The following is a 72089-nucleotide window of genomic DNA, read 5'->3' on the forward strand; positions in this document are numbered from 1 at the left end:
CGGAATTAAGGTGATGCTGGCCTCATAGAACGAATGTGGAAGTACTCCATCTCTTTCTATCTTTCCAAACAGCTTTAGTAGAATAGGTATGGTTTCTTCTTTAAACGTTTGATAGAATTCCCCTGGGAAGCCATCTCGCCCTGGACTCTTGTGTCTTGGGAGGTTTTTGATGACTGCTTCAATTTCCTCCCTGGTTATTGGCCTGGTCAGGTGTTCTATTTCTTCCTGTTCCAGTTTGGTAGTTTGTGGCTTTCCAGGAATGCGTCCATTTCTTCTAGATTGCCTAATTTATTGACGTACAGCTGTTCATAATATGTTTTTAGAATCGTTTGTATTTCCTTGGTGTTGGTAGTGATCTCTCCTTTCTCATTCATGATTTTATTAATTTGAGTCTTATCTCTCTTCTTTTTAATAAGGTTGGCTTATGGTTTATCTATCTTATTAATTCTTTCAAGGAACCAACTCCTGGTTTTATTGATCTGTTCCCCAGTTCTTCTGGTCTCGATTTCATTGAGTTCTGCTCGAATGTTAATTAACTCTCTTCTTCTGCTGGGTATAGGGTCCATCTGCTGTTTTTTCTCTAGCTCCTTTATGTGTAAGGTGAGCTTTTGAATTTGAGTTCTTTCCAGTTTTTGAATGGATACTTGTATTGAGATGTATTTCCCCCTCAGGACTGCTTTTGCTGCATCCCAAAGATTTTGAATGGTTGTATCTTCATTCTCATTAGTTTCCATGAATCTTTTTAATTCTTCCTTAATTTCCTGGTTGACCCTTTCATCTTTTACCAGGATGGTCCTTAACCTCAACGTGTTTGCGGTTCTTCCAAACTTCTTGTTGTGATTTAGTTCTAATTTCAAGGCATTATGGTCTGAGAATATGCAGGGGATGATCCCAATCTTTTGGTATTGGTTCAGACCCGATTTGTGACCCAGTATGTGGTCTATTCTGGAGAAAGTTCCATGTGCACTTGAGAAGAATGTGTATTCAGTTGAGTTTGGATGTAAAGTTCTATAGATATCTGTGAAATCCATCTGGTCCAGTGTATCATTTAAAGCTCTCGTTTCTTTGGAGATGTTGTGCTTAGAAGACCTATTGAGTATAGAAAGAGCTAGATTGAAGTCACCAAGTATAAGTGTATTATTATCTAAGTATTTCTTCCTTTTGGTTATTAATTGATTGATGTATTTCGCAGCTCCCACATTTGGGGCATATATATTGAGGATTGTTAAGTCCTCTTGTTGGATAGATCCTTTAAGTATGAGATAGTGTCCCTCTTCATCTCTCACTACAGTCTTCGGGGTAAATTTTAGTTTATTTGATATAAGGATGGCTACCCCTGCTTTCTTTTGAGGACCATTTGAAAGGTAAATGGTTCTCCAACCTTTTACCTTCAGGCTGTAGGTGTCCTTCTGTTTAAAATGAGTCTTTTGTAGACAGCAAATAGATGAGTCTTGCTTTTTTATCCAGTGTGAAACCCTGCGCCTTTTGATGGGGTCATTAAGCCCGTTCACGTTCAGATTTACTATTGAAAGATATGAGTTTAGTGCACCATAATATCTATTCAGTCCTTGTTTTTGTGGATTGTTCCACTGAACTTCTTCTTAAAGGGGAATTTTAAGAGTCCCCCTTAAAATTTCTTGCAGAGCTGGTTTGGAGGTCACTTATTCTTTCAGTTTCTGCCTGTCTTGAAAGCTCTTTATCTCTCCTTCCATTCTGAATGAGCGCCTTGTTGGATAAGGTATTCTTGGTTGCATGTTCTTCTCATTTAGGACCCTGATTATATCCTGCCAGCCCTTTCTGGCCTGCCAGGTCTCTGTGGAGAGGTCTGCTGTTACCCTAATACTCCTGCCCATAAAAGTCAGGGACTTTTTTTCTCTTGCTGCTTTAAGGATCTTCTCTTTATCTTTGGAATTTGCTAGCTTAGCTATTAAATGTCGAGGTGTTGAACGTTTTTTTTTTTTTTAATTTTAGTGGGGGATCTCTCTATTTCCTGGATCTGAATGCCTGTTTCCCTTCCCAGATTCAGAAAGTTTTCAGCTATGATTTGTTCAAATACATATTCTGGCCCTCTGTCCGTTTAAGCGTCCTCACGAACCCCAATTAAACAGGTTTTTCTTCCTCAGGCTGTCATTTATTTCCCTTAATCTATCTTCATGGTCTTTTAATTGTTTGTCTCATTTTTCCTCAATTTCCCTCTTTGCCATCAACTTGTCTTCTATGTCACTCACTTGTTCTTCCACCTCTTTAACCTTCGTCATTATGACTTCTAATTTGGATTGCATCTCATTCGATTGATTTTTAAATTATGCCTGATTGGATCTAAATTCTGCAGTTATGGGATCCCTTGGTGGCGCAGTGGTTTAGCGCCTGCCTTTGGCCCAGGGTGCGATCCTGGAGACCGGGGATCGAATCCCACGTCGGGCTCCCGGTGCACGGAGCCTGCTTCTCCCTCTGCCTGTGTCTCTGCCTCTCTCTCTCTCTCTCACTGTGTGCCTATCATAAATTTAAAAAAAAAATAAATAAATTCTGCAGTTATGAAGTCTCTTGAGTCCATTATGCTTTTTTCTAGAGCCACCAGTAGCTGTAAAATAGTGCTTCTGAATTGGCTTTCTGACTTTGAATTGTAATCCAGATTTTGTAACTCTGTGGGAGAGAGGACTGTTTCTGATTCTTTCTTTTGAGCTGAGGTTTTCCTTCTCGTCATTTTGCTCAGTGCAGAGTGGCCAAAAACAAGTTGTATTGGGAAAAGGAGAAAAAGAGAGGAGAGAAAGAAGGAAAGAAAAGAGAAAAAGAAAAAAGAAAAAAGGAAGAAAAAAATAAAAAAGAAGAAAAAGAGAAAGAAAAAGAAAGAAAGGGAAAAACGGGGGTGGGGGAAGCAAACAAATCAAAAAGCAAAAAACAAAAAACAAAAGAAAGAAACAAACAAACAAACAAAAAAGAAACATGGGGGGGAGTATCTTCTGAATGTGTATACTTTTGCCTTTGTGGATGTATCTTGCAAGAAGTTACTGTGCCCGAGCTCAAAAAGGTGTTGCCTGTGTTCTCTTCTATGATTTTGATGGAATCTTGTCTCACATTTAGATCTCTCATCCATTTTGAGTTTATCTTTGTGTGTGGTGAAAGAGAGTGGTCCAGTTTCATTCTTCTGCATGTGGATGTCCAATTTTCCCAGCACCATTCAAAGCTGTGGTCATCAAGACAGTGTGGTACTTGCACAAATACAGACACATAGATCAATGGAACAGAATAGAGAACCCAGAAGAGGACCCTGAAATGTATGGTCAACTAATATTCGATAAAGGAGGAAAGACTATCCATTGGAAGAAAGACAGTCTCTTCATTGAGGTTTTAAATTGAATCTCACTGGCGCCAGGGCACCCAGCAGTTGAGCATCTGCCTTCAGCTCAGGGTGTGATCCTGGAGTCCCAGGATCCAGTCTGACATCGGGCTCCCTGCATGGAGCCTGCTTCTCCCTCTCTCTCTGTCTCTGCCTCTGTCTCTGTGTCTCTCATGAATAAATAAATAAAATCTTTTAAAAAAATAAATTGAATTTCATTAGTGAACAATGATACTGAGCAACGTTTTATGTACATATTTGAACTTTTTGTGTGTTATTTGGTGAAATACTTTCCAAATGTTTTGCCCATTCTGGAGGTCTGTTGATATTAGCATTGAGGTTTGAGACATTTGTATAGATTGTGGAACAAGCCCTTTATGAAATACATTACCTGAAACTATTGCCTTCCAGAACATAAATTGGTTTTATACCTTTTTAGGAGTATCTTTTGAAGAGTATAATATATGATTTTGATGTCTTACAATGTATCAAAATTGCTTAATTCGTCTTTCTTTGAGTATAGTATTTAAGAAATCTTTACAGGACCACCTGGTGGCTCAGTGGTTGAGCATCTGTTTTCATCTCAAGTCATGATCCTGGGGTCCTGGGATTGGGTTCTGCATCAGGCTCCCAAAGGGAGCTTGCTTCTCCCTCTGCCTATGTCTCTGTCTCTTTGTGTCTCTCATAAATAATTAAAAAAGAAAAAATAAATCTTTACAGAACCCAAGATGCCCAATATTATCTACTATGTTTTCGCCTGAAATTTTTTGTTTTTAAGTTTTTGTTTTTACTGAATCTTTTAGGTGCTACATTTATGTCTTATGATGCTTTTGCATTTGATATTGGGGGAAGTGCCCCTCAAACAGTGTTGAGTATTGACTTCAATTAATTGGAATTGAGTATTTAATTCAATATTCTGGAAGAAAATGTATATAACTCATTTTCCCAGGAACTTAGTGGAATTCCTCAGTCAAGACCCCTAGGCTGGAGTTTTGGATTAGTGAGAGTTATTTCCATATATATTGCCATAGTGAGATCTTTTTCATCTGGGATTTTTTAATACAGTATTTCTTAGCATCCGTATACATAAAAATATTTAATGCATTCATTCCTAATATCCTAGCCTAAAACATGTATTGTTTATAGATAGCATTAATATCTCTAAATTTTTTGTACTTTTTGTGTTCTCAATCTTGTTAATCTTCTCAAATTATCATTGCATAGTATATGAAATTTGAAAATTCTTTATAATATCACATAAAATTTTCAGTTATGCACCAATTTTTAATTTTTAAAAACTTTTCCATTTTACGGAAATATATTGAACTTTCTGAAATAAGTTATTGCTGTACTTAATATTGTAATAGAGACTGACTTTTAAAATAAACAATACATTATCACAATTTGCAAATCTCAATATATTTTATGCTCTTTCTGGTTTATCATTTGAGGGACTATGAAAGGTACAACAAGATTTTTTTAACAAGATTTATTTATTTTATTTATTTATTTTGAAGATTTTATTTATTTATTCATGATATACAGAGAGAGAAAGGGGCAGAGACACAGGGAGAAACAGGCTTCATGCCGGGAGCCTGATGGCAGGACTCGATCCCAGGACTCCAGGATCATGCCCTGGGCCAAAGGCAGGTGCTGAACCACTGAGCCACCCAGGGATCCCTAACAAGATTTATTTTAGAAGCGGGATAGTCAGTTATGTTGAGTTATTTTATATTTTTCAAATCCAGATATTGGAGACTTTTATTTTCTCCTATTACAAAAGTCATAATTATTCACTGAAGATAATTTGGGGAAGTATGTAACCAAAACTATTATTTTCATAACCTTAGCAGCCACCAAGAACTAGTGTTTGCTCCTAGAAAGCTAAGTATTTTCTTATATTTATAGTTGGAAAGTTCATAGTACATATTTTTACTCAATAATTAAAAAAAATCAATGATAAAAACTCTTTAGTAAGAATTATCCTTACATAGAAATACACATGATGGTTTTTTTTTTATTCCAATGAATAAGTTTTATTCAATTTTTTTTGACTATACAGAAAATTTTATTCCATAATGGAGGCAGAGAAACAGCCCAGTGTCTCTGTGATGTAAATAATGACAAAATATGCTAAAAATAAACAAAAAGTTCAAAATTTAGAAGAGTTGGAAGGCCAGAAGCTTTAACATAGTATTCTATAAAGTGTTGCATATCTTACTAAACTTTTACTAGAAATATAGTATAGCTCAAATTACGGGATTATCTCCTTTTGCTTCTTAACAAAGATTATCAAATCCATGCAGTGAAATAATGGACCAAAATAGAAATCTTTTACATATTTTTATGAACCAATATTGAGGAAAGTCACCCCCCAAAAAAGGCAACAAAGCAAATTCAACATAGAATAGACCTCTTTTTCAAAGATAAAAAAACAATTAGAAAACTAATTTTAATGAGTATTCTTATTTTTCAGAAATAAGAAATTGTACCCATCGAATTAGACTAAAACAAGCAGTTAGAAATAAAGACCCCAATAAAACATAAAATCAAAAATCAAATGTTGGAAGCTTCTTTTGGAGACCTCAAGAAATTTATCTTTTTTTCTCCCAGCTTTATTGAGGTATTAATGACACATAACAAGTATAAAGTGTACAATGTGTTGATTTGATACACTTATGTACTGCAATATGATTACACTTTAGCATTAGCTATTGTCTCCATCATGTTTCATAAGTACCATTTTTTTGGTGATGAGAACATATAAGATTTACTCTCTTAGCAACTTTAAAGTATATAATGGAGTACTGTTAACTATAATCAAGAAAATCTCTCTTAATTTGTATTTCCCCTCGTATAGGGAAATGGACTGATTAAGACAAAAGAGATGTTACACCGATCTTGTAAGTTACTGAATTGCTAAATATGTTGAGTTAATAGGCTTTCTAGGGCTCCTATATGGAAGCAACTCACTGATGAGAAGAGCCGGACCCTGAGATCACCCACAGGGTACTGGAGTATTTGAGCAAATTCACATGACAGATGATTTCCAACCATAGTGCTACACTGAGCCTCCTTGAAATCACAGTAAGTTTGATTTTAACATATTCCAATAAGAAGAGTACAAAGGCTAAAAGTGAAAAATGAGCTTACAGAAATACTTACACACATGCACAAACACACAGACACTGGGAGATTTAATCTATTAATTGAGAATAATGTAACAATCATTTGTACTCCCCTTTTGTGCCTTCTATTCTTCCTCATGCCCCTTAGTAAGAGTCTTAGTAGTAAGACTCTCCTACTTACTTTTATGGTTTATGGTGTCTTAACCAATTCTACTGTCCTATAAATTGTTCCTAATTATTATTATTTTTATAATATATCTCCTCCCCTCAAAAAAAAGAAAATATTTTTCCTGTTTTGTATACTAATGTATTTACAGCACATAGAAGTGTGACTGGCACTTAGATAACCTCTAAGTGTACATTGAACTCACTTGTGTTTGCTATTATTCCTTCTAGAGACATACAGAATAAATTTTGAAGCCCATAACCTAATTTTGGAGGATCATATTGTATGTCAGCTTTAAGAAAAATTATTGCATAGTTTTATCTTTGTTCCTCAAGCTATAGATCAAGGGATTCAGCATGGGGATAATAAGGGTGTAAAATATGGACGCCACTTTATCAGTGTCAAAGGAATGACTGGACTCAGGTTGCACATACATAAATATCAAAGTCCCATAGAACACTGTGGCCACTGTCAGGTGGGACCCACAGGTGGAAAAAGCCTTGAGCCTACCCTTCGCTGAGTTCATCTTGACAATGGCTACCAGGATCAGCAGATAAGACACAAGAATTATCAGAAGGGAAGAACTCACATCAAAAACTGAGAAAATCAAAATCATCAACTCAATTTCCTGTGTATTTGAGCAGAGCAAAGATAACAAGGGGAGACAGTCACAGTAGAAATGATTGATAACATTGTAGCCACAGAAGAATGAACTAAAAATCTTTATGGTGACTAGAAGAGACACAAATGTGCTGTAGAGATAAGGGATTGCCACCAGCACCTGACACACCCTCTGTGACATGATGACAGGGTAGAGCAGAGGGTTACAGATGGCCACGTAGCGGTCGTAGGACATAGCTGACAGAATGAAAAGTTCACTGATGATAAACACAAGAAAGAAAGCTAGTTGCATAGCACAAAAATAATAGGAGATTGTATTTTGATCCACAATAAAATTTACTAACATTTTGGGTCCCACGGTTGTTGAATAACCAAGGTCAGTAAACGCCAGGTGTTTGAGGAAGAAGTACATGGGTGTTTGTAGTCTGGCATCCACTTTGGTGAGGATGATCATGCCCAGGTTGCCCACCACAGAGATCAAATAGATGATAAAGAAGAGCCCAAATAATGGAGCCTGCAGCTCAGGATGATGTGTGATTCCCATGAGAATGAATTCATTGAGCATGGTCAGATTATGTTTTTCCATCCAGGTTTATTTAGAAATCTATTCTGGATAGATACATCATCATAATCAATAGATTTCATGCATTAAATCCTGGGAAGTGTTTAGTATGGCAAACCAGTATAAATAAGATACATCCAAGTTTTCCTTTTAAGGATATTTGAAGACAAACTCATTACCATCAAAGACTACTATACATACATAGGGAAAGAAAGAGAAATGGAAATAGATGAATAGTTCTCAACTGGAGCCATTTTAGCCCAGAAAGAATATTCTTCAATGTCTGGAGACACTCTGGTTATCACACCTGGGAGTTGGGATGCTACTGACTTCTAATGGTTAGACACTTGTTAAGCTGCTAAATATTTTACTGTATCCAGTACAAATAATTACAGTACAATAATTTTACAGTACAAATATTTTACTATATCCAGTACAAATAATTGTACTGTAATTATTTGTATTGGATATATTACTATATATATATACTCTCTATATATATGTACTAGTAATTATAAAATATATTTACTATTTCCAGTACAATATTCATCCAAGACCAGCAATAGTAACAAAGTTAAGAACCTCTGATGATATAGTTAGATAGATGTTGATGATAGATAGATAGATGATAGATAGATAGATGATAGATGATAGATAGGGATGTTAAAGAAAAAATTAAAAAACAAGTAAAAAATTTAGGACTTATATATAAGAGTGATATTTTACTAGTCTTTATTTGTTTCAATTAAAAAAACTTTATTGAGTATCTATTAAAATTATAGAATCTCCGATTTTAAAGAACTTTATAATCTAAAACATTTTATATATTTGAAATTTTATCTACTTCAAATTGTATTTTAATTTATTTTTTGATTATTTTATTTTCTTTAAATTTGTAGAACAGATATATACTACATCAAAACAAGTTAAACATACATGATGAGCTGAATACTGGGTGTCATACTATATGTTGCCAAATTGCAATTAAATAAAATTAAAAAAAACAAAAAATGTTAAACAATACAATAATATACCTAATAACAATGAATATATCTATACATCTCCCATCTAACCACATTCTATCATTTATGTGGCACAATCACAAAATAACATTTGTAAAATACATTAGTCATATGACCTAATGCATATGTTAATTATATAATAATTAATAATAATTAATGCCTGGAAAGTTAGCATATTTGACTGGTATTTGACAGGTGTATGACTAAGAAAAGTATAATAGATCATAGTGGGAGTCATTTATATGGTGAACCATACCAGGAGATATAGTTTCTACTATATCCTAATTTATAGTATATGCAAAGGGTTAATTTGGGCAAAAAGTGAAAGCTATCTAAAACTCTTTATTCTCATTTGTAAAACTGACATTTCTCTGAAGAGTTTTTGGGTAGAAAAAATGAGGATTCAATAACTCAATGTGTTTATGTTACCTGGAAATAGTTCTCAAAAATCAAGTACATTGTGGGCTTTTGTTTGTTTGCTTGCTTGCTTGTTTATTTTTTAACAGTGATAATAACTTATCAGAAATGCTTCTGCTTTCTTTACTTATATACTTGTGCATTCTCTGGACAGTGACTTAAGTTCTTTGTAGGGGCTCTAGTATAAATAAGTGAGGAACTGTTAAACAGGATGTAACACTTGCAACTCATCCCAGTTCCTACCCCACTCGCTATTCCATGACTAAATTTGAACAAGAATATTGCTACTCTTTGGATTACTTATCTTCCAATTATTTATTTATTTTAACAATATTTTAATATAAGTTATTTTAATATAGATTTGCTTAAAATACTATTCTTCCCCTTGTCGCATTTTCATTAAAATAGAGATATATTACTTGTTATGTAACAAAACATACGCACTTTATCAAGCAAGAAACTACAGGAACGTGGTGAAATTGGGGGGAAAAGACTACTGGCAGAGGTTTCATGCAATGAAGTTTCATAAAAATTCCCTTTGAATTAAAAGACATAATACTTTAAAGAAAAAAGAGAAAGTTGACAGTCACTGTGATACACCATACCATAGAGACAAAATAAAATACACTAAAGATGAGGTATATGTAAATCCCTGGATGCACTTTGAAATTCCATATATGAAGCCCACAGGAATCCGTTCAAACTATAATATAGCCCATAATGGGGATAAAAACATATGTGACAACAGAAAATGTATCTAATACCCTAAAAACCCATAGATAAAAAAATTATGCCAGAGTAGGAGGTGGATGGCATTTTAAGGTAAGAGAACTATTTTTTTCTAAAGGTTTTATTTATTTATTCACAAGACACACACACACACACACACACACACACAGAGAGAGAGAGAGAGAGAGAGAGAGGCAGAGACACAGGCAGAGGGAGAAGCAGGGTCCATTCAGGGAGGCGGATGCGGGACTAGATCCTGAATCTCTAGGATCACGTCCTGGGCCAAAGGCGATGCTTAAACCGCTGATCCACCCAGGCCGCACACTATTTTTGGTTTAAAAAATTATGAATACCAATGCTTTTGTTTCCAAAAAAAAGGGAAATGTACTGCCTGCAATGAAATTATAAGTCAGAAGTCTCTGAATGAGATATATATATATAAGCAGACAAAAACACACAATTCCACAACATTAAATAAAAAGTAATTATGTGTAATTTCCACTTAACTTACTTATAAATTTGCTTATGTTTGTGACCTCTGGATATGTTATATGCCTGTGAGGCATACGCCTTTCTTATATTAGAAATATGCTAATGTGCGTCAGTAGATAATAATGTTAGAGAAATACTTAGTAAATACAATAAAAAAGCAGTATAAATGTTGGGTTTTGCTTGTTTCATTCTTTTTTCATTTTTTTGTTTTCCTTTATAATCATGGAAGGCTAAAAGATAAATAGTGCATTTTTTGAAATAAAGATTTCTAGTAATTTTTTATTTATTTAATTTTTAATTTTTTACTTTTTTTTAAGGAAGAGAGAGACAGTTGAGATAGGGGTAGAGTGAAAGAGAGAGAGATGTGGGGCTTGATCTCAGGACCCTAAAATCATGACCTGAGCCTAAATCAAAAGTCAGATGCTTAACCAAATGAGCCACCTAGGGGTCTCTAAATTGCATTTAAAACATTTTTTTTACTTAAATTAAGTCTAATTAATATATAGTGTATTATTAGTTTCAGAGGTAGAGTTTAATGATTCGTCAGTTGCATGTTAACACCCAGTGCTTTCCATCAAGTGCCCTCCTTAATGTCCATCACCCAGTTACCCCGCCCCTGCCCACCTCCCCTCCAGCAGCCATCAGTTTGTTTCCTAGACATAAGAGTCTCATGGTTTGTCACCCTCTCCATTTTCGTTTTATTTTTATTTCCTTCCCTTCTCCTATGTTCATCTGTTTTGTTTCTTAAATTCCACATATGAGTGAAATCATATTTGTCTTTCTCTGACTTTTAAATAGCATGTTCTTAAGTACCAATTTTTCTATGAGGTGAAGAAAGATAAAAGCATTTCCTCTCACCAGCTTTGGAGTTCTACAAAAAGAATCAAATTGCTGTTTCATAGTTTACTATAGCTATTGAATATTTGATATTTATTTTTTTTAAGGCTACATTCTTTGACATAATTATACCTGCTTTGTGTCAGTTCCCGCTGGAAAGAATATCGTGAACATCCTTCCATTACTGTAAAACTTGGTACCTAAAGGTCTCCTAATATCTAAGTAATGCTTTGCACACACAACTCAGTGTGAGTTGGCAACCCCTTCTTTCCTTAAAAAGATATCAAGTGATAATTATATTTATACATTTATTTAAATAATCATTAAGTCCGAAATTATTTTTTAGAGAATCATGAAAAGTGACTAGATTCACTAAGTAAGTATTCAGAATGGCATCAAAATAAGAGAATATACCTGTAGTTTCTTAATGTTGCCAATTAAAAAAAAATTGCGTGTTCTTCCACTGTGTGTAACTTGCTATCAGTTTTGGCTTCCATTTGAGATATAATCGTTTATATTAAACTTAAGAATTTTATAACAATATGAAAATGAAGTTTCAAGTATGCACAGGAGTATTTGGCCTCTCATCCCATGTGAAAACATTCAAAAAATTTAAAATCAAGGACACAGGAGTTAAGTTCTGTTCTTTCTCATTAAGTTCTGTTCTTTCTCAGGCATTATGTTTACTATAAAGCAAAGCAAACTAAATCAGATATGTCACATTTTGCTAGGGTGGCCATGGACATAAAATGGAATGCTACAAGCATCACTAAAACATTGTGGATATTTGGTAGCATAAGGTACTACACAAATATTCTGTTATTTTTACCTGTAATGAAACCTTGTCTTGACTCCTATATGTGTTTCTTAACATGGCATATTGAGAATAATATATGGTTTTTCTTCACCTTTTGAGATTCTCCCTCAGGGGATGCCAAGCAATTTATTTAGTCTCACGAAAGCATATGAGAGGATGAAAAAAAAAAAAGTCTGGAGGTTGTCTATTAATAAGCAGGGCAAATTAGTACTCACCAGTGAATAAATTACATATGTATAATCTATCATCAATCTATCATCTATTTCACCTATTTATTTATTTATTTATTTATTTATTTATTTCACTCCTCTTTTTCACATTTTTAAATTTAAATTGAATTAGCAAATATACAGCACCATTAGTTTCAGATGTAATTTTCAATAATTTATCAGCTGTGTATAACACTGAGTGCTCATCATATCATGTGCCCTCCTTAATTCCCATCATCCAGTTACCCCATGCCCCACCAACCTCCCCTTCATCAACCATCACTTTGTTTCCCAGAGTTAAGAGTCTCACTTGGGGCAGCCTGGATGACTCAGCGGTTTAGCGCCTGCCTTCAGCCCTGGGCGTGATCCTGAAGACCTAGGATCGAGTCCCACATCCGGCTCCCTGCGTGTAGCCTGCTTCTCCCTCTGCCTATCTCTTTCTCTCCCTCTCTCTCTGTCTCTCATGAATAAACAAACAAAATCTTAAAAGAAGAGAGAGGCTCTCTTGGTTTGTCTCCCTCTCTGATTTTTTCCCATTCACTTTTCCCTCCTTCCTTATGGTCCTCTGCACTATTTCTTATATTCCTCATATGAATGAACTATATGGTAATTGTCTTTCTAGGATGATTTAATTCACTCAGCATAATACCCTCCGGTTCCATCTACATCGAAGCAAATGGTGGGTATTCATCCTTTCTGATAGGTGAGTAATATTCCATTGTTTATATAGACCACATCTTTCTCATCCATTCATCTGTCAATGAACATCTTGGCTCCTTCCACAGTTGGGCTATTGTGGATATTGCAGTTATGGATATTGGGGTGCAGGTGTCCCTTTGTTTCACTCCATCTGTGTCTTTGGGATAAATACCCTGTAGTGCAATTGCTGAGTTGTGGGGTACCTCTACTTTTAACTTCCTGAGGAACTTCCATACTGTTTTCGAGAGTGGCTGCACTAGCTTGTATTCCTACCAACAGTCTTTGTTTTTAAGTCTTCTTTTAACTTCCTTTTTTTTACATTTACATTTTATAGATATATACTTCATTTTTGGATTCCTTTCACTCCATTCAATTTTATTTTTGTATATATATGTTTTGCTTTCTTAAAATTTGGAATTTAGTGTCTTCTAACACAGAGACCAAATTCCACTCAGGAACAAGGGCATTACTCTCTTTTGTCCACCGTGTGAGTTTATATTCTCTCTTCTACACCTCCCTTTTTTTTTCTTTTGCTTTTCTGTTTTGCTTTCTGACCTCATCAGATTTGTCTAGTGTGTATTTTGCTTTAGTCGTGGTTGATATTTTGATTCTGCTCACTCGTACATCCATTCTTCTCTGGACAAAATGAGTAGAAGGGATTCACAACAAAAGAAAGAACCAGAGGCAATACTCTCTGCCATAGATCTATTAATATGAATTTAAGTAAAATGTCAGAGTTGGAGTTCAGGATAACTGTGATAAAGTCATTAGTTTGGGCTTGAAAAAAGCTCAAATGATGCTAGAGAATCTCTTACTGCAGAAATGAGATCTAAACAGGCCAAAATTAAAAAAATATATTCTAACTTAGATGCAGCCTAACTGGATGTTCTAACACCTCAGGTAAATGAGGTAGAAGGGAGAGTAAGTGACATAGAAGACTAGTTGGTGGAAAGGAAGGAAATTGAGGAAAAGAGAGAAAAATAACTAAAAGCCCATAAGGAGAGGCTTTGAGAAATCAATGATACCAGGAAAGAAGCAACATCAGAATTATTGGAGTGCTTAGGGTGAAGAGAAAGAGGGATGGCCAGAAGGCATATTTGAGGAAATCATAGCTGCGAACATCCCTGGGGATGGAAAGAGACATTTAAGTCTAAGAGGTACAAAGGACCTCTCCCAAAATCAATAAGAATAGATCAATACCTCAACATATAGTAGTGAAGCTTGCAAATTTCAGAAATAAAGAGAAAATCCTGAAAGCAGCTTGAGACAAGAGATTCCTAACATATACAGCAAGAAATATTAGACTAACTGTAGACCTATCCATAGAGACCTGGCAGGTTAGAAAGAGCTGGCATGATATACTCAGGGTACTAAATGAGAAAAACATGCAACCAAGAATATTTTATCCACGGCATTCCCGGTGGCACAGCGGTTTAGCGCTGCCTGCAGCCCAGGGTGTGGTCCTGGAGACCCGAGATCGAGTCTCACATCGGGGTCCTTGCACGGAGCCTGCTTCTCCTTCTGCCTGTGTCTCTGCCTCTGCCTCGCTCTCTCTCTTTCTCTCTGTCTCTGTGTGTGTGAGTGTGTCTCATGAATAAATAAATAAGATCTTAAAAAAAAGAATATTTTATCCAGTAAGGCACTGTTATTCAGAATGGAAAGAGAGATAAAGAGCTTTCAGGCCAGACAGAAACTGAAAGAATATGCGATCACCAAGCCATTCCTGCAGGAAATATTAAGGGGGATCCTGTAAGCAAAGAGGGAGCCCAAGAGTAACATAAGCCAGAAAGAAACAGGCAATCTACAGAAAAAAGGACTTTTACAGGTAATACAATGCCACTAAATCATATCTTTCAATAGTTACTCTGAATGTAAATAAACTGAATGCTTCAATCAAAAGACACAAGGTACCAGATTGGATTAAAAAAAAAAAAAAAAGCAAGACCCAACCTTATGCTGTCTATAAGGGACTCCTTTTAGAACTAAAGACACTTCCAGGCTGAAAATGAGGGGGTGGAGAACTTCAAATGGATCTTAAAACAAAGCTGGGGTAGCCATCCTCATATCAGACAGATTTTAAACCAAAGACTTTAGTAAGAGATGAAGAGGGACACTATATCATACTTAAAGGGTCTATCCAACAAGAAGACCTAATAATTATAAATGTTTATGCTTCTAATTTGGGAGTAACCAATTATATCAAATGATTAATAACCAAAGTAAAGTAACATAGATAATAATACATTAATAGTAGGGGACTTCAACCCCTACTCACGTAATGGACAGTTAATCTAAGCAGAAGATCAACAAAGAAACAAGAGCTATTTTTCACTCTTACATAACTTTTCATCTCTTCTTCACAGGACTTTTTTTTTTTAATTTTTATTTATTTATGATAGGCACACAGTGAGAGAGAGAGAGAGAGAGAGAGAGGCAGAGACACAGGCAGAGGGAGAAGCAGGCTCCATGCACCAGGAGCCCGACATGGGATTCGATCCCAGGTCTCCAGGATCACGCCCCGGGTCAAAGGCAGGCGCTAAACCACTGCGCCACCCAGGGATCCCCTTCACAGGACTTTTAATTAAAATGTCATGTATTTTAGTCAGGCTTATCAAGTGGTCTCCTGGGATGGGTGACGTGATAGAGAAATGATTAATTCTGTTCTATATTATTTAAAAATTATGTATCATGTAAATATGTGTTATTTCCTTTATTTTCATTTTTATTTTCATTGTTATTCCTCCTTCTAAGGTAGAAATTAGCTAGGCATTATTCTCATCGCATAGTGACTTGCCATCACTGACATGGTTTCCACTGTTGCTTTTTTCATTTTGCTTTTTCTCCTTACTTTCACATTGCAGAATTTTATTTATTCCTTCTGTCCAACCCCAGTCCAGTTTTTCTCTCCCACCTTGAAACATGCTCCGTTGTACTTGATATATGCTTAGATGATCAATTTGTCCTTGCAAAAATATATTTTACATATATATAACTATGTATTTGTGTTATTTTTCTATAAGTTTCATTGTTGCATTTAAGTCACTTTACTTGTGTAAAGATGATATGACATGTGTTGCTTCTTTCTGTGTTATAAACCATGATATATATTTAACAAATTTCACTTAATGTTTTTTCATAAACATTTTATCTCCAACTCTCACCTATCACCAACAGTACAGGGTAGTGCCTCAATGAACACCCCTGAGTTTCGCCCCTTAAAAATTATATATAAAAAATAAAAATCAAAAATTATATAGATGTATTCTTAATAAGGGATAAACTATACTCATTAATTTTCCCAAATGTTTCATATGTATTATCCCAACATACTCTTCTATGAATAAATCCAAGAGGGATGCCTGGGAGGCTCAGTCAGCTAAGCATTCAACTTTTGATCTCAGCTGAAGTATTTTTTTTTTAAGATTTTATTCATTTATTTATGAGAGACACAGAGAGAGAGGCAGAGACATAGGCAGAGGGAGAAGTAGTCTCCCTGTGGGGAACCTGATATGGGACTCAATCCCAGGACAACAGGATTACTCCATGAGCCAAAGGCAGGCACTCAACCACTGAGCCACTCAGGTGTCTCTCAGCTGAAGTCTTGATCTGAGGGTTGCGAGAAGCACCTGTGCTTGTAGCCTATTTAAAAACAGACAAAAAAAAAAAAAAAAAAAAAAAAAAAAACAGACAAACAGGGCAGCCCAGGTGGCTCAGCGGTTTAGTGCCACCTTTGACCAGGGCGTGATCCTGGAGACCTGGGATTGAGTCCCATGTCGGGCTCCCTGCATGGATCCTGCTTCTCCCTCTGCCTGTGTCTCTGTCTCTCTCTCTTTCTCATAAATAAATAAATAAATAAATAAATAAATAAATAAATAAATAAATAAACAAATAAATAAAATATTTAAAAAAATAAATATCTAACCCTTTTAATTTTCCACCAGCAATGTGTGAAAGTTTTAACTTCTCCACTTACTCACCAAGAGCTAGATATTATTCTCGATTTATATTGTTCTCACTGACATTTAAAATATAATTCATTAATGATAATAATGCTGAACAAGTTTTTATGTTAGTAGCAGTTTTTGATTTTAAATTATTATATTCTATGAAAAATATAATACCTTTATGTATCTACTTAACAAGGAAATACAAATAATTTTTTAAGTGAATGAAATACATTATCAAAATTTATAAATCTTAATATATAGTTTTTCTCTTTTTGGCTTATAGTCTGTGGGTTAATCAAAGACACTCCAATATTTATTATAGGAGTACAAAATTGTGTTCTGTTTACTCACAGTTTGTTTTTTCAAATCCATATATTATCCACACTTCACTGTAACTCTGTCCAATATATATAATCTAAGAAACAGGGTTTTCTTATATTTATATATGCATAGCTCATACTAAGGTATATAATTTTTCTCAATACTTAAAAAAATAAACCAGAAAGGCACTATTAATATTTGTCCTCATGTGCCTATACATAAATTTGTATATGTATTCTTATGAATTATTTTTAATAGAATTTTATTGACTTCACAGATAATTTTATTCTATGACAATGGACTCAGAAAATAGTCTTCTCCATAATGTGAAAAAGTTTATTGGATGTTAAAAAATAATAAAAATAAAAATATAATGGGATTTAGGGAGGGTTATGTAGGAAGTATGTCCAAAAACCACACCAAGTATATACATTACTACATATCATATCACATGTTCACTGTTTAAATCACAGAATCATCTTTTGTTTTCTCCAGACAGGATCAACAAATCAATGTATTTGTTGTATCCAATGTTATCAATGTATCCTAATAGAAATGGAGTATATACTAATTTGAACCAAATTTATGGAAAGTTGACCAAATGAAAGACAACACCTTAATTTATGATAGAGCAGGCCTTGTATGTAAGCATACAAAAACTACTAGACTGTGACTTTTACTCAAAACTTATCTTTGTTTTGTCATTAGACAAAAACAAGCATTTAAGAATCAAGATCAAGCTGGTAGGAAAAATAAAAAAAAAAACATGGAAACATCTATGACAGTCTATATGAAACTTAATTCACTAGTTCTATCTGCTGTTAGACACAATGGATGTATTAAGACAAAATTAGATGCTGTGGTGATTTCTGGATTGTTGAAATGCCAAGTGTGTGTAGTTGATAGAGTCTCTAGAGCTCCTATGTAATAGCACTCATGAGGAAAGACTGGGACACAAAAACCTCCCTGTGGAATGGAGATATTTGAGCAAATTCAGATGACTGATGACTTCAAGCTAGTACAATACACTGAACCTCCTTAAAACTATGATCAAGTGTGTTTTTATTTCATTTTAAGATTTTATGTATTTATTCATGAGAGACACACACACACAGGCAGAGACAGAGGGAGATGCAGGCTCCTTGCAAGGAGCCTGATGTTGGACTCGATCCCAGGACCCCAGGATCACGACCTGAGCCAAAGGCAGAAAGACACTCAACTGCTGAACCATCAGGCATCCCATCAAGTGTGACTTAGACAACCCATAGAAACCTACATAGGCTAAACAGAAAGAATGTTCTTACAAAAAAGCACACCTAAACACATAATACATAGACATTGGGATGTTTATTCTGATAGTTGATAATAACATGAGTCATTTTTACTCTCTTTCTGTACCAAGTATTCTTTACTTCCATACAGCATATCCACACTACTTCCTTGGTGTTATAGCTTATAGTCTCCTAACCCATTCTACTGTACTAACACAAGCCCCAGTTATTATGCCTATAACTTATCTCTTTCCCTCAGGAAGGAAAAATATATTTATTGCTTATGCACAATGTATTCAGAGTACTTTGAAATATGAATAGTACATAGAAGCAAATCTCTAGATATACATCGAACTTATTTATCCTTGCTTTTCCCTCTAAAGAAACATAGAGAAATGTTTAATGTTGATCGTTTAATTCATAGGAACCGCACAGTATACAATAAACTTAAGAAAAGGTATTGCATATTTTTTTCCATATCCTATGTAGAGCATACTTTACATCTTTGTTCCTCAAGCTATAGATCAAGGGATTCAGCATGGGGATAATAAGGGTGTAAAATATGGACGCCACTTTATCAGTATCAAAGGAATGACTGGACTCAGGTTGCACATACATAAATATCAAAGTCCCATAGAACACTGTGGCCACTGTCAGGTGGGACCCACAGGTGGAAAAAGCCTTGAGCCTACCCTCAGCTGAGTTCATCCTGACAATGGCTACCAGGATCAGCAGGTAAGACACAAGAACTATCAGAAGGGATGAAATCACATCAAAAACTGAGAAAATCAAAATCATCAATTCAATTTCATGTGTATTTGAGCAGAGCAAAGATAACAAGGGGAGACAGTCACAGTAGAAATGATTGACAACATTGTAGCCACAGAAGAATGAACTAAAGATCTTTATGGTGACAAAAAGTGAAACAAATATGCTGTAGAGATAAGGGATTGCCACCAGCACCTGACACACCCTCTGTGACATGATGACAGGGTAGAGCAGAGGCTTACAGATGGCCATGTAGCGGTCGTAGGACATAGCTGTTAGAATAAAAAGTTCACTAATGATGAAGATCATGTAGAAAGCTCCCTGTGTGGCACATAAATAATAAGAAATCGTGTTTTCTTCCAAAAAAAAACTTACTAACATTTTTGGTCCTATAGTTGTTGAATAACCCAGATCAGTGAAGGCCAGGTGTCTGAGGAAGAAGTACATGGGTGTTTGTAGTCTGGCGTCCACCTTGGTGAGGATGATCATGCCCAGGTTGCCCACCACAGAGATCAAATAGATGATGAGGAAGATCCCAAATAGTGGAGCCTGCAGCTCAGGTTTGTCTGTGATTCCCATGAGAATGAACTCATTGAGCACCGTTAGATTGTGTTTTGCCATCCAGGTTTGTTGGAAAACCTATTCTGAATTGATAATCAGCATAGTAGATAGCTTTCATGTTATATTATCTGGTCTTGTTTTATCCTGAATACAAGTAAAATGGAAGTGTCAGGAGTCTAGGAGTGAGCTATATGAACATAACAGAAAAATACAGCATTGTTAACATTAAATTATAAACATTTTTTCTAGAAAATACACTCACCTCATATAGGGCATTGCTGATAAGATTGTGGGCTTCTGATAATTTACCGGATACCCAAGTACACACATTCTTTTGTCAGAAATCCTGATGTTAAGAAAAACTGTTTTAAGCGAACAGAAGAAACAATGTGAACGCTGTTGAGGTGCAATGATGAAAGGCAAAAGAAAAAAAAAAAAGACTTTGTGTTCTGTTTTTGTGTAAGCTAAGGAAAGAAAGAAGGGCGTTCTCTCACCAGTTTGAGACATCAACTGGGAAAAGCTTCAAATTGCTTTTTTGTAGTTTCTATCTGTTTTGATGATCAGATCATTGTTATTTAAAGTTCTACTTTTTGAGAAAATTATCTGTGCTGTCAGATTCCACTGGAAATTGAACATTGGAAATGGTACATTGTACCATTACTACAAAACAGGGCACTTAAACGTCTCCTAACCTCCAAATATTGTTTTTCACAACTCAGCACGAGGTGAAATTTCTCCTTTTGCTCATTATTAATTAGAAAAAAATTACTTTGGGGCGCCTGGGTGGCTCAGATGGTTAAGCAGCTGCTTTCCACTCAGGTCATGATCCCAGTGTCCTGGGATCAAGCCCCACATTGGGCTCCCTGCTCTGTGGGGAACCTGCTTCTCCCTCTCCCTCTGCCTACTACTCTCTTTGCTTGTGCTCTCCCTCTCTCTGTCAAATAAATAAAATCGTTTTTTAAAATTTACCTCTAGAAGTTGATTTAAATAACCATCACAATGTTTTTGAGAAGGGAATGAGAAGAATCTAGTCACTAAATGCGGTTTTTAGATATCAGACACACTGATATCTAAACTGATATCTAAACTGAGTAGCAACAGTTACAAAATTCTTTCATACTTTTTGTTTTTTTATTCCTTACTCTTTAGTTAGGCTTTATGGTCGCTTTGTTTGGTCTGTATTATTTATATGATCTAGTTTTACATGAAACATATATTTACATAAGTAATATGGCCCTGACATTTCAAACATGCTAATAAGCATTACTTGAACAAGTAATGTGAAGAGAAAGGAGAGCACTCTTACTGTGTCATGCATTATCACCAGGAGAATGCAGAAATGAATCAGAAATCCTAATAGGTTTCTATGCTTTGACATGGAATGAAAGTGTTACCTTGCAACTGTCAGCGAAAGTACATGGATATGGGTATAATACAGCACCACATGAAATATCTGTTTACCTGTGATGAAACTTCTGTCTTGGCTTCCCTGCATGCTTCATGATATGGTGATGTGAGATTAATTTATGGACTCTTGCTCACCCTCTGAGACTCTCCCTGAGGATATGCCAAGCAATCGCTTGATCATCCCTGAGGCATCTGAAAGCTTAACAGAATGCAAAGACTGGTGTTTATTAATTCTCTAGGACAATTTGTATTCACCAATGAGTTAGCGTTTTTTTTTATTAGTTTGTGTACTACCTTCATACATCTTACTCTTGATTAATTCTTTTTCTCCTTGCTTTGATGGTTAATTTTATGTGTCCACTTGACTAGGCTACGGTGCCCAGCTGTTTAGTCAAAAACTAGTTCAGATGTTGTCATAAAGATATTTTTTACATATGATTAAGATTCAAATTAATGATCTTTCAGCATAGCCATGTAACTTCTGGAATATAGGTGGGCCTCATCTAATCAGTTGAAAGCCTTACAAAAGATGAGGTATCCTAAAGACAAAGAAATTAGGCTCCAGGGCAACCTGGGTGGCTCAGCGGTTTAGCACCTGCCTTCGGCCCAGGGCATGATCCTGGAGACCTGGGATCGAGTCCCATGTTGGGCTCCCTGCATGGAGCTTGCTTCTCCCTCTGCCTGTGTCTCTGCCTCTCTCTTTCTCTCTCTCTTTGTGTCTCTCATGAATAAATAAATAAATAAAATCTAAAAAAAAAAAAAAAGGTGAAAAAAAAAAAGAAAAAGAAATTAGGCTCCAGACTGAAATATAGAAAATTTACCTTAGTTTCCCCCTTTTGTACTCAAGACTGGAGTATCAGCTTTTGCAATGCTAAGATCCTTGTCATTCCCAACAATCATACATATTAATTTCTCAAAATCTCTCCGTCTCTCAAATCTATTTTTTCATGTTATATATAACTATATATGTACTGATAATTTATATTAAAATATTTTACAGATGTAAAATTATATATATATGTAATATATATATAACTGCTTGTCCCTCTCCCTCTGCTCCTCCCACCCCAATCTCAAATAAATAAATAAAATCTTAAAAAAAATAAATGATTAAGTAAACTAAAAGTAATAAGATTTTGTGAATATCAGATGCTATGTCTTCTCCTTTATTTTGACTATATAGTGAGAAATTAGTTACTCTTCTTATTTTTTTTCACAGTAAATTCTCATCATCTATTTTAGGTTTTCCCTTGAATTTTATTTGTGTGTATTAGAGTTCAATATTTCTTGTTTTTCCATAATGCCTAATACCCACTCCAATTCTTTTTTTCTCCCTTGTCACCTGCTCTACTGTGCTTGACAAATATCTTACAATATTAATATATTCTGTGAAAATATAGTATTTTATATGCATATGTTTTGCTGTTATTTTGCTATAAATTATGTTGTTGCATTTTAAGCCACATTACACGTGATGTTTTCATGTTGTGTTTCTTTTTGCTTCTTTCCTCATTATAGTCAATAATATATAATGAATTTTATGGATCTATTCTTTGTTGGTATTTTCTTGTCTCCAACCTTGGTTATCAGCAGCATGGAGTTCCTTGAAAAGCCCTGACTTGCTATGTTAATATGTTGGAAACAAAATTATCCATGGTATACATGTCACATATCTGTCTCTGGATGCATGTGCATGTGTGCATGTGTTTGTTAATGTACATATAGATGCACCTACGTGTACGCGTATGACCACACATAAGCACCCACAAGCAGAAAGATTGCTTTGAAGGAGAAAACAATTCTTTAAATCTTTTAAGTTTTCCAGATTAGTTCTACCAATCTGGTAATATCCTCTTTCTGTAGCAAATATATGAGGTTCTTGGATCTTCACTTCTATGATAAGAGCCTGCATTATGTTCTCTCTTGTTAACTAGATAATACTTTTTAAAAATATTTTATTTATTTATTTAGAGGGAGTGAATGATCAGGAAAGAAGAAGAGGAGAAGGAGAGAGATAATCTCATGCAGACCACATGCTGCATGTAGAGTCTTACATGGGGCTCAATCTCATGACCCTGAGATCATGACCTGAGCTAAAATCAAGAGCTGGTCACTTAACCAATGGAGCCAACCTGACACCTCTCTTTAGTGGATAATACTTAACATGTTTTCTGTTACTGACTTTTCCCTTGGTTTTAGTTTGATCTCTTGGCATATTTAGTAAAGAAGTAAAACAACTTAAGTAGGTATCATTATAAAATAAATGCAGATATGTAAATAATAAACTGCACACATATAAAGTATACAATTTGATAGGTTTTGACATATGTATGTGTGTGTATGTATATATATATATATATATTTCTATGTAATATTTCCATTTTACTTCATCCTACCCCATAATGTCTCAGACAAATTTGAATTTAATTAAACTTTATTATTATTATTATTTTAAAAGATTTTATTTATTTATTCATGAGAGACACACACACAGAGGCAGAGGCACAGGCAGAGGGAGAAGCAGTCTCCTTGCTCGATGTGAGACTCATTCCTGGTACCCTGGGATCATGCCCTGAGCTAAAGGCAGATGCTCAACCACTGAGCCACCCAGGAGTCCCAACTTCTCATTATTTTGAAATAGTTATAGAATTATGAGAAGATGGAGCAAAATTAATTAATTAGTCATTAAACTAATATTACAATACTTTTCCTGTTCAGGTCACCAGGTTTTCATGTGCTCATTTTTTGTGTTTATATACACACATACACACAAACAATTTTAATCAGATGTACATATGTGTAATCAGCATAACAATCAACACACAGGCTTATTTCACCACCAAATGGGTCACTTATGCCGTTCCTTCATAGCCAAATCCTCTTCCTTTCCCTCATTCCCTTGTCTTTAACCTCTATCAATCACTAACCTGTTTTTTATCACCAAATTTTCCAGGTACAGAATTCTCAGTTGGCAGTTCTTTTGTTTCAATATTTTACTGATATTGCTCCATTGTCTTCTCACATGCAGTGCTTCTGATCATGAATTGATATTCTTTGTTTCTTTGTACATCAAACACCTTTGCTTTTTGACTGCTTAATGTTTTGGCTTTGAGAAATTTGATGATGAGGTACCTTTAGGTCATGGTCTTTATGTTTCTTGTATCTGGGGTTTGTTAATCTTGAATCTGAGGTCTTTAAATTTTTATCATGTTTGATTATTTTTCACCTGTATTTTCTTCAAATAATTCTAATGACATTTGACATTATTGTCATTAATGTCTAATGACATTCTTCTTTGGAAAAGCCAGTTGTGAGCATACTTGGCTGCTTGAAACTGACTCTCAGATTATTGTAATTCTTTTATGTTTTTGCTTCTTTTCACTCCCTGTGTTTCATTTTGATACTTTTTATTGCTGTATCTATAGATTCACTAATCTTCTATAATGTTTAATCTCCTGCAAATACAATCTCATTTATTTTTAACCTTGAACATGGTACTTTTTATCTCTAGAAGTTGAGATTCTTTTTTTATAATATCTTCCAAGTCCCTAGTTACATTTTAGAGAATATGATATACAATTCTAATAATCATTTTTGTCCTTTGATATTTCTTTTTTTAATATTTTATTTATTTATTCATGAGAGACACAGGGAGAGGGGCAGAGACACAGGCAGAGGGAGAAGCAGGCTCCATGCAGGGAGCCTGATGTGGGACTCGATCCTGGGACTCCAGGATCATCCCCTGAGCTGAAGGCAGATGCTTAACTGCTGAGCCACCCAGGTATCCCTGTCCTTTAATATTTCAAATGTGTGCCAGTTCTTGATAAGTTTCCACTGATTGGTTATTTTATTTACTATGGAACATGTATTCCTGCTTCTTTGTATGGATGATAATTATAGAATGTATTTCATTCATTGTGAATTTTTCTTCATGCATATTGGATAAATTTGTATTTTAAAAAATGTCCCTGAAATTTGTTCTAGGATATAATTAGTTGGAAATAGTTTAATCCTTTTGGATGTTGCCTTTATAATTTCTTAGGTTGGACCAGAGTAGTGTGCAATTTAGAGCTAATTATTCCACATACTGAAAGAAGATCTTCTTGAGTATTCTACCTAAAGCCTTATAAACTATGAGATTTTCTACTCCCTGTGCAATACACTGGCACGATTTCTACCTCTGCTTGAGTTCAGAATACTGTTGCCTTTCATCTTAGATGATTCTTTCTTTTTTCAGGATGATTTCCTCTTGCATGTGCTAATCTGGTGAATAATTGAGGAGGATTCTCTGTAGAGACCAAGTGTTCTTTCTCTGTACAGCTCTCCTAGTGTTGACACTCTGTCTTGCAAAATTGAGCTACCATAATCTTACTAGATTCTTGACTTAGTTTTTTCAACTCATCAGGAAGGTGGAACAATCATAGGACTCACCTCATTTGTTCCTGATCCATCAGGAAAATTGGCCTTTGTGACCTGCTATCAGTGTTGTGACAGCTTGTTTCATATATCTTGTCTCTGTTTTTGTTTGGTTTGGTGCTTTTTTTCTAGTTTTAATGGGAAGTTAAGGTCATATTAATTGAAAGCAGAAAACAGTGTTCAGTATATCTTAAGATGAGCCTTGGAACTAGTCTTTCTATTCTTTTTAAATCATTGATTTCCTTTTCTATGCCTCTTTACCCCACATAAACGTGAATAACTATTAAGATTTTCCTCAAAAATATGTTAAGAATCTAATCACTTCTATTCTCTGATTGTTCCTGTCTTAGATTAAACCTCTATTGTCTCTCAAATGTATCATGAGTCTGGCCATACCACCCTGAACGCATCCAATCTCGTCAAATGTATCATGATTAATCCCCTCAGCATTTTCAATTTCCAAACTTAGAATCTGCCATCCATTATTTACACAGCAGTCATAGCTGTCCTTTAATCAAAGATATATCAAGTCATTCCTTAGCTCAAAATCCTCTGAAGACTTTTTGATTATTCAGGAAAAAAGACAAGTTTTACAATGGCCTTAATAGAGTACTACAAGGTTAAATTCTGTTACAAATTCATCATTTCTCTTTTGTTTCCTAATCACATTTAAGCTCCCACCACCTTTGACTCTGGTGTTTCTCAGCACATGAGTCATTAGGAACTGCTGCAGTGTCATTTCTGTCCCCATGGAACAGGCTTCTGCTAGGTAGCCACAGAGTCTCACTCAGCAACTCTAGTGTTTGTTTCAATACCATCTTCACAGAGCGCTCCCTGACAACCTTAATTAAAAGGTGACCCCATCCTGGCTACTTGCTCTAGCCCATTTTCATATTGCTTGATACACTCCATCCCACTTATAGGCCACTTCTCAAGCTGCCTATTTTCTGTAAGCCCCATTTCTGGCTTAAACTTCACAGTATATGTTTATTTCCTTGATTAATTCATTTATATAATATCTATCAGGCATCTTCTTTGTGTGTGACTTTTACTATGCTAGACAGTGATAGATAAGACTGTGAAGAGAATGTACAAGATCCCTAGTTTTATAAAAATAAGTATTTAATGGAAAAGACAAATAGGGCACATGAAAGAACATGTAGGAATGGCATTGACTTGGAATTGAAACTAAGTTAAGCTAGTATCTGAAGTAGGATAAAGGAACAAATAATCTATTGGTGATTATTCTTATTTGAAATTTAAAATAATGAATATATATATATATATATATATATATATATATATATTATTTCTATGGTTATCATACATTGATTCTTGCCTATCCCCTGGAAACAACAGAACAAGACTACAGTAAAGTTAATTACAGGATATATTGGCTAATATATAATTTATTGTTAGTGTATCCTACAGTGAATTTTAAACAGAACATTTGCAGACATTCTGCAGGTTTTATATAAGGCATTTTTCACCTCTTTTTTCCTCAAACTGTAGATCATGGGATTCAGCATGAATATAACCAAAGTGTAAAATAAGGAGGCTATTTTATCACTATCAAATGAATGAATTGTTTTGGGCTGCACATACATAAAAAAATGGAGAACCGTGAAATATGACTATCAGTGTCATATGGGATTCACAGGTGGAGAAAGCCTTGTGCCTGCCTTCTGCAAAGTTCATCCTGAGGATGGCAACAAGGATCAGCATGTAAAACACAGGGCTATCATAAGAGATGACACTAAATTAAAAGCTGAAAAGATCAGAATTATCAACTTAATTTCATGTGTGCCTGAGCAGAGCAAAGCTATCAATGGTAGACTATCACAGTAGAAATGCCTAAATGACATTATAGTCACCGAACGATGAAAGGGAAATTTTTATAATGATCAGCAAAGACAAAATGATAGATTATGCCACCAGCAACTGACATAATCTATGTGACATAATGACTATGCAGAGCAGAGGGTTATAGATGGCCACATAGCAGTCATAGGCCATTGCTGACAAAATGAGAATTTCACTAGTAATAAACATAATGAAAAAAGTGAGTTGGGTAGCACATCAGTTATAAGAGATGATAGACTGATCTACAACAAGGCTTACTAGCATTCGGGGTCCCACAGCTATTGAACAACCAAGATTAGTGAAAGCCAGGTGTCTGAGGAAGATGTACATGGGTGTTTGTGGCCTAGAGTCCACCTTGGTGAGGATGATCAAGCTCAGGTTATCCACCAGTGACACCAGGTAAACAGTGAGGAAAAGTCCAGACAATGGAGCCTGCAGCTCAGGGAGTTCTGTGATTCCCATTAGGATGAGTTCTTTCCACTGTGTTAGATTGTGTTTCTACATGCAGGCATTTGAGAAACCTATAATGGGAATAAATATAAAAATAATCATTAATTTCATGACATATGACTAAAATGACCATTGTAGTAAGTGATTAAGGACTTAAATCTTGCATTTATGGCCCGTTGCTTTAACTGGCTGTTCCAACACCTGGCAGCTCAATTATCTCTCCTGGCTCAGCTGAGCTCTTTACAGCTTTCTTAGATATGACACCAAAAGTACAAATGACAAAAGTAAAAATACATAAATGGACATAAAAATAATTTAAAAAACAAACTTTTGTCCATTAAAGGACACTATCAGAGAATGAACACATGACTCACACGATGGAGGAGATTGCAAATCATATATCTGGCAAGGCTCTGTTTTATAAGGATTCTTCAACTCAACAGGAAAAAAAATCCAATTTAGAAAACAGGCTAAAGACTCGAACAGACACTTCCCACTGAAGATATAAACATGGCCAATAAGCACATGAATAGATTTTCTTAACAAAACTCCCTTTTCAGAGATTGCTTTTTTTTTTTTAACTATTCAAAGAGTACAAATTTCCTGTATCATAGCAAATGTCTACATTTCACCCAAAATTATAATAAAAACATTTAAAAACTTACAACCTATAATCACCTGGAAACTTAAGATATCAAAGCAGATTATTAAAGAGATGGCTAAATCACTGAGGGAGGTACCAGATACTATTGGGGTCCTAAAACCATACTCTTTTTTTAATGGTTCCATAAACGTTATCTTTCCTTCAATTTTATTTTCTAATTGTTGTTGATAGGTGTAAAAATAAAGTTGATTTTTGTAAATTTATATTCGGCATATTTGCTAAATTCACTTATTATTTCTAATTAATTATATATTTTCCCTATGTGGTTAATTATAACATTAATCAAAAACTAAAAATGGCAGTTTATGACTTCGCTGCCTTTACCTCATTTTTTATCATGGTTGAACCTGCTATAATATTCAATACATACTGAATATAAATGGGGAAACTGGGTCTCCTAATCTTGGGGGCAATTTCATCAGGGGTAAAGTTTTCAATGATTCAGTTTACACTAATAGTTTTCTACAGATTTTTATTTTTTATTTTTTTATAATAAATTTATTTTTTATTGGTGTTCAATTTGCCAACATACAGAATAACACCCAGTGCTCATCCCGTCAAGTGCCCCCCTCAGTGCCCGTCACCCATTCACCCCCACCCCCCGCTCTCCTCCCCTTACCCACCCCTAGTTCGTTTCCCAGAGTTAGGAGTCTTTATGTTCTGTCTTCCTTTCTTTTTTTTTTTTTTTTTTTTTTTTCTGTCTTCCTTTCTGATATTTCCCACACATTTCTTTTCCCTTCCCTTATATTCCCTTTCACTATTATTTATATTCCCCAAATGAATGAGAACATACACTGTTTGTCCTTCTCCGACTGACTTACTTCACTCAGCATAATACCCTCCAGTTCCATCCACGTTGAAGCAAATGGTGGGTATTTGTCGTTTCTAATTGCTGAGTAATATTCCATTGTATACATAAACCACATCTTCTTTATCCATTCATCTTCCCATGGACACCGAGGCTCCTTCCACAGTTTGGCTATTGTGGACATTGCTGCTAGAAACATCGGGGTGCAGGTGTCCCGGCGTTTCATTGCATCTGAATCTTTGGGGTAAATCCCCAGCAGTGCAATTGCTGGGTCGTAGGGCAGGTCTATTTTTAACTCTTTGAGGAACTTCCACACAGTTTTCCAGAGTGGCTGCCCCAGTTCACATTCCCACTAACAATGTAAGAGGGTTCCCTTTCCTCCGCATCCTCTCCAACATTTGTTGTTTCCTGCCTTGTTAATTTTCCCCATTCTCACTGGTGTGAGGTGGTATCTCATTGTGGTTTTGATTTGTATTTCCCTGATGGCAAGTGATGCAGAGCATTTTCTCATGTGCTTGTTGGCCATGTCTATGTCTTCCTCTGTGAGATTTCTCTTCATGTCTTTTGCCCATTTCATGATTGGATTGTTTGTTTCTTTGGTGTTGAATTTAATAAGTTCTTTATAGATCTTGGAAACTAGCCCTTTATCTGATATGTCATTTGCAAATGTAATGATATATGTCCATCAGTATAATATCATAGGGAATATTATCACTGCCCTAAAATCTTTTGTTCTCCGCTTATTTATCCCCCAATATAGGATTCTTATAAATATTATTTATAACACTGTTTTTGTCTATTCTGCTCAGCTAGGCAAATAGGTGTTAAAAATAGGTATTGAGGGGGCAAGATGGCGGAGGAGTAGGGTCTCCAGGTCACCTGTCCTCAGCAAATTACCTAGAAAACCATCCAATCATCCTGAAAACCTACGAATTCGGCCTGAGATTTAAAGAGAGACCAGCTGGAACGCTACAGTGAGAAGAGTTCGCGCTTCTATCAAGGTAGGAAGACGGGGAAAAAGAAATAAAGACACAAAAGGCCTCCAGGGGGAGGGGCCCCGCGAGGAGCCGGGCTGAGGCCGGGGCGAGTGACCCCAGGACAGGAGAGCCCCGTCCCGGAGGAGCAGGAGCTGCACCGACCTTCCCCGCGGAAAGGGGCTCCCGGGGAATTGGAGCAGGATCCCCAGAAAGGCGGGGATGCCCTCGGGCTCCCTGGGACAGTAACAGAGGAACTGAGCCCCGGGGAGATGCGCCGAGCTCCCTAAGGGCTGCAGCGCTCGGCGGGACCCGGAGCAGCTCGGAGGGGCTCGGGCGGCGGCTCCGCGGAGGGGGCTGCGCGGCTCCGGGAACAGCTCGGAGAGGCTCAGGCGGCGGCTCCGCGGAGGGGGCTGCACCGCCGGGAGCGCGAATCCAACAGCGCAGGCCCCGGAGCACAGGGCGCCGGGACACAGCCCAGGATCCGGCCTCCCCCGGGACAGGCAGAGGCCGGGAGGGCCCAGGACAGCAAGGACGCTCCTGCCTGGAACTGAGCAGATCAGCGGCCCCGCCCCGGAGCCCCCAGGTCCTGCAGAAGGAGAGCCCCGGAGCTACTGCGGGGGCTGGATCCAGGGTCCCAGAGCTGCCCCCGCCACTGTGGCTTCCTCCCGGGGCCTCACGGGGTGAACAACCCCCACCGAGCCCTGCACCGGCAGAGGCAGAGCAGCTCCCCCAAGTGCTAACACCTGAGAATCAGCACAGCAGGCCCCTCCCCCAGAAGACCAGCGAGACGGACCAGTTCCAAGGGAAGTCAAGGGACTTAAACTACACAGAATCGGAAGATACTCCCCCGTGGTTTTTTTTTTGTTTTTTGTTTTTTTGTTTTTGTTTTAGTTTTTGTTTTTGTTTTGTTTTGTGCTTTTTTTTTTCTCTCTTTCTTCTTGATTTATGATTGCTTCCCCCACCCCCCCTTTTTTCTTTTTTCTCCTTTCTTTCTTTTTCTTTCTTTTTCTTCTCTTTTTCCCCTATTTTTTTCTTCTTTCTCTTTTTTCTTTTTCTCTTTTCTTTCCTTCTCTCTCTTTTTCTCCTTTTCCCAATACAACTTGTTTTTGGCCACTCTGCACTGAGCAAAATGACCAGAAGGAAAACCCCTCAAAAAAAAGAATCAGAAACAGCCCTCTCTCCCACAGAGTTACAAAATATGGATTACAATTCAATGTCAGAAAGCCAATTCAGAAGCACTATTTTACAGCTACTGGTGGCTCTAGAAAAAACCATAAAGGACTCAAGAGACTTCATGACTGCAGAATTTAGATCTAATCAGGCAGAAATTAAAAATCAATTAAATGAGATGCAATCCAAGCTAGAAGTCCTAACCACGAGGCTTGACGAGGTGGAAGAACGAGTCAGTGACATAGAAGACAAGTTGATGGCAAAGAGGGAAACTGAGGAAAAAAGAGACAGGCAATTAAAAGACCATGAGGATAGATTAAGGGAAATAAATGACAGCCTGAGGAAGAAAAACCTACGTTTAATTGGGGTTCCTGAGGGCGCCGAAAGGGACAGAGGGCCAGAATATGTATTTGAACAAATCCTAGCTGAAAACTTTCCGAATCTGGGAAGGGAAACAGGCATTCAGATCCAGGAAATAGAGAGATCCCCCCCTAAAATCAACAAAAACCGTTCAACACCTCGACATTTAATAGTGAAGCTTGCAAATTCCAAAGATAAGGAGAAGATCCTTAAAGCAGCAAGAGAAAAAAAGTCCCTGACTTTTATGGGGAGGAATATTAGGGTAACAGCAGACCTCTCCACAGAGACCTGGCAGGCCAGAAAGGGCTGGCAGGATATATTCAGGGTCCTAAATGAAAAGAACATGCAACCAAGAATACTTTACCCCGCAAGGCTTTCATTCAAAATGGAAGGAGAGATAAAGAGCTTCCAAGACAGGCAGGAACTGAAAGAATATGTAACCTCCAAACCAGCTCTGCAAGAAATTTTAAGGGGGACTCTTAAAATTCCCCTTTAAGAAGAAGTTCAGTGGAACAATCCACAAAAACAAGGACTGAATAGATATGATGACACTAAACTCATATCTATCAATAGTAACTCTGAATGTGAACGGGCTTAATGACCCCATCAAAAGGCGCAGGGTTTCAGACTGGATAAAAAAGCAGGACCCATCTATTTGCTGTCTACAAGAGACTCATTTTAGACAGAAGGACACCTACAACCTGAAAATAAAAGGTTGGAGAACCATTTACCATTCAAATGGTCCTCAAAAGAAAGCAGGGGTTGCCATCCTTATATCAGATAAATTAAAATTTACCCCGAAGACTATAGTGAGAGATGAAGAAGGACACTATCTCATACTCAAAGGATCTATCCAACAAGAGGACTTAACACTCCTCAATATATATGCCCCGAATGTGGGAGCTGCCAAATATTTAAACCAATTAATAACCAAACTCAAGAAATACCTTGATAATAATACACTTATACTTGGTGACTTCAATCTAGCTCTTTCTACCCTGGATAGGTCTTCTAAGCACAACATCTCCAAAGAAACGAGAGCTTTAAATGATACACTGGACCAGATGGATTTCACAGATATCTACAGAACTTTACATCCAAACTCAACTGAATACACATTCTTCTCAAGTGCACATGGAACTTTCTCCAGAATAGACCACATACTGGGTCACAAATCGGGTCTGAACCGATACCAAAAGATCGGGATAGTCCCTTGTATATTCTCAGACCATAATGCCTTGAAATTAGAACTTAATCACAACAAGAAATATGGAAGGACCACAAACACGTGGAGGTTAAGGACCATCCTGCTAAAAGATGAAAAGGTCAACCAGGAAATTAAGGAAGAATTAAAAAGATTCATGGAAACTAATGAAAATGAAGATACAACCGTTCAAAATCTTTGGGATGCAGCAAAAGCAGTCCTGAGGGGGAAATACATCGCAATACAAGCATACATTCAAAAACTGGAAAGATCTCAAATTCAAAAGCTCACCTTACACATAAAGGAACTAGAGAAAAAGCAACAAATAGACCCCACCCCCAGCAGAAGAAGAGAGTTAATTAAAATTCGAGCAGAACTCAATGATATCGAGACCAAAAGAACTGTGGAACAGATCAACAGAACCAGGAGTTGGTTCTTTGAAAGAATTAATAAGATAGATAAACCATTAGCCAACCTTATTAAAAAGAAGAGAGAGAAGACTCAAATTAATAAAATCATGAATGAGAAAGGGGACATCACTACCAACACCAAGGAAATACAAACGATTTTAAAAACATATTATGAACAGCTGTACGCCAATAAATTAGGAAATCTAGAAGAAATGGACGCATTCCTGGAAAGCCACAAACTACCAAAACGGGAGCAGGAAGAAATAGAAAACCTGAACAGGCCAATAACCAGGGAGGAAATTGAAGCAGTCATCAAACACCTCCCAAGACACAAGAGTCCAGGGCCAGATGGCTTCCCAGGGGAATTCTATCAAACGTTTAAAGAAGAAATCATACCTATTCTACTAAAGCTGTTTGGAAAGATAGAAAGAGATGGAGTACTTCCAAATTCGTTCTATGAGGCCAGCATCACCTTAATTCCGAAACCAGACAAAGACCCCACCAAAACGGAGAATTACAGACCAATATCCCTGATGAACATGGATGCAAAAATTCTCAACAAGATACTAGCCAATAGGATCCAACAACACATTAAGAAAATTATTCACCATGACCAAGTAGGATTTATCCCTGGGACACAAGGCTGGTTCAACACTCGTAAAACCATCAATGTGATTCATCATATCAGCAAGAGAAAAACCAAGAACCATATGATACTCTCATTAGATGCAGAGAAAGCATTTGACAAAATACAGCATCCATTCCTGATCAAAACCCTTCAGAGTGTTGGGATAGAGGGAACTTTCCTCGACATCTTAAAAGCCATCTACGAAAAGCCCACAGCAAATATCATTCTCAATGGGGAAGCACTGGGAGCCTTTCCCCTAAGATCAGGAACAAGACAGGGATGTCCACTCTCACCACTGCTGTTCAACATAGTTCTGGAAGTCCTCGCCTCAGCAATCAGACAACAAAAAGACATTAAAGGCATTCAAATTGGCAAAGAAGAAGTCAAACTCTCCCTCTTCGCCGATGACATGATACTCTACATAGAAAACCCAAAAGCCTCCACCCCCAGATTGCTAGAACTCATACAGCAATTTGGTAGCGTGGCAGGATACAAAATCAATGCCCAGAAATCAATGGCATTTCTATACACTAACAATGAGACTGAAGAAAGAGAAATTAAGGAGTCAATCCCATTTACAATTGCACCAAAAGCATAAGATACCTAGGAATAAACCTAACCAAAGAGGTAAAAGATCTATACCCTAAAAACTATAGAACACTTCTGAAAGAAATTGAGGAAGACACAAAGAGATGGAAAAATATTCCATGCTCATGGATTGGCAGAATTAATATTGTAAAAATGTCAATGTTACCCAGGGCAATTTATACGTTTAATGCAATCCCTATCAAAATACCATGGACTTTCTTCAGAGAGTTAGAACAAATTATTTTAAGATTTGTGTGGAATCAGAAAAGACCCCGAATAGCCAGGGGAATTTTAAAAAAGAAAACCTTAGCTGGGGGCATCACAATGCCAGATTTCAGGTTGTATTACAAAGCTGTGGTCATCAAGACAGTGTGGTACTGGCACAAAAACAGACACATAGATCAATGGAACAGAATAGAGAACCCAGAAGTGGACCCTGAAATGTACGGTCATCTAATATTCGATAAAGGAGGAAAGACTATCCATTGGAAGAAAGACAGTCTCTTCAATAAATGGTGCTGGGAAAATTGGACATCCACATGCAGAAGAATGAAACTGGACCACTCTCTTTCACCATACACAAAGATAAACTCAAAATGGATGAGAGATCTAAATGTGAGACAAGATTCCATCAAAATCCTAGAGGAGAACACAGGCAACACCCTTTTTGAACTTGGCCACAGTAACTTCTTGCAAGATACATCCACAAAGGCAAAAGAAACAAAAGCAAAAATGAACTATTGGGACTTCATCAAGATAAGAAGCTTTTGCACAGCAAAGGATACAGTCAACAAAACTAAAAGACAACCTACAGAATGGGAGAAGATATTTGCAAATGACATATCAGATAAAGGGCTAGTTTCCAAAATCTATAAAGAACTTATTAAACTCAACACCAAAGAAACAAACAATCCAATCATGAAATGGGCAAAAGACATGAAGAGAAATCTCACAGAGGAAGACATGGACATGGCCAACAAGCACATGAGAAAATGCTCTGCATCACTTGCCATCAGGGAAATACAAATCAAAACCACAATGAGATACCACCTCACACCAGTGAGAATGGGGAAAATTAACAAGGCAGGAAACAACAAATGTTGGAGAGGATGCGGAGAAAAGGGAACCCTCTTACACTGTTGGTGGGAATGTGAACTGGTGCAGCCACTCTGGAAAACTGTGTGGAGGTTCCTCAAAGAGTTAAAAATAGACCTGCCCTACGACCCAGCAATTGCACTGTTGGGGATTTACCCCAAAGATTCAGATGCAATGAAACGTCGGGACACCTGCACCCCGATGTTTCTATCAGCAATGGCCACAATAGCCAAACTGTGGAAGGAGCCTCGGTGTCCATCGAAAGATGAATGGATAAAGAAGATGTGGTTTATGTATACAATGGAATATTACTCAGCAATTAGAAACGACAAATACCCACCATTTGCTTCAACGTGGATGGAACTGGAGGGTATTATGCTGAGTGAAATAAGTCAATCGGAGAAGGACAAACAGTGTATGTTCTCATTCATTTGGGGAATATGAATAATAGTGAACGGGAATATAAAGGAAGGGAAAAGAAATGTTGGGAAATATCAGGAAGGGAGACAGAACATAAAGACTCCTAACTCGGGGAAACGAACTAGGGGTGGTGGAAGGGGAGGAGGGCGGGTGTTGGAGGGGAATGGGTGACGGGCACTGAGGTGGACACTTGACGGGATGAGCACTGGGTGTTTTTCTGTATGTTGGTAAATTAAACACCAATAAAAGTTAATTAAAAAAAAAATAAAACGTAAAAAAAAATAAAATAAAAAAATAAAAATAGGTATTGAATTTTATCATAAACCTATTTTTTTCTTTTAACTTACAATGATGTTAATTTATGTCATAAGTTTCAACTGTGAAATCAGCCTTTCATTCTTGCTTACAAGCAGTGCTCCTTAATGGTATCATGTACTCAAAAACAAAATGTGTAACTTATGAAAAGTGCCCATAATAGTACAACTTAGCTTCATTGCTATTTGTATGAGTTGGTGTAACTTTTGGAGAGTATGGTGCCTTTCACTTAATATTGTATCCATTCATCTTCTTTGCCGCTCCTCTCCTCCTCCGCTCCTCCTCTTCTTTCTCCCACTTCTTCATGCTCTGCTCTGCAGAATATATTTTTTGAATGTGCCATTACATATCCATCCATTCCACCCTTGATAAACATTTAACACCCTGGGAAATGAACTAGGGGTGGTGGAAGGGGAGGAGGGCAGAGGGTGGGGGTGAATGGGTGACGGGCACTGAGGGGGGCACTTGAGGGGATGAGCACTGGGTGTTATTCTGTATGTTGGCAAATTGAATACCAATAAAAAATAAATTCATTATAAAAAAACATTTAACACCTATGATGACTACATCTGCCACAAACATTCTATTACCTATTCTCTAGGGGACATAAGTACACAGGAATGCAATTGGCACATCATAGAGTATACTCACACTAAAATTTAGTAATTATTCCCTTATTTTCCCAAAGTTTTTATAGCAATGTACTCACCCTTAAACAAGTAAAATAATTATAATTTTCCACATTCTTATCAACATTTTCAATTATCGTTTAAACAAACTTTTGCATTTCAGCTATCCTGGTAATGTTGGGGATATCACAGTATACATTCTTCACTTAGATTTATCTAATGAATAATTTTTTGAACACATTTGTATATTTTTGGCTGTTTTGATATCCTCTTCTGTGAAGAGTTTCTTCAGGTGTCTTCTCTCAGCTCTTCCCCTCAACTATTTTTTTCCCTCCCAAAAGTTAACCCTCTTGATCATCCTCATTCAAAGAGTTAGGGGATTTGTTGTTTTGTTTTGTTTTACAAATTAGTTTGGAAGAGTGTATTTCACATATGGTTTCTTTGAATTTTTAAACTTTATTATGGTGTATTTTCATTAATACAAGTTTTCATTCTAGATAGAGTACTATTTTTCTATTAGTATCACTATTTTTTGTACCCCATTTAAGGAAACCTTGTTGATCCCAAGTCATGAAAATATTATTTTACTTTACTTTAAGAAACGTTTTGGTTTCAAATTTCACATTCCCATTTGTAACATGTTTCAATTAATTTTTACATGTAGTGTATAAATGACCAAGTTCCATATTTTATATAGAAACCTAATTGAACTGACCAATTTACTGAGAAAACCTATTTTACTCACTATATTGCAGCAAGGCTCTTGTTTTAAAATAAGTGGAATTAAACATGTGAGTCTATTTTGGACTTTATTTTCATTTTATTGATCTCTCTGTAAATATGTGCACTGATGATACATTTAAAAAATAATCTTATTTCATTAAATGAATTGATATCTGTCATTGGAAGTCCTCTGAAATCTTTCTTCTAAGATATTGCCCTAGCTATTCTAGATCTTTTGCGTTTCCAAATAATTTTTGATATCAACTTAAGCACTAAAAAATACTAGTAGAGGGATGCCTGGGAGGCTCAGCGGTTGAGTGTCTGCCTTCAGCACAGGGCATTATCCCCGGACCAGGGATAGAGTCCTGCAACAGGCTTCCTGCAGGGAGCCTGCTTCTCCCTCTGTCTGTGTCTCTGCCTCTCTCTCTGTGTCTCTCATGAATAAATAAATAAAATCTTAAAAAAATATTACTGGAATCTTGATTGTTACTGCATTGGATCTATATGAAAATTTAGGGAGAACTGGCCTTACCAAATTTATATCTTTCAACCAATTGACATGGTATATTAACATTTATCTCTCCTTCAATAACTCAGTAATATTTGTTGTAGTGTGTAGCAATGAAATCATGCAAATTACTCATTAAAAATTTTCCTGAGTCTTATATAGATTTTATCTAGTGTAGCTTAAAATTTTAATTTTATCTGTTTTTGTTGGTAGATACAAAATAATTGATCTTTAACACGCTGACACTATATCCACTAATCCTGCAAAATTCACTTATTATTTCTAATGTTTCAGTGCCAAATCTTTTGAATTTTTAATGTACATAATTAGGGCCCTCAAAGATAATCAACTTTATTTTATGCTTTTCCATGCATATACATGTTCACATATCATAATGTAACAAATCTAAAATGCCACCAACCAAAGGGCATAGAGTTGAAGTGTCAATAGGGCAGATACTGTTCATTACTCATTGATGTATGTATGCTCAGCACAAAAAACATTAAGTGCCATCTTATGTCAGTATGCAGGTATGGAGGGCACTAGTATTTAAATGGTGTTTAGCCCACAAAAAAATATTTAAGAAAAGACACAAGAAAGCCTTTAAAAGATTACTTAATGGCAGATGTATTAAAACAGACTTCCCGGGATCCCTGGGTGGCCGCAGCAGTTTGGCGCCTGCCTTTGGCCCAGGGCGCGATCCTGGAGACCGGGAATCGAATCCCACGTCAGGCTCCCGGTGCATGGAGACTGCTTCTCCCTCTGCCTATTCTCTCTCTCTCTGACTATCATAAATAAATAAAAAAAATTTAAAACAGACTTCCCTTAAATTGTAACACAAGGACTTGGCAATGTAAGAACAGATGTCTGAACTTAGGTCTCTGGCAGTAACACTTAAGGACAAATAAAAATTGATACAGGAAGGTTGATCACTACTAGAACACCTATAGTTGAAAACAGGAAAAACATTTCTAGTGTTCCATGACTTTTACACATTACTGCTTTCTAAACCCTACAACATAAACAGTAGTCCATAACCTAATTTATTGTATGTATAGTCTATATTGAACTCTACATAGGCAGTATGTGCAAGTTTTTCCATATTCTATGCAGGGCACCTTTTACCTCTTTGTTCCTTAAGCTATAGATCATGGGATTCAGCATAGGAATTATCAAAGTGTAAAATGCAGAGGCAATTTTATCAGTATCAAAGGAATGACTGGATTTGGGCTGCACGTACATGAAGAAGAGAGTAGCATATAATACAACAACCACCGTCAGGTGGGATCCACAGGTAGAGAAGGCCTTGTGCCTGCCCTCTGCAGAGTTCATCCTAAGGATGGCCATAAGGATGAGGATGTAGGACACAAGCACTATGAGAAGGGAGGAAATCAAATTAAATGCTGAAAAGATCAGTATTATCAACTCAATGTCACGTGTGCTTGAACACAGCAAAGTTAACAAGGGAAGACTATCACAGTAAAAATGTCTAATGACATTATGTCCACAGAAGGATGACATAAAAATCTTTATGGTGGTTATCAGAGAAAGAAAGGCACTGTAGCCATAAGGGATTGCTACTAGCACCCAGCACACCCTTTGTGACATAACAACGGTGTAGAGCAGAGGGTTACAGATGGCCACATAGCGGTCATAGGCCATTGCTGACAGAATGAAAAGCTCACTGATGATGAACAAGATGAAGAAAGCCAGCTGGGTAGCACACCAGTTATAGGGGATTGTATTTTGATCAGCTACAAAATTTACTAACATTTTGGGTGCCACAGCTGATGAGTAGCCAAGATCAATGAAAGCCAGGTGTCTGAGGAAGAAGTACATGGGTGTTTGGAGCCTGGAGTCCACCTTGGTGAGGATGATCATGCCCAGGTTGCCCACCACTGAAACTGTGTAGATGATGAGGAAAAGCCCAAAGAAGGGAGCCTGCAGCTCAGGATGGTCGGTGATTCCCATTAGGATGAATTCTGTTAACACTGTTAGATTTTGTCTGTTCATCCAGGTCATTAAACGAAATTGCTGTGGGAACAACCATCACAAGAGTCATTGGGATTCAGGAGACAACATCTGTGGTCATTTTAGGAGGCAAAGCCATCATGGGTAAGATAGGTCCAATTTTTTAGATGGGTTAATTTAAAATAAGACTCACTTTTGTCACTGAACCTGGAGCCAAATACAGAAGGCATTACAACCTAAGATATAGAGGAGTCTATTTCTTTTTTTCTGCATGCTGGCTGTCATTACCAAGTCAATACAGTCTCTGTATGGTCGGTCTGTCAAGAAGGTATCATTAGAAAGTTTGGCCTTAAGTGTGAATCCTGATATTCTTTTAGACATATTTTTTACTTAATGCCTGTAATTGGTTAAACATATCATTCTTTATAAGAAATTATAATAAAAGTTATAACCCTCCACTTCTCGCCTTGCAATTTCAGTCCCAACATCCAAGTAAACCACGATTAACTCATTTATTAGACTTAGATTTACATTTCTCATTATAACTCTGCATATCATGTATTCCCATTCCATTATCCATTTGATTTATTAACTTGTGTTATCATTCCATTATGCTTTTATGAGTTGTGAATATTGTTTAATGACTTTTTCTGATGGTAGACAATGATTTAGATACCCTGCAAAAGTCCCCAACATGCCCACTCTAATGCACATAAATAAATTTTCTCAATAACATTGTATCTTAATATTTAGCACTTGCCTGCGGTGTTTTCATTTTCTGATTTTTGATATGTTGCACAGAACGTAAGGCCTGCATCTACAAGTTAATAATATATAAAAAAGAATATAGCTAACATTCCCACATTTGCTTTGACCTTAGCACTAGTATCTCTGAAATGATGGGTTTAACTTGGTAGTTATTTTTTATAGCACATTTTAAGACCAGGATAAATTATCAGAATATATTTGTTAATGTATCACCTGAAATCATCCAATAAACTGCTATTTAATTTCAAAGTAGGGGATGCTATCTCGAATGTCTTTGAGGCTGGCAAATAACATTGCATGAACTACATGAATGAAAGACAATTTAATAGAGAACAAGGGTAAATAGATATGGCTTGATTTATTTGATATACCTATCAAATATACCTACTGTTTAAATGTACATGGACAGGACTAATGATTCTCTGATCTAGATGAAGTGAACTGGACATGGCATAAAGAGAAATGGAAGACATTAACTATATTTTAATTTGAATACTACTCTTATACCTTTATTTCACCTTCCATCAAATAAACATGAAATGTTTTGTATTAACACAATTTATTAAAAACTTGTACTTTATCTATCTCTGCTTTTCCAACTTCTTTCTCCTTCAGATTGTTTTTAAAGGCAAATGTTCCAAAATTTCAAAGGAAAAAATATCATCCATATTTTTCTAACTATTGCAGAGTGAAAAAAATGAGAACTTCACTGTAACTCATCTTAGGTGACAAAATCATGATTTATAAAGAAAGATATAATAATGAAAAACCCACAATATATTCATTTTATATATATATATATATATATATATAGTCTCTCTCTCTCTCTCTCTCTCTCTATTTAAAAATGTATAAGAATTACAGGAAGTTGTCCAAACTGCATTGATCTCATGTTTGGCTTGATGGTTTTATTTTGGAAAATCTACAACTAGAATTCATCACATTGGCAGAATTAATTAGAAAAAAAATTGAGCATTTAAATAGATGAGGAATTAATGTCATTAGAATAGACAAAGGCAATAAAAATTAAGGATAAAAGGAATAAGCCATAATCACAGAATGTCTTATAAAAACTAGACAACCCACTCTTAAAAGGTGAAAAGTTAAAATATTTTTGGGAAAAATTGTAGAGGCCTAAATAAATTGGTAAAAATATTATGTTCCTGGATTGCTCAACTTAGTGTTATAAAAATGTCAATTGTGCTAAAATTAATCTTATGTACATGATGCCTTTGCAATCAAAATCTCACTCAGGAATCTGTAGAATTTGACCCTGAATTAAAAATGTATTTTAAAAATGCAAATTATAAAGAATAACATGGAAACTTTTGAAAAGACCTATGCTACCAGATATAAAACTTAGAAATCTAGAACATGACTTCTGTATGTCATATTACGTTATTGAGGCAATATGGCATACACCAGTGGAACAGAACAGAGACCTCAGGAAAAGACCCATGAATGTATAGAACTGTAGTGTTTGGATAGAAGTGGCATCCTAGGACAGGCATGCAAAAATGGGCTCGTCAATGTATCTGGAAAAAGTGATTATGCATATAGAGGATAATGAAATTGGATGTTTATTTGATCCATATAAAAATCAGCCCTACGCTGGTCAAGGACTTGAAATGTTAAACATTTTTTTTTTTCCGAGAGAGAGAGAGAGAGAGAGAGAGAGAGAGAGAGAGAGAATCTTAAGCAGACTCTAAACCCAGTGCAGACTCTGAGATGGGGCTCAATTTCATGACCCGGGGATCATGACTTGAGCTGAAGTTGGAGGCTTAACCAACTGAGCCACCCAGTTGCCTCTAAACTTTTATAACTATAAGACTAGAACCTCTGGTTGCTCTTAAATAAACAGAAATTTCAAAAAAGTAGAATAGAAATTCAATATTAGTTAGGCAGATGAAACTACTTCACAAAATTTGCTCTACCCCAAAATCTATTCAAATTAACAAATATTTACAACCAAGCAATTACAAACATCCATTAGCAGCAACCAAACAAATGACAGACCCTAATATCTTAAGCTACAAAAATTATACCCAAAGAAAAGACTATTCCTCAGAAGTTTATACAATTTGGTAAACCTCTTCATACCAACATCCATTTTATTGTGATTTTACAAATGCCTGAAGTTCTTCTGAAACTCACTTAGTGAATATTTATGTGGCCTTCCTATAAACAGTCCTACCCAAGCACTGCCTGGAAAGAAAAGGAAGTTGAGTATCAAACCTCTTATCAGATGGAAGCAGAAGCTCAGAGCTGTTCCAGGATCTGGAGCATGGACAAGGAGCCCAATGATGTCCTCTTATGCAAATGCAAACAACCAATATCAATGGAATATTCTATAACATTTTGATAATAGCCTCAACTGAGGTAAATGGGTTGGCCAAACTGAAAACATTGCAATCTGATTAAAAAGGAAGGAAGGAAAGAGGGATGGAAGGAGAGAGGAAGATTCTAAGTTGAGCTTGGAAAAATGTTTAGTCCCCTTCGGGAAGTTTTTGTCTAGAATACCAGTATAAATGTAGAAATAAGAGCAAATAGAAGTGAAGTCCCTTATCACTTTCAAATAACATACTAATAGTAGTAAACATATATCATTAATCCAAACAACCTAGTTATGAAAAGAGATGATTAATATATATGATGTAAAGTACTGAGTCTGGTGTTGTGACTGTGCTTGTATCTGTCATTTAAAAGGAAGAGAGGCATCAAAAACCATCACTCTAGTTAATTTAGTAATCAATATAATCAGTGCCATCTATTCACCTTAAATGAAGACTGTCTTTTTTGTACTCCTGTGTGATTACTAGCATGGCTGCTGTCAGAAGAATTTATGAGCATCTCCTCTCCTTGAGACACTCCCCTGGGAACTTGAATGCAATTCTTGGTTATTCCCAAAGCATGTGAGAGCAGGAAATGATGCCATGGGTCTTTGCTAATTATTCAGAGTAACTTTGATTTCCCTATTGAGGAAATGTTTTTGAAGAATTTATTTTTTTATTTATTTAGAAAGAGAGAGAAGGAGCAAAGAGGGGGAGAGGCAGAGGGAGAAGCAGACTTCCCTATGAACAGGGGGCCCCATGAAAGGTTCCATCCCAGGACCTTGCAATCACAACTTGAGCCAAAGGCAGACACTTAACAACTGAACACCCAAGTGCCCATTTTTTTTTGTTTGTTTGTTTGTTTTTGTTTTTGTTTTTAAGATTTTACTTATTTATTCATTTATGAGAGACACAGAGACACAGGCAGAGGGAGAAGCAGGCTCCACGCAGGGAGCCCGATGTGGGACTCGATCCAGGATCTCCAGGATCACACCCTAGGCTGAAGGCAGCCCTAAGCGGCTGAGCCACCCAGGCTGCCCCCTGTTTTTTTATATATACAATTCACCTTATTCCCTTGGTTGTTACTTTTATTGTATTCACTTGACTATCTAGATTTGAATAGTTTTCCTCAGACATATGCTTTAATCATCTATAAATTACATAAACATTCAGCATTTTCCACAATGGCTTCTTCCATGTTTCACATTTGAAGATAAAGACAAAACTATTTATATATGACCTATAGTATGTTGTAAAGTTCTGTAGATATCTGTGAAATCCATCTGGTCCAGTGTATCATTTAAAGCTCTCGTTTCTTTGGAGATATTGTGCTTAGAAGACCTATCCAGGGTAGAAAGAGCTAGATTGAAGTCACCAAGTATAAGTGTATTATTATCAAGGTATTTCTTGAGTTTGGTTATTAATTGGTTTAAATATTTGGCAGCTGCCACATTCGGGGCATATATATTGAGGATTGTTAAGTCCTCTTGTTGGATAGATCCTTTGAGTATGAGATAGTGTCCCTCTTCATCTCTCACTATAGTCTTCGGGGTAAATTTTAATTTATCTGATATAAGGATGGCAACCCCTGCTTTCTTTTGAGGACCATTTGAATGGTAAATGGTTCTCCAACCTTTTATTTTCAGGTTGTAGGTGTCCTTCTGTCTAAAATGAGTCTCTTGTAGACAGCAAATAGATGGGTCCTGCTTTTTTATCCAGTCTGAAACCCTGCGCCTTTTGATGGGGTCATTAAGCCCGTTCACATTCAGAGTTACTATTGATAGATATGAGTTTAGTGTCATCATATCTATTCAGTCCTTGTTTTTGTGGATTGTTCCACTGAACTTCTTCTTAAAGGGGAATTTTAAGAGTCCCCCTTAAAATTTCTTGCAGAGCTGGTTTGGAGGTTACATATTCTTTCAGTTCCTGCCTGTCTTGGAAGCTCTTTATCTCTCCTTCCATTTTGAATGAAAGCCTTGCGGGGTAAAGTATTCTTGGTTGCATGTTCTTTTCATTTAGGACCCTGAATATATCCTGCCAGCCCTTTCTGGCCTGCCAGGTCTCTGTGGAGAGGTCTGCTGTTACCCTAATATTCCTCCCCATAAAAGTCAGGGACTTTTTTTCTCTTGCTGCTTTAAGGATCTTCTCCTTATCTTTGGAATTTGCAAGCTTCACTATTAAATGTCGAGGTGTTGAACGGTTTTTGTTGATTTTAGGGGGGGATCTCTCTATTTCCTGGATCTGAATGCCTGTTTCCCTTCCCAGATTCGGAAAGTTTTCAGCTAGGATTTGTTCAAATACATATTCTGGCCCTCTGTCCCTTTCCGCGCCCTCGGGAACCCCAATTAAACGTAGGTTTTTCTTCCTCAGGCTATCATTTATTTCCCTTAATCTATCCTCATGGTCTTTTAATTGCCTGTCTCTTTTTTCCTCAGTTTCCCTCTTTGCCATCAACTTGTCTTCTATGTCACTCACTCGTTCTTCCACCTCGTCAAGCCTCGTCGTTAGGACTTCTAGCTTAGATTGCATCTCATTTAATTGATTTTTAATTTCTGCCTGATTAGATCTAAATTCTGCAGTCATGAAGTCTCTTGAGTCCTTTATGGTTTTTTCTAGAGCCACCAGTAGCTGTAAAATAGTGCTTCTGAATTGGCTTTCTGACATTGAATTGTAATCCATATTTTGTAACTCTGTGGGAGAGTGGGCTGTTTCTGATTCTTTTTTTTGAGGGGTTTTCCTTCTAGTCATTTTGCTCAGTGCAGAGTGGCCAAAAACAAGTTGTATTGGGAAAAGGAGAAAAAGAGAGAGAAGGAACGAAAAGAGAAAAAGAAAAAAGAGAAAGAAGAAAAAAATAGGGGAAAAAGAGAAGAAAAAGAAAGAAAAAGAAAGAAAGGAGAAAAAAGAAAAAAGGGGGGGTGGGGGAAGCAATCAGAAATCAAGAAGAAAGAGAGAAAAAAAAGCACAAAACAAAACAAAACAAAAAAAAAAAAACAAAAACAAAAACAAAAAAACAAAAAACAAAAAAAAACCACGGGGGAGTATCTTCCGATTCTGTGTAGTTTAAGTCCCTTGACTTCCCTTGGAACTGGTCCGTCTCGCTGGTCTTCTGGGGGAGGGGCCTGCTGTGCTGATTCTCAGGTGTTGGCACTTGGGGGAGCTGCTCTGCCCCTGCCTGGTGCAGGGCTCGGTGGGGGTTGTTGACCCCGTGAGGCCCCGGGAGGAAGCCACAGTGGCGGGGGCAGCTCTGGGACCCTGGATCCAGCCCCCGCAGTAGCTCCGGGGCTCTCCTTCTGCAGGGCCTGGGGGCTCCGGGGCGGGGCCGCTGATCTGCTCAGTTCCAGGCAGGAGCGTCCTTGCTGTCCTGGGCCCTCCCGGCCTCTGCCTGTCCCGGGGGAGGCCGGATCCTGGGCTGTGTCCGGCGCCCTGTGCTCCGGGGCCTGCGCTGTTGGATTCGCGCTCCCGGCGGTGCAGCCCCCTCCGCGGAGCCGCCGCCCGAGCCGCCGCCGCTGAGCTGTTCCCGGAGCCGCGCAGCCCCCTCTGCGCGGAGCTTCTTCCTCTGCGCGAGCCGCCGCCGCTGAGCTGTTCCCGGAGCCGCGCAGCCCCCTCCGCGGAGCCGCCGCCCGAGCCCCTCCGAGCTGCTCCGGGTCCCGCCGAGCGCTGCAGCCCTTAGGGAGCTCGGCGCATCTCCCCGGGCTGCAGTTCCTCTGTTACTGTCCCAGGGAGCCCGAGGGCGTCCCCGCCTTTCTGGGGATCCTGCTCCAATTCCCGGGGAGCCCCTTTCCGCGGGGAAGGTCGGTGCAGCTCCTGCTCCTCCGGGACGGGGCTCTCCTGCCCTGGGGACACTCGCCCCGGCCTCAGCCCGGCTCCTCGCGGGGCCCCTCCCCCTTGGAGGCCTTTTGTTTCTTTATTTCTTTTTCCCCGTCTTCCTACCTTGATAGAAGCGCGAACTCTTCTCACTGTAGCGTTCCAGCTGGTCTCTCTTTAAATCTCAGGCCGAACTCGTAGGTTTTCAGGATGATTGGATGGTTTTCTAGGTAATTTGCTGAGGACAGGTGACCTGGAGACCCTACTCCTCCGCCATCTTGCCCCTCCCCCCCTATATGACCTATAGTATGTTAAAAGTTTAGAAGGAATAAAAATTATGAATATATGTGTGAAGTTATTTATGTTTGGTTTTGTAACCTAAGGGACTAAACTTGGTTAATGACACATAATTCTACATCCCGTGTGCATTCTCATTCTAATTCCTATCCCTGCATCAGTTTTCTTTCCCTACATCGGTATCTCCTCCACATAAGTTGATATATGTTCTTAAAAAGAAATTCAAATTCATGGAATGTCTAAGTGGTTCAATCAGTTAAGTGTCTGACTTTTAGTTTTAGCTCAGGTCACGATCTCAGGGTCCTGAGATCGAGCCTTGCATTGGGTTCTGGGCTCAATGTGGAGTCTGCTTCTCCCTCTCCCTCTGCCCCTCCTCCTGCTCACACACACTCTCTCTCTCAAACTCAACATTAAATAAATAAATCTTTTTTAGAAAAGAAATGCAGCTTTATAAATGTATATTTTAAAGAGCACACACAGGTTATATAGCTTATTTTGATACTTCAAGCTTCTCATTCAGCTATGTTTTTGAATTTCGTTCATTTTCTACATATACACCAATATTTTACTGGTCTCTGTTTAATGAAATGGCCACAATCTGATTCTACCCCCATTTACTATCGATTTGCTCTAATACTAAGATGCAGTTAGTTATCAACTTTCGACTTCTACATGTATGACCACGATGAACAATTTTGTGTGTGTGGTCCCCCACTGACCCATAAAGGAACATGTCTGAAATATCTCCTGAGGTTCTCTTTTGGGATAAAGAGAGCGTATTTAATTTACTTAAATAAGGATGGATCTATTCCAAGATTTATTTTTATTCATATACACTCCACCATCAGTACACAGCATTTCATACTGTGGACATTGAACTTATTAATATGTACCACTTGAACAAATGGTAAAGGTTGCAGCAAATAATTCAATCAGATTTAACTTTATAGAGCTCAAATTGTTTTACTTGATTTAATACATTATTTTTTTTAAAAGACCCAAATATTTGTTAAGATTTGAAATGGAAAGGTGCACTATAATCCACGTCAACAGCAAAGTTAAGAAATTGTAACAGAGACACATACACATTAATTTTAATATAATGTTACCATTTGAATGCCTATCACAATGATAATGCTGATAAAGTAGCTGTTAAAATGACAAAAACACACCTCATAGAGATACGGGATGGCAACCTCCAAATCATGTTTCTTCCTCTGGGCACCTGGCTGGTTGACTTCTCATCCTCCTGGCAGGTGTGCAGAAGTAGCTGAACTGTAACCTGACTCATCTGTGGTGACACAGCCCCTCCTATGTGCAGTCATTCTTCACTCCTGCTGTGCACTGATCCTAAGAAACCCCTCCAGTTCCCAAAGCATGAAATGCAGATAGAATGCTGAAAATTGTGAGAGAGGAACTAAAGAGAGAAGTGATTACAGTATGAGATGCCATAGCTGTATAAGGAAGTGTTAGTTTGCACCTATATTGACAATTCGTTGATCTCAAGGCAATATTTTAAGCATTCATATTTTATCATGAAAGTTTTTACTTATATATTTCATAAGAGTTTTAAATTGATATAATAGAATCTTCAGAGTCCATGTCTTATATTAATCACTTTATGATTGTGTGGATATTAATAATCTTTATCATTCAGTAATCTATTATTTTTTTTGAAATACAAATATTAGTGTTTTTAAAAATCATTACTTACCTCTTGTGATGACTATAGCTCAAATTATTTTGTGGCTTGATAGAAGAAGTAGATATTTTGATATTTACATTTTAAGCTAACCCAAAGTCACGGACATTTTGTGAGATGAGGTAAGAGTTTGTTATCAAAGCTGTTTTGTCATAAGAAGTCCCCAACCTAGATAATGGTTGTTGCTTGTGGAAGTACCTTTATGGGATATCTGAGTGGCTCAGCGGTTGAGTGTCTGCCTTTGACTCTGGGTGTGATCCCAGTTTGGGGATCAAGTCCTACATCCAACTCCCTGTGAGGAGCCTGCTTCTCCCTCTGCCTATGTCTCTGCCTCTCTTTGTGTCTCTAATAAATAAATAAATAAATAAATAAATAAATAAATAAATAAATATTTTTTTAAAGTACCTTTTATATTGAAAGAGTCAAACCAATTCTGGACAGGTGCATAAAATAGAGAGTGGCAATTAGTGGCATAATTTATGAAAAGGTCTTAAGCTTTACAAGTAATAGTTATGTTTAATACAAGGAAAAATATACTACAGACTTTAAATGAGGCACAGATAGAAAAGGAGGGAGAGAGAGAATGAGTAGGAGAAGGAACCAGTATTAGGTTAAGAACCAATATATATGAGGAATATAAGAAGGATAATGGAGAATTATTCTGTGGTATAGTAGTTAAGTTTCTCTAAGTATGAGGAGACATGACCTATCACAGAAATCTCTATATTGTCTCCTGTCACCCATATCTGCAGTAATTTCTACTTTGTTTTTGAATTGTTTCCTTGAAAGAAATTTTTTCTTTCCATGGAGATGGCTTGTGGAAATAGCCATTTGGAAAACAAAGATGATAGATGTCACTCATGACATGGAGATATCTGGTGAAGCCTTATGGAATTGCAGGAAGATGGCATTAGCTGCTCAAACCAAACTTATCTAGACCTTAAGGGACAAGAAAATCTCCGTTGGAAGCCTTACAATTCCTCTGTTTAACTTTTTTAAAAGAATGTATTTATTTACTTATTTATTTGAGAAAGAGAGAGAGAGAGAGAGATTGCATGCATGAACCAGGGGAGGGACAGACAGAGAGGGAGAGACTCTCAAGCTGACTTCATGCTGAGCACTGAGTCTGCATCAGCAGGACTCCATCACAGGACCCTGGGCTGAAATCAAGAGTCTGAAGTATAACCGATTCAGTCACCCAGATGCCCCCCTTAATTTAAATTTTGAATTAAAACAAAATCAGGATTATGTGAATTTCTGTTATCTTTTAGATTATTGATATAGTGGAAAACATTTAATACTAGACATTTTTTGGGACATAAATAAAATATTGGGACTTATTATCATGGTGCTTTGAAACAAAATGAGCTGCTGTGAAAATAGTCCTTCAGTAAGTTTTTGGGTCAAAATTTATGAGATGGATTTACTATGCTGAATTTGAGAAACTTGGATGGTTTTTCTTATTTTTGTGGTCTTGAAAGAATTCAGTGAGTGCCACCCAAGGTTTACACGCTTGGAATGCTTTTTGCATAGAACATCCCTATATACGGAGTAGGGTCAAAACTAACATTTCTTTGGCAGCTGCAGGAAGGGCTCTGTGATGTTGTTTGAAGTGTGTCCTAACTCTCACAGGTGCTGTCAGACCTTGTTTTGGGACTATGTCTTGCATCTTCCCTCTCCCCTCACCACTAGGGGGATTTTGTTGTCACTGTCTGGACACAAATGCCATGGAACCTGCAGAGCAATTAGGTAGGGGTAAGCTGGAAATACAGGTGACTTAGCATCTCACAGGATGTGAGCTTTGACCAATTGGAGATCAATGTTGCCACATAAATTATTTTCCCTACCTTACTTTAAGGAAAAGTGGTACTGGGCTGATGTGCCTGCCTGGTTGGTTGAATGTGTGGATTCGTCATTTCTGATAAATGTGTACATGTGATATGTGAGTGTGTGTGCGCGCATGTGTGCTTATATTTTGGAACCTTTGAACTGAATGCTTTTGGCTAATCATTCAAAGAGAACTTTGTGTATAGTTTGTTTAGTAGCTAATTATTATTAAAAGGTAAAAAGTGTAAGATTTTGAGAGACTATCCCATTGAGTACTAGTGAATGAGGCATGCAAGATTTTAGATTGCCCAGTTTCATAAAATATATACATATAGATATTTGAATCAGAAAATGGTTCCCTTATCCTACCAAAGATGCCCAGAACCAAGAATATGGTGCCTTTCATGGAAAAAGATTTTCAGATGGGATTAAGGTAAGGAACTCCAGATGGGGAGAGTCTCCTGGATTATATAGGCAAGACCAATGTAATCCCAAGAAGGAAAGGGAGGTGAGAAAAGTAAGAGTCAGAGGAGATGTGGCAGTGCAAGTAGAGGTCAGAGTTATGGGATCACCGTTTGGAAGAGGATGCCAAGTAAGGGATGAAGGCTGCCTCTACAAACTGGAAGAGGAAGAGAAACAGATTCTTCCGTGGCAGTCCAAGAAGGAACACAGCCTGCTGACATCTTGATTTTAGCCTCATGAGACTTATTTTGAACTTCTGACCTCCAGAACTGTGAATGATAAGTTTCTGTGTTTCAAGTTACTGAGTCAGTGGCAATTTGTTATCATAGCACTGGGAAACTAATACAGGTGAAAATATAATTATTTTTACAAAATACATATATTTAAACCAAGTTAAAAGGTGGAAAACACTACCATTTTTATTCTTGACTTTAATCCATTTAATAAAATACATAGGATTGGTAGAAGTACAAGTGTGAGTTTAGCCTTGTTGCTCCAATTCTGTTCACCGAACTATACTTAAAAAAATGGATTTGTAAAATAAATAAATAAATAAATAAATAAATAAATAAATAAATAAATAAATGGATTTGTGCTAAGAAATATGTTTTCCCAATCGTACATATGTAGGCTGGTGTAGACAAATATAGCCCCTAAGGAAAATCAGACAGGAAAACAAAATAAATGATCTATATTATACACTTTTATATTTATAAAGAATAAAAGTTAAACATCTTAAAGGCTAATGCTACCAAGATATTGCCAAATTTATCTGTGGAGACCAAGAATCTCCACCATACAGTGTGACTCTTCTGTTTTCAACTAGCTATTTTGCTTATTTACAACTAATATTGGAATTAGCTAATGAAACTGAGTACCACAGTTCCTGTATTTACACTATTTCTGACTTACCTGAAAAGATCATAAATCTAATTTATTTCCAGGCATTGCCTTACCTCGAATGCCATGCCCCATACCACTTAGTAGATATTATATTTAGTAGTATTTTGCATGCACAGAATGACCAGGTTACAATAGCAAGCGTTAAGATTTTCTCATTGAAATCCATTGCATACTTAAATATCTATACCTCTGCATTTAACAGAGATTAATTTTTCAGGAGCAAATAAAACTCTTAAATGAAGACAATTGTAATTTTTAAATTTACATTAATTTGAAAGACTGGCAAGGGTTCTTTAGGAATCTCTTGAATGCATCCTTCACATCCTTGTTCCTTAGGCTGTAAATGAGGGGATTCAGCATCGGTATCACCAGAGTGTAGAAGACAGAGGCCATTTTATCAGTATCTAATGAGTGGTTGGTCCTTGGTTGCAAATACATGAAGAGAATGGTCCCATAGAACACAGTGACAGCCATCATGTGGGAGGCACAGGTGGAAAAGGCTTTTCGTCGTCCCTCTGAGGAACGTATCCTCAAAATGGCAAGGACAATGTGGAAATAGGAGGTTAGAACAATAATCATGGAGAAAAACAAATTGGTCCCGGCAGAGGTAAACACCGCTGTTTCTGGAATGTAGGTATCAGAACAGGACAATGCCAACAAAGGGACAGTATCACAGTAAAAATGGTTGATGACATTGGAAGAGCAGTATGACACAGAGAACACACAGCAGGAGACGGTCAGTGCTGTGGTCAGACTGTAGAGGTATGTGAGAGACACCAGCAGAAGGCAGATCTGCGGAGATACCACCACCATGTAGAGCAGGGGGTTGCAAATAGCCACGTAGCGGTCGTAGGCCATTGCAGCCAGCATGAAAATCTCCCCCACAATAAAAACTAAGAAGCCCCCCAGCTGGGCTGCACATCCATAGTAGGATATGGTTTTCTTTGAAACCAAGAAGTTGACCAGCATCTTAGGGGCAATGACAGTAGAATCGCCAAGATTGATGATAGCCAAGTGCCTGAGGAAGAAGTACATGGGCGTTTGAAGCTGCGAGTCAACACTGGTGAGGGTGATGATGCCCAGATTCCCTGCCACGGTGAGCCCATAGATCACCAGGAAAACAAAGAAGAGTGGCATCTGGAGGTCTGGGCGGTCTGAGACTCCCCTGAGAATGAACTCAGTCAGGTGAGTCAGATTCCCTGAGGCCATTTAATTTGTTCTTCTCATCTTTTAATGGAGAAAATGGAAGGAGGTTAATAGATGGTCAAGTTAATTTTTTCTGGTTCATGTTGGATAGTAGACTTTCTTTTAAATGGGACAATTTTTGTTCACATGTGGAAGTGTCAGAATTTAATTGTATTTCTCATAATCTTTTGCAAAATTCAGAAATAGAAACTTTCTAGAGACCAATTTTAGGTTGTTAGAACTGTTGTGCCAAGCTCTTCATTTTTCAACTGTTTTAGATATAATCTATATAACTTGAGTATCTATTAATCTATTATATTACATGTAGTGGTGTTTATTTACATATATTGGCATACTAATTATACTATACATGAATATGTATTGACATATGTACCTGTCTCTGTGTCTGCTTCCAGTGATAAGGTAGCTGTGTAACAGAAGTTGATGAGCCAGAGGGACTTCCAGTAACTTTGCCTTTTCCTTGGCTGCCTCTGGCTTTTCCTTTAGCCCATACCTTGTCATCATCCTGGGGAATTTTGTATTTCTGTGGGAAAAATACTTTGAGTATGCTGGGTTTTTCCTTGTCAGTTTTGCCACACCTCAATAACCTTCTGATTCAGCTGCCCACCACCAGACCACACCTCAGTAATCTTCCTTCTTAGTGTTATTCAGAAATGGATTTATTTAAAGGAACACAATTCTTTAGCCAAATACACTACTCCTTTCTGTCACTCTGCTCTCTATCTGCTCAGATGCTTTTCTATTATCATGGTCCGGCAGCCCTCTCTCTTTTTCCATCTTCCCATAGCCCTTTCCCTTAAATTCTTTAAAACCTGTTTTGAAGTTTTAAAAAGTATTACTTTTTAAAGTAATAAAGTTTGATTTGCTCAAGTGTGATTACTTTGTTTTCCTTGTACAGAGAAATGAATATAGAAAAATGCTAACATTATCCATTATGTGCTGTACTCTATGCCCAGAATAATGCAGGTTATTTCGAAATAATAATGTCGTTATTTTCCAGAGTGTCCTAGAAGACATATGGAATTATTTCTATGTCTGATAGGACAGTTGAGGCTCAATGAGATTAAATCATGGAAAAAATCTGTCTGTAACATTGTTTAATGTTATGGTTTTATGGTTTTGCTTAATATGTTTTGTTTGCTTGTCTGATTTGAATCCATAAATCTCCTTCTACATGCAGTTCATAGCCAGGATGAGTACTAAGTGAAATTATTGGGTTTACCTACCTGTCCCAGAGATCTGTTGATACTCACTGCAAAGGTTCTGCAGGAGGCACGCTGAAGAGGTTTACAAGTGTCTGATGTCCCTGAAGGCCCACATGCTGAAATAAGCTTCTTTATGGGTTAAGTCCCTACACAGGAAAACAGGAATTCCCAGAGAAAATTTCTTATTCCCCAGGGAAAGAAGCCAACTGTTGAAGTCTCCACACAATTACACTCACAGAGTGAAAATGTCAAGAGAGCCTAGGGATGTGCTTAGCTGATTCTACTGAGTATCAATCATGTGCAATGATTCCAACCTCTGTGTGTTTTTCTTTTGAATTGTCCTCCTATAATGGTTGAGAGGTGTGGCTGCTGGCCCTGGACTGGAGAAAATCCAACACTTAGAAAGCACACCATTCTGGCCCCAATGTTCCATTTTAATATGAATACTGGGAATAGAACTGAAAGTAAAGCTTCCATATTCATGTCAAAAACAAACCCTTGTGTATCTGTCATGAAATACAGATGGCATACACCATAAATTCAAAATGTTCACGGTTTTAAGAAAACTAAAAGTCAGTTATTTTAGAGCCTTTTAGAAGGCACCCATCATATGCCTGGTCCTATTGCTGTTTTTTAATTAAGATTGTGTGATTGAGAGTATATTTTTCATAATCTTGTGATCTTTCCTCATGCATGTATAAATCTTATAATTAAATTTTTTTTCTTATAATTAAATATTGATAACAATTTTATTTTATTTCTTGTGTGGTATTTTCTAGTCTGTAAACTTTATAAGAGTAAAGGATATATCTAAATAGTTGTCCTTTGTAGTAATAACTTCTGAAATACCCAGGAAAGAGTAGGCATTCAAAAATATTTGCTGAAAAAAAAATATTTGCTGACTTAATGTAGGAATGAATGATGGAGTTAAGAACAAGTGAGTATAATATCTATCTTTACATTTTGAAATAAAATATGAGTTTAGTCTTCAGCTCTATCATTTATCTTTACTATGGTTTTAAGTTTGATAAAGAAGTATTGACCACTTATTCTCTAGAATATTCACTACTTTAGAGCAGGACGCACTGTTCCTTCTTCATCTTGGTGTTCCTAATATCAAACTAGGGTGTGGCACATTCTGGGCTTTATGTTTTGAAGTAACAAAGTGTGGGTCATAAAGAAGAAATACTAAGATTTTTATACACCTTATGTTACCCGTGAAAATGAATTGAAATCCTTGAGGTCCTTTTGAGATTCCACAATTCCACAGGAAGTTTGTATTGTTGCTTCCTCTGTAATATCATTTGTAGATTGTCTGTATGTGGCTAAAGTTCACCTGTACCCTGTTTAATCAATAGGACTTTATTCCCTGATGAGCTCTGCTGACTTCCCTATCTATTTAGCATTCCAAAAATATAAAATTAAAAAAAATAAAAGTATTACTTTTACAGTTTCCATTCTTATTGATGCTTTATATAAGAGTTTGATCTCACATTTAAAGCTTATTGTTTATTGCACAGGACGTATTGTCCATTTCTGAGGTTGTGAGTATGACACAAAATAAACTTACTTTGATTAAGCATATAAATTGTAAGACACAACAGTACCATCCCAGATGACAAAACTACACTTTTCAAAGTATTTGTAAGAAACACACACATGTCACCTACATATACATACACACACAAGATATGTGCAGAAAATGATATTACGACACTGTAATATTTCCGTGCTCTACCTGAAAGAATAGTTCTCTCTTACATTATTCATCATTTTAAATTGTAAATTAATTACATATAGGCTGAATATGCATTAATCCATTTTCCCCATTCCCTCTACCTCATGTAGTTAATAGTTATATATGACCTTTTTGGTTTTTCCAAATCTATTTGTTGATTTTTATTGTGATAAGAAACATATCATGAGATCAATACCCTTGACCAATATTTAAGTATATAATACAGTAATGATGATTATAGCACAATATTTTATAACAAATCTCTACGACTCAATCATCTTGCAGAAGTGAAGCTTCCTACCAATTGAATAGCAATTGACTTTAATGGACACATTAGCCAGTTTTGGTTTTGTTTTGTTTTTTTAGAAAGAAGGGTAAGAGAGAGACGGAAAGAAATATTTATTTTCCCCCCAGATTATTTATTTATTTATTTACTCATGAGAGACACAGAGAGAGGCAACATAGGCAGAAGGAGAAGCAGGATCCTGCAGCGAGCACAAAGCAGGACTCAATCCCAGGACCCCAGGATCACAACCTGAGCCAAGGCAGACACTAACACTGAGCTACCCAGGCGTCCCACAGTCCCACATTAGCCACATTAGCTATTTGATTGACTTTCACCATAGCCACTCTCAGGTGAGACCCATAGGTGGGAAAAGCCTTGTGTCTACCCTCTGGTGAGTTCAACCTATGATGGCTAGCAGGATCACCAGGTAAGACACAGAACTACGAGAAGGAAAAAAATCCAATTAAAAACTGAGAAAATAAAAAAATCATCAATTCAATTTTATGCATATTTGAGCAGAGCAAAGATAACAAGGGGAGACTGTCATAGTATAAATGACTGATGATATTGTGGCCACAGAAGCATATGTATTTTTTTTTTGTCTGGCCTTTGTCAGGTGATGTGTTGTTATAGGTAGTTCTAGATTGCTCATTCTCATGTCTGTGGACAGATCCATTTTATGAATACATCACAAATTAGTTATTCATTGTGCTCTGATAAAATGTTAGAATTGGTCTCAATTTGTAGTTTTATGACTAGGGATATAAATATTCCATTTCATCTGATTTTGGTGAGCATGACTTACTTTTTCACATCGTTGGGTTATAAAAAATTAAATTTGGATTTTTGTAATGTATTCATGAAAGAGAATTATTTACACATTATAAAAAATATTGCCCTGATACACAGACACATTTCCTGAAAATGGTAGTTAAAAACAGCTACTCCCACAGCCTTCATATCCACACTACTATTTAATCGAGATCAGTTTAATCTTGGGTGTATTTCTATTTGGGTATATCCTTCATACTGAAATTTTTGAGTAGTAAGATATACATATCATCATTAATAAATACTACCTGATGAGTTTGCAGTTTTTATATTGATGTGCATTCCTATTAGCAGTGCAAATACTTATGGTTGCTTAATATCCTTGTCTACATTCAGTATTTTCCATCATTTTCTTTTTTGCCCGTGAAAATGTGCATGGCATCATTGTGGTTTTAGTTTGTATTATTCTAATGTGGAATGCAATTTAAAGCCTTATATTTCTTTAATGGCAATTTAGATATTTTCTTTGAAATATTATTGTTAATAATATCATTTGTCACCTTTGTATTGTATTTCATGTAAATTCTTTATGGATTTGTAAGAGGTACATTTATGTTTGGAATATGAGTCCCTTCTCAGCTCTTTGTCTGATTCTGTAGGTATGATAAAGGTATCCTCTTCCACTATGAGAGATTATTTTTATCATAATTAATTTTTTTAAGATTTTATTTATTTATTCATGAGAGACAGAGAAAGAGGCTGAGGCATAGGCAGAAGGAGAAGCAGGTTCCAAGTGGGGAGCCCAATGTGGGACTCGATCCCAGGGCCCCAGGATCACAAGCTGAGCCAAAGGGAGATTTTCAACCACTGAGCCACCCAGGTACCCTTCACATTATTAATTTTAGCCAACAGAATTTCTTAAGATAGTTCAATTGATCATTTTAAATCTTAGATAGCTATTGGTTTTTGTGTCCTATTTAAAATGATGTACATATTTAATATCACAATTATGTCCTACTATGTTTCCTTTTAAATGCTGTTTGCATTTCACAATTAGATCTTTAAACCAAGTAGAAGTGAGTCTCCATAGGGTCTGGTTACAAGTCCAGATTCTTTTTCTCTCCCCCCCCCCAAATAAACATACAAATTACTTAATAGCATCTATTGAAAAGATCATTCTTTCTCATTTAGAAAACAGGGATGAATCTATCACAAGTTAGGTCACAATCTATGTGTGGATCTGTTTCTAACGTTGCTCTTGTATTCCATTAATCAATTAGTCTGATTTCTGGAAAAGATTTTATTTCTTTCTTTTATTGAAGTATAGTTGACACACAATGTCACATTCTTTTCAGAAATCCAACACAGTTAATGAACATGTTTATACATTCTGTTGTACTCACTGCAAGTGTAGTTACCACCTGTCACCATGTTGTGCTATTACAATACTATTGACTGTATTTCCTATGCTGTACCTTATGCCCCATAACTTACTCATTCCATAACTGGAAGTCTGTGTCTTCCCCTCCCCCTTCCCACTTATCTCGTGCCCTCTGGCAAGTATCAGTTTGTTGTTGGTATTTATGGGTCTGTTTCTGCTTTTTGTTGGTTTATTTGTTTTGTTTTTAGATTCCTTAAGTGAATTCAAAATGTATTTCTATTTGTCTGATTTGTTTCTCTTAGTATAATACCCTCTATGTCCATCCGTGTCATCACAAATGGCAAGATCTCATCCTTTTTTTTTTTAAAGAATTTGTATATTCTTTTATTGGAGTTCGATTTGCCAACATATAGTGTAACACCCAGTGCTTATCCCATCAAGTGCCCCCCTTAGTGCTTGTCACCCAGTCACCCCATCCCCCTGCTCAACTCCCCTTTCACTATCCCTTGTTCATTTCCCAGAATTAGGAGTCTCTCATGTTTTGCCACCCTCTCTGATTTTTCCCACTCAATTTCAGTCCTTTCTGCTGATCCATTTCACTATTTTTTAATATTCCCTGTATGAGTTAAACACAAAAGCATAAGATACCTATGAATAAACCTAACCAAAGAGATAAATGATCTATCCCCTAAACACTACAGAACACTTATGAAAGGAATTGAGGAAGACACAAAGAGATGGAAAAATATTCCATGCTCATGGATTGGAAGAATTAATATTGTGAAAATGTCAATGTTACCCAGGGCAATTTACACATTTAATGCAATCCCTATCAAAATACCATGGACTTTCTTCAGAGAGTTGGAACAAATCATCTTAAGATTTGTGTGGAGTCAGAAAAGACCCTGAATAGCCAGGGGAATATTAAAAAAGAAAATCATAGCTGAGGGCATCACAATGCCAGATTTCAGGTTGTACTACAAAGCTCTGATCATCAAGATAATGTGGTACTGGCACAAAAACAGACACATAGATCAATGGAACAGAATAAAGAATCCAGAAATGGGCCTTCAACTCTATGGTCAACTAATATTCCACAAAGCAGGAAAGACTATCCACTGGAAAAAGTCTCTTCAATAAATGCTGCCATGTAGACAGCCACATGAAGAAAAATGAAACTAGACCATTCTCTTGCACTATATACAAAGATAAACTCAAAATGGATGAAAGATCTAAATGTGAGACAAGATTCCATCAAAATCCTAGAGGAGAGCAAGGCAACACCCTTTATGAACTTGGCCACAGCAACTTCTTGCAAGATACATCTATGAAGGCAAGGGGAACAAAAGAAAAAATGAACTATAGGGACTTCATCAAGATAAAAAGTTTCTGCACAGCAAAAGAAACAGTCAACAAAACTTAAAGACAACCTACAGAATGGGAGAAGGTATTTGAAAATGACCTATCAGATAAAGGGCTAGTATCCAAGGTCTATAAAGAACTTCTTAAACTCAACAGCAAAGAAACAAACAATCCAATCCTGCAATGGGCAAAAGACATGAATAGAAATTTCACCAAAGAAGACCTACACATGACCTACAACAAGCCCATGAGAAAATGCTCCGCATCACGGGCCATCAGAGAAATGCAAATCAAAGCCACAATGAGATACCACCTCACACCAGTGAAAATGGGGAAAATTAACAAGGCAGGAAACCACAAATGTTGGAGAGGATGTGGAGAAAGGGGGACACTCTTACACTGTTGGTGGGAATGGGAACTGGTGCAGCCACTCTGGAAAACTGTGTGGAGGTTCCTCAAAGAGTTAAAAATAGAACTGCCTTATGACCCAGCAATTGCACTGCTGGGGATTTACCCCAAAGATACAGATGCAGTGAAAGACCGAGACACCTGCACCCCAATATTTATAGCAGCAATGTCCACAATAGCGAAACTGTGGAAGTAGCCTCAGTGTCCATTGAAAGATAAATGGATAAAGAAGATGTGTAGATAGATGATAGATAGATAGATGATAGATAGATAGATAGATAGATAGATAGAGTAGAATATATATAATAGAATGTTACTCAGTCATTAGATCTCTTCCTTTTATATGACCGAATAGTATCCCATTCTATACATATTCCACATCTTCTTTTTTTAAAGATTTTATTTATTTATTCATAAGAAACACAGAGAGGAGAGAGAGAGAGAGAGAGAGAGAGAGAGAGAGAGAGAGAGGCAGAGACACAGGCAGAGGGAGAAGCAGGCTCCATGCAGGGAACCTGAGGTGGGACTCCATCCTGGGTCTCCAGGATCACACCGTGGGCTGAAGGCGGCGCTAAACCACTGAGCTACCCGGGCTGCCCTCCACATCTTATTTACCCAATCATCTATCAAAGGCTATTTGGGTTCCTTCCGTATCATGGCTACTGTAAATAATATTGCAATGGACATAAAAATGCACATATCCTTTCAAATTAGCATCTTTATGTTCTTTGGCTAAATACACAGAGTGAAATTACTCGATCATATGGTATTTCTATTTTTAAATTTTAGAGGAACATCTATATTATTCCTTAGGGACTATGACAACTAGGAAAATGTTTTCTTTACTAAACCTTTGATACAGGTAATGAGGGCAGCCGAGGTGGCTCAGCAGTTTAGCGCCACCTTCAGCCCAGGGCGTGATCCTGGAGACCCTGGATGGAGTCCCCATTTTGGGTTCCCTGCATGGAGCTTGCTTCTCCTTCTGCCTGTGTCTCTGTCTCTCTCTCTGTGTCTCTCACGAATAAATAAATAAAAATCTTTAAGAAAAAGAAAAGAAATAGGTAATGAAATCTGGTAGTGGAACTCCTGCCACTTTATTTTCTTTCTTCTAGACTATCTTTATATTTTAGGCATTTTGCCTTTCTGAGTAAATTTTAGAGTCAGCTCCATCATTCTAAAAGAAAGAAGAAAAGACAAAGAGGAATGAAGAAATGAAGGAAGAATTAAAAAATTAAAATAGCTCAAAAAATAATTTTAAAACCTAATCTAGTTTTACAAAAGACATTCATAACTTTTTTTGGAATACCTCTATGTTCTTTCTTCTTCTAAGAAAGTCTAGATCCTTTGCATTTACACATGATTCTTAAAATCAACATGAGTATCCAAAATACTGTTGGATTTTGAATGTCACTGTATTAAATGCATTGAATAATTTAGGGGAAACTAACCACATGACATTTATTCATCCAAACAATGATATGGTATATGTAACATTATGTCTTCCTTAATAATTCAAGGTTTTGTAGTTTCCAGCAGGAAAATAATGCCAATCCTTCACGAAAATTTTTCTAAGGTATTATACAGTTTTATTTCAATTAAATTTTTAGTTTAAAATTAATATTTTTATGGATTTTTTTGCTAAGTTGTAGTAAAACAAACAAAAAATTAAAAACCCCAGATGTCTTAAATGCTGACCTATTATGCACCAATCTTGCAAAACTCAGGTATTATTTTCTAATGTTTCAGAAATAAGCAATTTTGAATTGTTGCTATACACATTTATGCTACCTAAAATAATCACATTTTTATTTCTGCTTTCCTAAGTATATACAGGTTCACATATCAACACGTAACAGACTGAGATGCAACCCACCACAATGGGTTAAATGTTAGTTCTTAAGGTAGACATTGTTGATTATTCATTGATGTGCATATTCCTTACACAAAGAACATTAAGCTCCATCTTCTCTGTGCCATATGCCAGTATGGTGGGCATATTTATTTCATATTTAATAAAAGACATAAAATAACTATGAAAAAAATATTATCACGGTGTGATGTATTTAAAAGAAAACAAACAAAGCAAACCAAAACTTGCCTTCAGTTGCAAAATAAGTACTTGGTAATGTGGGAACAGTGGTCTGGACTTGTCTTAGCACTTAAACCAAAGCTGGTATGAGAAGAATGATCACTACTGGAATACCTATGAGTCGAAAACAGGAAAAGCATTTCTAGCTTTCCACGACTTCTACACATTACTCCTTTCTAAGGCCAATGACATGTCCTAAACAGAAGTCTGTAACCTATTTTATTACAGGTACTGCCTATATTGAACTCTACATAGGCGGTTTATGCAGGTTTTTCCATATTCTATGCAGGGCATCTTTTACCTCTTTGTTCCTTAGGCTGTAGATCATGGGATTCAGCATAGGGATTATCAAAGTGTAAAATATAGAGGCGATTTTATCAGTATCAAAGGAATGGCTGGATTTGGGCTGCACGTACATGAAGAAGAGAGTGACATACAATACAACAACCACCGTCAGGTGGGATCCACAGGTGGAGAAGGCCTTGTGCCTTCCCTCTGCAGAATTCATCCTAAGGATGGCCATAAGGATGAGGATGTAGGACACAAGCACTATGAGAAGGGAGGAAATCAAATTAAATGCTGAAAAGATCAGTATTATCAACTCAATGTCACGTGTGCTTGAACACAGTAAAGTTAACAAAGGAAGATTGTCACAGTAAAAATGTCTAATGACATTATGTCCACAGAAGGATGCCATAAAAATCTTGGTGGTGATTATCAGAGAGAGACAGGCACTGTATATATAAGGGATTGCTACTAGCACCCAGCACACCCTTTGTGACATAACAATGGTGTAGAGCAGAGGGTTACAGATGGCCACATAACGGTCATAGGCCATTGCTGACAGAATGAAAAGCTCACTGATGATGAACAAGATGAAGAAAGCCAGCTGCGTAGCACACCAGTTATAGGGGATTGTATTTTGATCAGCTACAAAATTTACTAACATTTTGGGTGCCACAGCTGATGAGTAGCCAAAATCAATGAAAGCCAGGTGTCTGAGGAAGAAGTACATGGGTGTTTGGAGCCTGGAGTCCACCTTGGTGAGGATGATAATGCCCAGGTTGCCCACCACTGAAACTGTGTAGATGATGAGGAAAAGCCCAAAGAAGGGAGCCTGCAGCTCAGGACGGTCGGTGATTCCCATTAGGATGAATTCTGTTAACACTGTTAGATTTTGTCTGTTCATCCAGGTCATTAAACGAAATTGCTGTGGGAACAACCATCACAAGAGTCATTGGGTATCAGGAGACAACAGCTGTGGATCAGATTGGTCTAATTTTTTAGATGGGTTAATTTAAAATAGGACTCACCTCCATCACTGAACCTGGCACCAAAAATAAGAGGTGTTGGCAGCGGTGGTGCCTCTGGAGATGCTCGGACCTGCAAGATTTCCCAGAATTACTTCTGTCAGCTTGCTAAAGAAGGAGTAGGAGAGGGAGCTTACTTTTAAGGTTGTTCAGTGGACTGATATAGACAAGTTGGCAAAGAGTACGGTCTCTAAGTCACCTGTCCCCACCAACTTACCTAGATAACTTTCAAATCATCCCAAAAACCTACGAATTCAGCCTGAGATTTAAAGAGACAACAACTGAAATGCTACAGTGAGGAGAGTTAGTACTTCTATCAAGGTAGGAAGATGGACGAAAAAATAAAGAAATAAAAAAGCATCCAAGGGGGAGGGGCCCTGTGAGGAGCTGGCTAAGGCAGAGCAGCGAGTGTCCCCGGGACAGGAAAGCCCAGACCCGGAGAAGCAGGAGCTTCACCAATCTTCCCAGACAGAAAGGCGCTAGCAGGGACCTCGGGCAGGATCCCAGGAGGCGTGGGGATGCCCTCAGGCTGCCAGGGGCACTAACAGAGGACCTGCGTCTGGGGGAGAGAGTCCCACACACCTCGGCCAAGCTCCCTAAAGGGCTGCAGCATGCCCAGCAGGAGGCCTGGGAGCAGCTCAGAGGCAGCTCTGCAGGGAGCGGGCTGCGGGACCCTGGAGCTCAGGGCGCCGGGGGACACAGCCCTGGATCCGGCACTCCCCTGGGACAGGCAAATGCCAGGAGGACACAGGGCAGCAAGGACACTCCTGCGGCAGGGTGCCCTGAGCTGTGCAGGTCAGCGCCTTCCGCCTCTGGAGCATCTAGGACCCTGTGGACTGGGAGCTGCAGTAGTTACTGTGGGAGCTGACTCTAGAGCTGGACAGCTAGCCACCACCACTGTTTTTGTTCCTCCTGGTGTCACCTTGTACCTGGGACTGAGCAGGGGCGCCACAGGATAGACAGCTCCCACTGAGCCATGCACCTGACAGGGGGCTGGGCAGCTCCCCCAGGTGCACACACCTCAGAATCAGCACAGCAGTCCCCTCCCCCAGAAGAACAGCTGGAACAACAGGGGAAGAGAAAGTCCTTAACCAAGCAGCACTGGAAAGTTCCAGGGGAAGTCGAGGGATTTACAGTATATAGAATCAGAGGATTCTCCCCTTTGTTTTTTGTTTACTATTTGTTTCCCCCTCCCTATTTTTTCTCTCATTTTCTCTTTTTTCCAGTACAACTTGTTTTTGGCCCCTCTGCACTGAGCAAAATGACTAGAGGGAAAAACGCACCACAAAAGAAAGAATAAGAAACAGTACTCTCTGCCACAGAGTTACAAAATTTGGATTACAATTCAGTGTCAGAAACCCAATTCAGAAGCACAATTAGAAAGCTACTGGTGGCTCTAGAAAAAAGCATAAAGGATTCAAGAGACTTCATGAGTGCAGAATTTAGATCTAATCAGAAATTAGATCTAATCTAAATTTAAAATCAATTAAATGAGATGCAATCCAAACTGGAGGTCCTAACAATGAGGGTTAACAAGGTAGAAGAACAAGTGAGTGACATAGAAGACAAGTTGAAGGCAAGGAAGGAAGCTGAGGCAAAAAGAGAAACACATTAAAAGATCATGAGAATAGGTTAAGGGAAATAAATGACAGCCTCAGAAGGAAAAATATATGTTTAATTGGGATTCCAGAGGGTGCCGAAAGAGACAGAGGATCAGAAAGTGTATTTGAACAAATCATACCTGAGAACTTCCCTATCTTGGGAAGGGAAACAGGCATTCATATCCAGGAGATAGAGAGATCCCCTGCTAAAATCAATAAAAACTGCTCAACACTTCGACATTTAATAGTGAAACTTAGATTCTAAAGATAAAGAGAAGATCTTTAAAGCAGCAAGAGATCCCTAACCTTTATGGGGAGAAGTATTAGGTTAACAGCAGACCTCTCCACAGAGACCTGGCAGGCCAGAAAGGGCTGGCAGGATATATTCAGGGTCCTAAATGAGAAGAACCTGCAGCCAAGAATACTTTATCCAGCAAGGCTCTCATTCAGAATAGAAGGAGTGATAAAGAGCTTCCTAGGTAGGCAGAAACTGAAAGAATATGTGACCACCAAACCAGCTCTGCAAGAAATATTAAGTTGGACTCTGTAAAAGAAAGAGGAAGACCAAGAAAACAATCCACGAAAACAGGGAATGAATAGGTATTATGATGACACTAAATTCATATATTTCAATAGTAACTCTGAACGTGAATGGGCTTAATGACCCCATCAAAGGGCGCAGGGTTTCAGACTGGATACAAAAGCAAGACCCCTCTATTTTCAGTCTACGAGAGACTCATTTTAGACAGAAGGACACCTACAGCCTGAAAATAAAAAGTTGGAGAACCATTTACCATTCAAATGATCCTCAAAAGAAAGCAGGGGTAGCCATTCTTATATCAGATAAATTAAAGTTTATCCCAAAGACTGTAGTAAGTGATGAAGAGGGACACTATATCATACTTAAAGGATTTATCCAACAAGAGGACCTAACAACCTTCAATATTTATGCCCCAAATGTGGGAGCTACCAAGTATATCTATCAATTAATAACCAAAGTTAAGACATACTTAGATAATAATACACTTATACTTGATGACTTTAATGTAGCACTTTCTACAATCTACAGATATTCTAAGCACAACATCTCCAAAAAAACAAGAGCTTTAAATTATACACTGGACCAGATGGATTTCACCAATATTTACAGAACTTTACATCCAAATGCAACTGAATACACATTTTTCTCAAGTGCACGTGGAACTTTCTTCAGAATAGACCACATACTGGGTCACAAATCAGGTCTTAAATGATACCAAAAGATTGGGATTATACCCTGCATATTTTCAAACCATCATGCTTTGAAACTAAAACTAAATCACAAGAAGAAGTTTGGAAGGATTTCAAACACATGGAGGTTAAGGATCATCCTGCTAAAAGATGAAGGTGTCAACCAGGAAGTAGAGAAGAATTTAAAAGATTCATGGAAACTAGTGAGAATAAAGATACAACTGTTCAAAATCTTTGGGATACAGCAAAAGCAGTCCTGAGGGGGGGATATATCGCAATACAAGCATCCATCCAAAAACTAGAAAGAATGCAAATACAAAAGTTAACGTTGCACCTAAAGGAGCTGGAGAAGGAACAACAAATAAAACCTTCACCCAGCAGAAGAAGAGAGTTAATAAAGATTCGAGCAGAACTCAATGAAATAGAGACCAGAAGAACTGTGGAACAGATTAACAAAACCAGGAGTTGGTTCTTTGAAAGAATTCATAAAATAGATAAACTATTAGCCAGCCTTATTAAAAATAATAGAGAAAAAACTCTAATAAAATTATGAATGAGAAAGAAGAGATCACCACCAATACCAAGGAAATACAAAGGATTTTAAAGACTTATTGTGAGCAGCTATATGCCAATAAATTAGGAAATCTAGAAGTAATGGACGCATCTCTAGAAAACCACAAACTACCAAAACTGAAACAAGAAGAAATAGAAAACCTGACCAGGACAATAACCAGGGAGGAAATTGAAGCAGTCATCAAAAACCTCCCAAGACACAAAAGTCCAGGGCCAGATGGCTTCCCAGGGGAATTCTATCAAACGTTTAAAGAAGAATCCATACCTATTCTACTAAAGCTGTTCTGAGAGAAAGAAATGGAGTACCACTAAACTCATTCTATGAGGCCGGCATCACATCAATTCCAAAACAAGACAAAGACCCCAAAAAGGAGAATTATAGATCAATATCCCGGATGAACACAGATGCAAACATTCTCAACAAGATACTAGCCAATTGGATCCAATAGTACATTAAGAAGATTATTCACCATGACCAAGTGGAATTTATCACCGCAATGCAAGGCTGGTTCTACACTGGTAAAGCAATCAATGTGATTCATCATATCAGTAAGAGATAAACCAAGAACCATATAATCCTCTCAATAGATGCAGAGAAAGCATTTGACAAAATACAGCATCCATTCCTGATCAAAACTCTTCAGAGTGTAGGGATAGAGGGAACATTCCTCAGCATCTTAAAAGCCATCTACGAAAAGCCCACAGCAAATATCATTCTCAATGGGGAAACACTCGGAGCCTTTACTCTAAGATCAGGAATAAGACAGGGATGTCCACTCTCACCACTGTTATTCAACATAGTACTAGAAGTCCTAGCCTCAGCAATCAGACAACAAAAAGAAATAAAAGGCATTCAAATTGGTAAAGAAGAAGTCAAACTATCCCTCTTCGCAGATGACATGATACTGTATGTAGAAAACCCAAAAGCCTACACCCCAAGATTGCTAGAACTCATACAGCAATTTGGCAGTGTGGCAGGATACAAAATCAATGCCCAGAAATCAGTAGAAGTTCCATACACTAACAATGAGACTGAAGAAAGAGAAATTAAGGAGTCAATCCCATTTTCAATTGCACCCCAAAGCATAAGATACCTAGGAATAAACCTTACCAAAGAGGTAAAGGGTCTATACCCTAAAAACTACAGAACACTCCTGAAAGAAATTGAGGAAGACACAAAGAGATGGAAAAATATTCCATGCTCATGGATTGGCAGAATTAATATTGTGAAAATGTCAATGTTACCCAAGGCAATTTACACATTTAATGCAATCTCTATCAAAATACCATGGACTTTCTTCAGAGAGTTAGAACAAATCATCTTAATATTTGTGTAGAATCAGAAAAGACCCCGAATAGCCAGGGGAATATTAAAAAAGAAAACCATAGCTGGGGGCATCACAATGCCAGATTTCAGGTTGTACTACAAAGCTGTGGTCATCAAGACAGTGTGGTACTGGCACAAAAACAGACACATAGATAAGTGGAACAGAATAAAGAATCCAGAAGTGGACCCTCAACTCTATGGTCAACTAATATTCGACAAAGGAGGAAAGACTATCCATTGGAAGAAAGATAGTCTCTTCAATAAATGGTGCTGGGAAAATTGGACATCCTCATGCAAAAGAATGAAACTAGACCACTCTCTTACACCAGACACAAAGATAAACTCAAAATGGATGAAAGATCTAAATGTGAGACAAGATTCCATCAGAATACTAGAGAACACAGGCAACACCCTTTTTGAACTTGGCCACAGCAGCATCTTGCAAGATACCTCTATGAAGGCAAGGGAAACAAGAGCAAAAATGAATTATAGGTACTTCATCAAGATAAAAAGCTTCTGCACAGCAAAAGAAACAGTCAACGAAACTTAAAGACAACCTACAGAATGGGAGAAGATATTTGAAAATGATGTATCAGATAATGAGTTAGTTTCCAAGATCTTTAAAGAACTTATTAAACTCAACAGCAAAGAAACATACAATCCAATCATGAAATGGGCAAAAGACCTGAACAGAAATTTCACCAACGAAGACATAGACATGGCCAACAAGCACATGAGAAAATGCTCTGCATCACTTGCCATCAGGGAAATACAAATCAAAGCCACAATGAGATACCACCTCACACCAGTGAAAATGGGGAAATTTAACAAGACAGGAAACAACAAATGTTTTTTTGATGTGGAGAATGGAGAACCCTCTTGCACTATTGGTGGGAATGTGAACTGATGCTGCCACTCTGGAAAACTGTGTGGAGGTTCCTCAAAGAGTTAAAATTAGATCTGCCCTACGACCCAGCAATTGCACTGCTGGGGATTTATCCCAAAGATACAGATGCAGTGAAATGCTGGGACACCTGCACCCCAATATTTATAGCAGCAATGTCTACAATAGCCAAACTTTGGAAGGAGCCTCGGTCTCTATCGACAGGTGAATGAATAAAGAAGATGTGGTCTAGGTATACAATGGAATATTACTCAGCCATTAGAAAAGACAAATACCCACCATTTGCTTCGACGTGGATGGACCTGGAGGGTATTATGCTGAGTGAAATAACTCATTTGGAAAAGGACAAATGTTATATTTTCTCATTCATTTGGGAATATAAAACATAGTGAAAGGTAAAAAAGGGAAAGGAGATAAAATAAGAAAATGTCAGTGAGGATGACAAAACATGAGAGAAACCTAACTCTAGGAAATGAACAAGGAGTAGTAGAAGGGGAGGTGGGCAGGGGCTTGGAGAGCTTGGTGATGGGCACTGAGGAGGGCACTTGACGGGATGAGCACTGGGTGTTATTCTATATGTTGGCAAATTGAACTCCAATAAAAAAAAACCTAAAAGAAAAAAACTAAAAAAAATAAGAGATGCTATAGCCTAAGACATATAGTAGTCAGTTTATTTTTTGTGCCGTTTGCTCGCTATTATTACCAACTCAATACCATCTGTTTATGGTCTGTCAACAGGTATCATTAGACACATCTGGTCTTAATTGGTAATCCTGATATCTTTTTAGATATGCTTTTACTTAACTTATCTATAATTGGTTAACACATCATAGGTAGGAAAGTATTCTAATATAAGTAAAAGCCTTTGCTTCTCGTCCTTGAAATTTTATCCCAACCTTTGTCCCAAAGAAAACCATGATTAACTCATGCAGTAGACTTTGGTTTACTTTTCTCATTATAGCTCTGCATATTTAAGACCATTCTCTTTCCACCATTCATATCATTTTTAAAACTGTATTTTCAGGATGCCTGGGTGGCTTATCGGTTGAGCATCTGTCTTTGGCTCAGGGTGTGATATCGGGGTTCTGGGATTGAGTCCCACATCAGGCTCCCTGTGAGGAGTCTGCTTCTCCCTCTGCCTTTGTCTCTGCCTCTCTGTTAGTCACTCATAACTAGGTAAATAAAATCTTTAAAAAAATAAAACTGTATTCTCATTCTATTATACTTTTATGGGTTTTAAAGAGTGTTTATAATTTTTTATAATAATAGACAACAATTTAGCACTTTAACAGAAGTGCCAACTAGTGCATTCTAATGCACATAGATATCTTTTATTTCCCATAGAGTAGTGCATGTGGATTCTCAGCAACTGGGTGTTGACTCTTTCAGTGTGTGATTTGTATTTGTTGATGTATCACCTAAAATCATCCAGTAAGCTGCTATAAATGTACTCACCCTACCAAGAAGAATATCACGCCAACACTGGGTGTGCTATCTCAAATTCAATACAGGCTGGCAAATCACATTGCCTGAAGCAGATGAATGAAAGACATACATAGTAGTGGGAAATGAGGGGAAAGACATATAGCATGGTTCAGTAGAAGTATTTACTTTGTATTTGTTTAAATGGCATGGATCAGGACAAATGATTACTTGATCCAGATAAAGCCAACAGGGCATGGCTTTGGGAGAAATGGAATACACTTATATATTTAAATTTAAATCCTATTCTTACACCTTTATTTCATCTTCTCTCAACTATAGGTGAAATGTTTCTTGTAAATTCAGTTTATTTAAGGATTGCACTTTATCTACCTCTTCTTTTCCAAGTCTGTTTTCCTTCAGATTGTTTTCAAAAGTAGGTACTTCTAAAGTTTTATGGGGAAAAAAATCTGATTTCATTACAAAGTCTTCTAGAGTATAAAAAAATGAGGACTACATTGTGACTCATTCTAGGAGACCCTAAATCCTGATTTAAACATACACATACTTGTATATGCCAATTATAATATTTTGTTACTTGTATATGTTAAAGCTCACTAAATATTTGGGCCTATAATTTCACTTATGCAGCTGTAAAACTGTAAACAATATT

General features: G+C 37.3%; 5 protein-coding genes and 1 pseudogene across 5 annotated transcripts; all 6 read right to left on the minus strand.

Moving 5' to 3' along the window:
• Nucleotides 1-627: 627 nt before the first annotated feature.
• Nucleotides 628-7838, minus strand: LOC121471978 (olfactory receptor 8K3-like; the record flags this gene model as incomplete). Its single annotated transcript, XM_041722914.1, has 2 exons — nt 6953-7838; nt 628-656 (listed from the first exon to the last, which is right to left on the minus strand). Coding segments are annotated over exons 1-2 (915 nt in total), but the record flags the coding sequence as incomplete, so codon positions are not given.
• An 11184-nt stretch (nt 7839-19022) lies between these two features.
• LOC121472005 (olfactory receptor 8K3-like) lies at nt 19023-19964 on the minus strand. The gene has a single exon (XM_041722959.1). It carries the CDS (start codon nt 19962-19964, stop codon nt 19023-19025), a length of 942 nt encoding a protein of 313 aa, XP_041578893.1.
• A 7178-nt stretch (nt 19965-27142) lies between these two features.
• Nucleotides 27143-29043, minus strand: LOC121471605 (annotated as a pseudogene).
• A 6009-nt stretch (nt 29044-35052) lies between these two features.
• Nucleotides 35053-40552, minus strand: LOC121471964 (olfactory receptor 8K3-like; the record flags this gene model as incomplete). Its single annotated transcript, XM_041722895.1, has 2 exons — nt 39644-40552; nt 35053-35076 (listed from the first exon to the last, which is right to left on the minus strand). Coding segments are annotated over exons 1-2 (933 nt in total), but the record flags the coding sequence as incomplete, so codon positions are not given.
• A 12312-nt stretch (nt 40553-52864) lies between these two features.
• Nucleotides 52865-53812, minus strand: LOC121471998 (olfactory receptor 8J2-like). The gene has a single exon (XM_041722949.1). The coding sequence runs from the start codon at nt 53810-53812 to the stop codon at nt 52865-52867; it is 948 nt and encodes a 315-aa protein (XP_041578883.1).
• Nucleotides 53813-60026: 6214 nt separating this feature from the next.
• On the minus strand, nt 60027-64238 carry LOC121471977 (olfactory receptor 8K3-like; the record flags this gene model as incomplete). Its single annotated transcript, XM_041722913.1, has 2 exons — nt 63330-64238; nt 60027-60050 (listed from the first exon to the last, which is right to left on the minus strand). Coding segments are annotated over exons 1-2 (933 nt in total), but the record flags the coding sequence as incomplete, so codon positions are not given.
• Between the last annotated feature and the right edge of the window lie 7851 nt (nt 64239-72089).

Source organism: Vulpes lagopus, chromosome 11, assembly GCF_018345385.1.
Source record: "Vulpes lagopus strain Blue_001 chromosome 11, ASM1834538v1, whole genome shotgun sequence".
In the NCBI taxonomy this organism is placed as follows: domain Eukaryota; kingdom Metazoa; phylum Chordata; class Mammalia; order Carnivora; family Canidae; genus Vulpes; species Vulpes lagopus.

Excerpts from the sequence above, each read along its gene's own strand:
- LOC121472005 (XM_041722959.1), bottom strand. The coding sequence starts at position 19,964 with ATGGCAAAACACAATCTAACGGTGCTCAATGAGTTCATTCTCATGGGA.
- LOC121471998 (XM_041722949.1), bottom strand. The coding sequence starts at position 53,812 with ATGGCCTCAGGGAATCTGACTCACCTGACTGAGTTCATTCTCAGGGGA.